The sequence below is a fragment of the Dendrobates tinctorius genome, unplaced genomic scaffold (assembly GCF_039654945.1).
Source record: "Dendrobates tinctorius isolate UK_male_01 unplaced genomic scaffold, ASM3965494v1 ptg000019l, whole genome shotgun sequence".
NCBI lineage: Eukaryota > Metazoa > Chordata > Amphibia > Anura > Dendrobatidae > Dendrobates > Dendrobates tinctorius.
In genome coordinates, this window is record NW_027361687.1 from 32,299,366 (window position 1) to 32,360,313 (window position 60,948).

General features: G+C 44.0%; 1 protein-coding gene across 1 annotated transcript; it reads left to right on the forward strand.

The window, feature by feature from the left end:
* Positions 1-39,499: 39,499 nt before the first annotated feature.
* On the forward strand, positions 39,500-59,009 carry AQP10 (aquaporin 10). Its single transcript, XM_073566840.1, has 6 exons — positions 39,500-39,646; positions 45,429-45,555; positions 54,806-54,943; positions 57,261-57,379; positions 57,934-58,151; positions 58,238-59,009. Exons 1-6 carry the CDS (start codon positions 39,536-39,538, stop codon positions 58,446-58,448), a joined length of 924 nt encoding a protein of 307 aa, XP_073422941.1. The 5' UTR covers positions 39,500-39,535; the 3' UTR covers positions 58,449-59,009.
* Positions 59,010-60,948: the final 1,939 nt, after the last annotated feature.

The window sequence follows — 60,948 nt, forward strand, 5'->3', positions numbered from 1 at the left end:
TGGATTCTGGTCGTTGTCCAGCTGCACTAGAGCCGCGATCATTTGAGCTCTGTTTTTGTTCGTGGCGTCAAGGCCTTGGTACGTGCATAACGCAGCAAGAACTTCCTTTGTCTGCCGGGTGTACCAAGGTTCTCCTTTTGCCGCCATGGTTGCCAAATAAAAGATAGAAAAAGAAAAACGAAGAAACGGGAGGGGGATACTTGCAAGTACACACTAATGTCTCAGGACTAGTAACCACTGAGTCTGTTCTCCAAAACCTATGATGCAGGATTCCCGCAGGAACCGTGCAGGTCTTAGTGAGAGGAATGATTGCTCAAACCAAATCACTAATGCTCTAGGATTATCCCACCGCTCTGCCACCAATATGTGACGAACAGCCCACCGCCGTTCGTCCACTTACGGGCGACACTAACGGGAGTCCCGCTGCCACCAAAACGCGACGGACAGCGGACCCTGTGTCACCACTATGTCACAGTCCCACCACTGACACGGGTGTATCAGCGGACGGAGGGGCGTGACACAATGCCGGCACACGGCTATCACAGGCGCAGTGGGGCTTATCTTAGTTATCCCAACACTGGCACCATGTGACCAAAAATATCCAGCAAGCTAATCTCGCTCTACAATTTGCCGCAGGGGGAGTTTAATTTGGATGCCCCACCACTGCTATCAATCTTCCAAGTACTGCGGGGATTTATGTATATCCCACTTTCTCAGTTCCACTTTGGAACTCGCAGCTCTCCGGCGCCCCCCTTACCCTCAGGTCAGTCAGGGAACTGCACCTAGGATAATTAGTCGCCGGACGGGCTGCCTGTTGTGAACCGGCAATTAGGCTTCTGCAGTAAGGGAATTATCAATGCTGTGGCTGAAGCCCCTTACTCAGCAATATAAGACCCTTCTAGACTGCCAGCAAGCCGTAATAGCCGTACATAACGCGCTGCCACCAGTCACGGTTACTTAATTCACAGTGTTAAATTAAGAGGGTCCGTGGCAAACCCTTTGAATTAGTAGCGATTATCTATCAAAGGCGTATAGTTCGAGTCTTAGAGCATGGAGACAGATCTAAATAATTATTTCATTTATTTCCCGAAAGAGGACAGTGATTACAGATAAAAGTTGCTATAAAATTGAGACATAAAATATGTACAGTACAGGTATAAAATAAAAGTGGAGAAAACAAAGAGATTACACTCACAGTTCCATATTGTTCCTTAGGCAGACCATGCGGCTAAGGTGGGTGGAGGCGGAGCTGCACTTCTCCGCTCATCTGGATCTTTCTAGCACGACGACTTGAGCTGTTCTGAGCTGGTTTGCCCAGGAAATGCCTTATAGACTTTCCTATGTGACATCACAGAGAGGTGCATTCTGGGTTGATCCCACCTCTCTTATCCAAGTTATGTTTTGGCTACAAAACTTAGATTAGCTATAACTTTATGGGAGAAGCTGGTATGGACTCATCAGTGGTATCATGTTTCCCAGCGTAATGAGCCCATCAAGAAAACATCAAACATCTATGCGATATGACCGTCCATTTGGGCACAAATCATATCTCAGGTTCTGGACATCCGAGAGTTTTGCAACAGGCACCACAGCGAAGCTGGGTCTGCTCGGATCGCAGAAATATGATTTTTATATTTCTGCTGGGTATGGTTTTCGCGGGACAATCCCTTATTGTTTTATTCAAACTCCTGGTTTCAAACAAAGAGTTTAGTTCCCGCACTTTTTTTTCTCTTTCAGCTGAGAGAAGCCAAATGGAGTGAGGAAGATGGTCTAGCTAATTAACATTCCTGCTCTTCCAGAGGAAGTGGCAGGGTTGATAAAACCTGGGGGGAAGGAATTCCTACTACTGAGAGTTTACAATGTCCTAGGATGGAGGATTTGTTAGCACATTGCAACAGAAAACATATCTTGTAGACATGGTACATCACAAGGAGAAGTGGTACTTTGCAGTGTATATATACAGAATTATACAGATAATGAGAATTACACCCAGTATACAGGACAGGAGAAGTGGTACAGTGCAGTCTATATATACAGGAGAAGTGGTACTGTGCCGTGTATATATACAGGAGAAGTGGTACTGTGCAGTGTATATACAGAATAATACAGATACTGAGAATTACACCCAGTACACAAGACAGGAGAAGTGGTACTGTGCAGTGTATATATACAGAATAATACAGATACTGAGAATTACACCCAGTATACAGGACAGGAGAAGTGGTACTGTGCAGTGTATATATACAGAATAATACAGATACTGAGAATTACACCCAGGACAATTACAGGACAGGAGAAGTGGTACTGTGCAGTGTATGTACAGAATAATACAGAAACTGAGAATTACACCCAGTATACAGGACAGGAGAATTGGCACTGTGCAGTGTATATATACAGAATAATATAGATACTGAGAATTACACGCAGTATACAGGACAGGAGAAGTGGTACTGTGCAGTGTATATACAGAATAATACAGATACTGAGAATTACACCCAGTACACAAGACAGGAGAAGTGGTACTGTGCAGTGTATATATACAGAATAATATAGACACTGAGAATAACACCCAGTATACAGGGCAGGAGAAGTGGTACTATGCAATGTATATATACAGAATAATACAGATACTGAGAATTATACCCAGTATACAGGACAGGAGAAGTGGTACTGTGCAGTATATATATACATATACACACAGGAGAAGTGGTACTGTGCAATGTATATATACAGGAGAAGTGGTACTGTGCAGTGTATTTATACAGAATAATACAGATACTGATAATTACACCCAGTATACAGGACAGGAGAAGTGGTACTGTGCAGAGTATATATAAAGAATAATACAGATACTGAGAATTACACGCAGTATACAGGACAGGAGAAGTGGTACTGTGCAGTGTATATATACAGAATAATACAGATACTGATAATTACACCCAGTATACAGGACAGGAGAAGTGGTACTGTGCAGTATATATACAGAATAATACAGATGCTGAGAAATATACCCAGTATACAGGACAGGAGAAGTGGTACTGTGCAGTGTATATATACAGAATAATACAAATACTGAGAATTACATCCAGTATACAGGACAGGAGAAGTGGTACTGTGCAGTGTATATATACAGAATAATACAGATACTGAGAATTACACCCTGTATACAGGACAGGAGAAGTGGTACTGTGCAGTGTATATATACAGAATAATACAGATACTGAGAAATACACGCAGTATACAGGACAGGAGAAGTGGTACTGTGCAGTGTATATACAGAATAATACAGGTACTGAGAATTACACCCAGTATACAGGACAGGAGAAGTGGTACTGTGCAGTGTATATACAGAATAATACAGATACTGAGAGTTACACCCAGTGTACAGGACAGGAGACGTGGTACTGTGCAGTGTATATATACAGGAGAAGTGGTATTGTGCAGTGTATATATACAGGATAAGTGGTACTGTGCAGTGTATATATACAGAATAATACAGATACAGAGAATTACACCCAGTATACAGGGCAGGAGAAGTGATACTGTGCAGTGTATATATACAGGAGAAGTGGTACTGTGCAGTGTATATATACAGGATAAGTGGTACTGTGCAGTGTATATATACATAATAATACAGATACTGAGAATTACACCCAGTATACAGGGCAGGAGAAGTGGTACTGTGCAGTGTGTGTATATATATATATATATATATATATATATATACAGAATACTACAGATACTGTGAATTACACCCAGTATACAGGACAGGAGAAGTGGTACTGTGCAGTGTATATATACAGAATAATACAGACACTGAGAATTACACCCTGAGAATTACACCCAGTATACAGGACAGGAGAAGTGGTACTGTGCAGTGTATATATACAGAATAATACAGATACTGAGAATTACACCCAGTATACAGGACAGGAGAAGTGGTACTGTGCAGTGTATATATACAGAATAATACAGATACTGAGAATTACACCCAGTATACAGGACAGGAGAAGTGGTACTGTGCAGTGTATATATACAGAATAATACAGATACTGAGAATTATACCCAGTATACAGGACAGGAGAAGTGGCACTGTGCAGTGTATATATACAGAATAATATAGATACTGAGAATTACACCCAGTATACAGGACAGGAGCAGTGGTACTGTGCAGTGTATATACAGAATAATACAGATACTGAGAATTACACCCAGTACACAAGACAGGAGAAGTGGTACTGTGCAGTGTATATATACAGAATAATATAAACACTGAGAATAACACCCAGTATACAGGACAGGAGAAGTGGTACTATGCAATGTATATATACAGAATAATACAGATACTGAGAATTACACCCAGTATACAGGACAGGAGAAGTGGTACTGTGCAGTATATATACAGAATGATACAGATGCTGAGAATTATACACAGTTTACAGGACAGGAGAAGTGGTACTGTGCAGTGTATATATACAGAATAATACAAATACTGAGAATTACATTGAGTACACAGGACAGGAGAAGTGGTACTGTGAAGTGTATATATACAGAATAATACAAATACTGAGAATTATATCCAGTATACAGGACAGGAGAAGTGGTACTGTGCAGTGTATATATACAGAATAATACAGATACTGAGAATTACACCCAGTATACAGGACAGGGGAAGTGGTACTGTGCAGTGTATATACAGAATAATACACATACTGAGAATTAGACCCAGTATACAGGACAGGAGACGTGGTACTGTGCAGTGTATATATAAAGGAGAAGTGGTACTGTGCCGTGTATATATACAGGATAAGTGGTACTGTGCAGTGTATATATACAGGAGAAGTGGTACTGTGCAATATACAGAATGATACAGCTGCTTAGAATTATACCCAGTATACAGGACAAGAGAAGTAGTACTGTGCAGTGTATATACAGAATAATACAGATACTGAGAATTACACCCAGTATACAGGACAGGAGAAGTGGTACTGTGCAGTATATATACAGAATAATACAGATGCTGAGAATTATACCCAGTATACAGGACAGGAGAAGTGGTACTGTGCAGTGTATATATAAAGAATAATACAGATACTGAGAATTACACCCAGTATACAGGACAGGAGAAGTGGTACTGTGCAGTATATATACAGAATAATGCAGATGCTGAGAATTATACCCAGTATACAGGACAGGAGAAGTGGTACTGTGCAGTGTATATACAGAATAATACAGATACTGAGAATTACACCCAGTATACAGGACAGGAGAAGTGGCACTGTGCAGTGTATATATTCAGAATAATATAGATACTGAGAATTACACGCAGTATACAGGACAGGAGAAGTGGTACTGTGCAGTGTATATACAGAATAATACAGATACTGAGAATTACACCCAGTACACAAGATAGGAGAAGTGGTACTGTGCAGTGTATATATACAGAATAATATAGACACTGAGAATAACACCCAGTATACAGGGCAGGAGAAGTGGTACTATGCAATGTATATATACAGAATAATACAGATACTGAGAATTACACCCAGTATACAGGACAGGAGAAGTGGTACTGTGCAGTGTATATATAAAGAATAATACAGATACTGAGAATTACACCCAGTATACAGGACAGGAGAAGTGGTACTGTGCAGTGTATATATACAGAATAATACAGGTACTGAGAATTACACCCAGTATACAGGACAGGAGAAGTGGTACTGTGCAGTATATATACAGAATAATGCAGATGCTGAGAATTATACCCAGTATACAGGACAGGAGAAGTGGTACTGTGCAGTGTATATACAGAATAATACAGATACTGAGAATTACACCCAGTATACAGGACAGGAGAAGTGGTACTGTGCAGTGTATATATAAAGAATAATACAGATACTGAAAATTACACCCAGTATACAGGACAGGAGAAGTGGTACTGTGCAGTGTATATATACAGAATAATACAGGTACTGAGAATTACACCCAGTATACAGGACAGGAGAAGTGGTACTGTGCAGTATATATACAGAATAATGCAGCTGCTGAGAATTATACCCAGTATACAGGACAGGAGAAGTGGTACTGTGCAGTGTATATACAGAATAATACAGATACTGAGAATTACACCCAGTATACAGGACAGGAGAAGTGGTACTGTGCAGTGTATGTACAGAATAATACAGATACTGAGAATTACACCCAGTATACAGGACAGGAGAAGTGGCACTGTGCAGTGTATATATACAGAATAATATAGATACTGAGAATTACACGCAGTATACAGGACAGGAGAAGTGGTACTGTGCAGTGTATATACAGAATAATACAGATACTGAGAATTACACCCAGTACACACGACAGGAGAAGTGGTACTGTGCAGTTTATATATACAGAATAATATAGACACTGAGAATAACACCCAGTATACAGGGCAGGAGAAGTGGTACTATGCAATGTATATATACAGAATAATACAGATACTGAGAATTACACCCAGTATACAGGATAGTGAGAAGTGGTACTGTGCAGTGTATATATATACAGAAGTGGTACTGTGCAGTGTATATATACAGAATACTACAGATACTGAGAATTACACCCAATATACAGGACAGGAGAAGTGGTACTGTGCAGAGTATATCTAAAGAATAATACAGATACTGAGAATTACACCCAGTATACAGGTATACAGGACAGGAGAAGTGGTACTGTGCAGTGTGTATATATATATATATATATATATATATATATACACACACACATACAGAATACTACAGATACTGTGAATTACACCCAGTATACAGGACAGGAGAAGTGGTACTGTGCAGTGTATATATACAGAATAATACAGATACTGAGAATTACACCCAGTATACAGGACAGGAGAAGTGGTATTGTGAAATGTATATATACAGAATAATACAGATACTGATAATTACACCCAGGGTACAGGACATGAGAAGTGATACTGTGCAGTGTATATATACAGAATAATACATATACTGAGAATTACACCCAGTGTACACGACAGGAGAAGTGGTACTGTGCAGTGCATATATACAGAATAATACAGATACTGAGAATTACACCCAGTATACAGAAGAGGAGAAGTGGTACTGTGCAGTGCATATAGACAGAATAATACAGATACTGAGCATTACACCCAGTATACAGGACAGGAGAAGTGGTACTGTGCAGTATATATATACAGAATAATACAGATACTGAGAATTACACCCAGTATACGGGACAGGGGAAGTGGTACTGTGCAGTGTATATATACATAATAATACAGATACTGAGAAATACACGCAGTATACAGGACAGGAGAAGTGGTACTCTGCAGTGTATATACAGAATAATACAGGTACTGAGAATTACACCCAGTATACAGGCCAGAAGTGGTACTGTGCAGTGTATATACAGAATAATACAGATACTGAGAGTTACATCCAGTATATAGGACAGGAGAAGTGGTACTGTGCAGTGTATATATACAGAATAATACAGATACTGAGAATTACACCCAGTATACAGGACAGGAGAAGTGGTAATGTGCAGTGTATATATACAGAATAATACAAATACTGAGAATTACATCCAGTATACAGGACAGAAGAAGTGGTACTGTGCAGTGTATGTATACAGAATAATATAGATACTGAGAATTACACGCAGTATACAGGACAGGAGAAGTGGTACTGTGCAGTGTATGTACAGAATAATACAGATACTGAGAATTACACCCAGTATACAGGACAGGAGAAGTGGCACTGTGCAGTGTATATATTCAGAATAATATAGATACTGAGAATTACACGCAGTATACAGGACAGGAGAAGTGGTACTGTGCAGTGTATATACAGAATAATACAGATACTGAGAATTACACCCAGTACACAAGACAGGAGAAGTGGTACTGTGCAGTGTATATATACAGAATAATATAGACACTGAGAATAACACCCAGTATACAGGGCAGGAGAAGTGGTACTATGCAATGTATATATACAGAATAATACAGATACTGAGAATTACACCCAGTATACAGGACAGGAGAAGTGGTACTGTGCAGTGTATATATACAGAATAATACAGATACTGAGAATTACACCCAGTGTACAGGACAGGAGAAGTGGTACTGTGCAGTGTATATATAAAGAATAATACAGATACTGAGAATTACACCCAGTATACAGGACAGGAGAAGTGGTAATGTGCAGTGTATATATACAGAATAATACAGGTACTGAGAATTACACCCAGTATACAGGACAGGAGAAGTGGTACTGTGCAGTATATATACAGAATAATGCAGATGCTGAGAATTATACCCAGTATACAGGACAGGAGAAGTGGTACTGTGCAGTGTATATACAGAATAATACAGATACTGAGAATTACACCCAGTATACAGGACAGAAGAATTGGTACTGTGCAGTGTATATATACAGAATAATACAGATACTGAGAATTACACCCAGTATACAGGACAGGAGAAGTGGTAATGTGCAGTGTATATATACAGAATAATACAAATACTGAGAATTACATCCAGTATACAGGACATGAGAAGTGATACTGTGCAGTGTATATATACAGAATAATACATATACTGAGAATTACACCCAGTGTACACGACAGGAGAAGTGGTACTGTGCAGTGCATATATACAGAATAATACAGATACTGAGAATTACACCCAGTATACAGAAGAGGAGAAGTGGTACTGTGCAGTGCATATAGACAGAATAATACAGATACTGAGCATTACACCCAGTATACAGGACAGGAGAAGTGGTACTGTGCAGTATATATATACAGAATAATACAGATACTGAGAATTACACCCAGTATACGGGACAGGGGAAGTGGTACTGTGCAGTGTATATATACATAATAATACAGATACTGAGAAATACACGCAGTATACAGGACAGGAGAAGTGGTACTCTGCAGTGTATATACAGAATAATACAGGTACTGAGAATTACACCCAGTATACAGGCCAGAAGTGGTACTGTGCAGTGTATATACAGAATAATACAGATACTGAGAGTTACATCCAGTATATAGGACAGGAGAAGTGGTACTGTGCAGTGTATATATACAGAATAATACAGATACTGAGAATTACACCCAGTATACAGGACAGGAGAAGTGGTAATGTGCAGTGTATATATACAGAATAATACAAATACTGAGAATTACATCCAGTATACAGGACAGAAGAAGTGGTACTGTGCAGTGTATGTATACAGAATAATATAGATACTGAGAATTACACGCAGTATACAGGACAGGAGAAGTGGTACTGTGCAGTGTATGTACAGAATAATACAGATACTGAGAATTACACCCAGTATACAGGACAGGAGAAGTGGCACTGTGCAGTGTATATATTCAGAATAATATAGATACTGAGAATTACACGCAGTATACAGGACAGGAGAAGTGGTACTGTGCAGTGTATATACAGAATAATACAGATACTGAGAATTACACCCAGTACACAAGACAGGAGAAGTGGTACTGTGCAGTGTATATATACAGAATAATATAGACACTGAGAATAACACCCAGTATACAGGGCAGGAGAAGTGGTACTATGCAATGTATATATACAGAATAATACAGATACTGAGAATTACACCCAGTATACAGGACAGGAGAAGTGGTACTGTGCAGTGTATATATAAAGAATAATACAGATACTGAGAATTACACCCAGTATACAGGACAGGAGAAGTGGTAATGTGCAGTGTATATATACAGAATAATACAGGTACTGAGAATTACACCCAGTATACAGGACAGGAGAAGTGGTACTGTGCAGTATATATACAGAATAATGCAGATGCTGAGAATTATACCCAGTATACAGGACAGGAGAAGTGGTACTGTGCAGTGTATATACAGAATAATACAGATACTGAGAATTACACCCAGTATACAGGACAGGAGAAGTGGTACTGTGCAGTGTATATATAAAGAATAATACAGATACTGAAAATTACACCTAGTATACAGGACAGGAGAAGTGGTACTGTGCAGTGTATATATACAGAATAATACAGGTACTGAGAATTACACCCAGTATACAGGACAGGAGAAGTGGTACTGTGCAGTATATATACAGAATAATGCAGATGCTGAGAATTATACCCAGTATACAGGACAGGAGAAGTGGTACTGTGCAGTGTATATACAGAATAATACAGATACTGAGAATTACACCCAGTATACAAGACAGGAGAAGTGGTACTGTGCAGTGTATGTACAGAATAATACAGATACTGAGAATTACACCCAGTATACAGGACAGGAGAAGTGGCACTGTGCAGTGTATATATACAGAATAATATAGATACTGAGAATTACACGCAGTATACAGGACAGGAGAAGTGGTACTGTGCAGTGTATATACAGAATAATACAGATACTGAGAATTACACCCAGTACACACGACAGGAGAAGTGGTACTGTGCAGTGTATATATACAGAATAATATAGACACTGAAAATAACACCCAGTATACAGGGCAGGAGAAGTGGTACTATGCAATGTATATATACAGAATAATACAGATACTGAGAATTACACCCAGTATACAGGATAGTGAGAAGTGGTACTGTGCAGTGTATATATACAGGAGAAGTGGTACTGTGCAGTGTATATATACAGGAGAAGTGGTACTGTGCAGTGTATATAAACAGAATACTACAGATACTGAGAATTACACCCAGTATACAGGACAGGAGAAGTGGTACTGTGCAGAGTATATCTAAAGAATAATACAGATACTGAGAATTACACCCAGTATACAGGTATACAGGACAGGAGAAGTGGTACTGTGCAGTGTGTGTATATATATATATATATATATATATATACACATACAGAATACTACAGATACTGTGAATTACACCCAGTATACAGGACAGGAGAAGTGGTACTGTGCAGTGTATATATACAGAATAATACAGATACTGAGAATTACACCCAGTATACAGGACAGGAGAAGTGGTACTGTGAAATGTATATATACAGAATAATACAGATACTGAGAATTACACCCAGGGTACAGGACAGGAGAAGTGATACTGTGCAGTGTATATATACAGAATAATACATATACTGAGAATTACACCCAGTGTACACGACAGGAGAAGTGGTACTGTGCAGTGCATAAATACAGAATAATACAGATACTGAGAATTACACCCAGTATACAGGAGAGGAGAAGTGGTACTGTGCAGTGCATATAGACAGAATAATACAGATACTGAGCATTACACCCAGTATTCAGGACAGGAGAAGTGGTACTGTGCAGTATATATATACAGAATAATACAGATACTGAGAATTACACCCAGTATACGGGACAGGGGAAGTGGTACTGTGCAGTGTATATATACATAATAATACAGATACTGAGAAATACACGCAGTATACAGGACAGGAGAAGTGGTACTCTGCAGTGTATATACAGAATAATACAGGTACTGAGAATTACACCCAGTATACAGGCCAGAAGTGGTACTGTGCAGTGTATATACAGAATAATACAGATACTGAGAGTTACATCCAGTATATAGGACAGGAGAAGTGGTACTGTGCAGTGTATATATACAGAATAATACAGATACTGAGAATTACACCCAGTATACAGGACAGGAGAAGTGGTAATGTGCAGTGTATATATACAGAATAATACAAATACTGAGAATTACATCCAGTATACAGGACAGAAGAAGTGGTACTGTGCAGTGTATGTATACAGAATAATATAGATACTGAGAATTACACGCAGTATACCGGACAGGAGAAGTGGTACTGTGCAGTGTATATACAGAATAATACAGATACTGAGAATTACACCCAGTATACAGGACAGGAGAAGTGGTGCTGTGCAGAGTATATCTAAAGAATAATACAGATACTGTGAATTACACCCAGTATACAGGACAGGAGAAGTGGTACTGTGCAGTGTATATATGCAGAATAATACAGATACTGAGAATTACACCCAGTATACAGGACAGGAGAAGTGGTACTGTGCAGTGTATATATACATAATAATACAGATACTGAGAATTACACCCAGTATACAGGACAGGAGAAGTGGTACTGTGCAGTGTATATATAAAGAATAATACAGATACTGAGAATTATACCCAGTATACAGGACAGGAGAAGTGGTAATGTGCAGTGTATATATACAGAATAATACAGATACTGAGAATTACACCCAGTATACAGGACAGGAGAAGTGGTACTGTGCAGTATATATACAGAATAATGCATATGCTGAGAATTATACCCAGTATACAGGACAGGAGAAGTGGTACTTTGCAGTGTATATATACAGAATTATACAGATAATGAGAATTACACCCAGTATACAGGACAGGAGAAGTGGTACAGTGCAGTCTATATATACAGGAGAAGTGGTACTGTGCCGTGTATATATACAGGAGAAGTGGTACTGTGCAGTGTATATACAGAATAATACAGATACTGAGAATTACACCCAGTACACAAGACAGGAGAAGTGGTACTGTGCAGTGTATATATACAGAATAATACAGATACTGAGAATTACACCCAGTATACAGGACAGGAGAAGTGGTACTGTGCAGTGTATATATACAGAATAATACAGATACTGAGAATTACACCCAGGACAATTACAGGACAGGAGAAGTGGTACTGTGCAGTGTATGTACAGAATAATACAGAAACTGAGAATTACACCCAGTATACAGGACAGGAGAAGTGGCACTGTGCAGTGTATATATACAGAATAATATAGATACTGAGAATTACACGCAGTATACAGGACAGGAGAAGTGGTACTGTGCAGTGTATATACAGAATAATACAGATACTGAGAATTACACCCAGTACACAAGACAGGAGAAGTGGTACTGTGCAGTGTATATATACAGAATAATATAGACACTGAGAATAACACCCAGTATACAGGGCAGGAGAAGTGGTACTATGCAATGAATATATACAGAATAATACAGATACTGAGAATTACACCCAGTATACAGGACAGGAGAAGTGGTACTGTGCAGTATATATACAGAATAATGCATATGCTGAGAATTATACCCAGTATACAGGACAGGAGAAGTGGTACTTTGCAGTGTATATATACAGAATTATACAGATAATGAGAATTACACCCAGTATACAGGACAGGAGAAGTGGTACAGTGCAGTCTATATATACAGGAGAAGTGGTACTGTGCCGTGTATATATACAGGAGAAGTGGTACTGTGCAGTGTATATACAGAATAATACAGATACTGAGAATTACACCCAGTACACAAGACAGGAGAAGTGGTACTGTGCAGTGTATATATACAGAATAATACAGATACTGAGAATTACACCCAGTATACAGGACAGGAGAAGTGGTACTGTGCAGTGTATATATACATAATAATACAGATACTGAGAATTACACCCAGTATACAGGACAGGAGAAGTGGTACTGTGCAGTGTATATATAAAGAATAATACAGATACTGAGAATTACACCCAGTATACAGGACAGGAGAAGTGGTAATGTGCAGTGTATATATACAGAATAATACAGATACTGAGAATTACACCCAGTATACAGGACAGGAGAAGTGGTACTGTGCAGTATATATACAGAATAATGCATATGCTGAGAATTATACCCAGTATACAGGACAGGAGAAGTGGTACTTTGCAGTGTATATATACAGAATTATACAGATAATGAGAATTACACCCAGTATACAGGACAGGAGAAGTGGTACAGTGCAGTCTATATATACAGGAGAAGTGGTACTGTGCCGTGTATATATACAGGAGAAGTGGTACTGTGCAGTGTATATACAGAATAATACAGATACTGAGAATTACACCCAGTACACAAGACAGGAGAAGTGGTACTGTGCAGTGTATATATACAGAATAATACAGATACTGAGAATTACACCCAGTATACAGGACAGGAGAAGTGGTACTGTGCAGTGTATATATACAGAATAATACAGATACTGAGAATTACACCCAGGAAAATTACAGGACAGGAGAAGTGGTACTGTGCAGTGTATGTACAGAATAATACAGAAACTGAGAATTACACCCAGTATACAGGACAGGAGAAGTGGCACTGTGCAGTGTATATATACAGAATAATATAGATACTGAGAATTACACGCAGTATACAGGACAGGAGAAGTGGTACTGTGCAGTGTATATACAGAATAATACAGATACTGAGAATTACACCCAGTACACAAGACAGGAGAAGTGGTACTGTGCAGTGTATATATACAGAATAATATAGACACTGAGAATAACACCCAGTATACAGGGCAGGAGAAGTGGTACTATGCAATGAATATATACAGAATAATACAGATACTGAGAATTACACCCAGTATACAGGACAGGAGAAGTGGTACTGTGCAGTATATATACAGAATAATGCATATGCTGAGAATTATACCCAGTATACAGGACAGGAGAAGTGGTACTTGTGACGAACAGCCCACCGCCGTTCGTTCACTTACGGGCGACACTAACGGGAGTCCCGCTGCCACCAAAACGCGACGGACAGCGGACCCTGTGTCACCACTATGTCACAGTCCCACCACTGACACGGGTTTATCAGCGGACGGAGGGGCGTGACACAATGCCGGCACACGGCTATCACAGGCGCAGTGGGGCTTATCTTAGTTATCCCAACACTGGCACCATGTGACCAAAAATATCCAGCAAGCTAATCTCGCTCTACAATTTGCCGCAGGGGGAGTTTAATTTGGATGCCCCACCACTGCTATCAATCTTCCAAGTACTGCGGGGATTTATGTATATCCCACTTTCTCAGTTCCACTTTGGAACTCGCAGCTCTCCGGCGCCCCCCTTACCCTCAGGTCAGTCAGGGAACTGCACCTAGGATAATTAGTCGCCGGACGGGCTGCCTGTTGTGAACCGGCAATTAGGCTTCTGCAGTAAGGGAATTATCAATGCTGTGGCTGAAGCCCCTTACTCAGCAATATAAGACCCTTCTAGACTGCCAGCAAGCCGTAATAGCCGTACACAACGCGCTGCCACCAGTCACGGTTACTTAATTCACAGTGTTAAATTAAGAGGGTCCGTGGCAAACCCCTTGAATTAGTAGCGATTATCTATCAAAGGCGTATAGTTCGATTCTTAGAGCATGGAGACAGATCTAAATAATTTCATTTATTTTCCGAAAGAGGACAGTGATTACAGATAAAAGTTGCTATAAAATTGAGACATAAAATATGTACAGTACAGGTATAAAATAAAAGTGGAGAAAACAAAGAGATTACACTCACAGTTCCATATTGTTCCTTAGGCAGACCATGCGGCTAAGGTGGGTGGAGGCGGAGCTGCACTTCTCCGCTCATTGGGGTCCTTCTAGCACGACGACTTGAGCTGTTCTGAGCTGGTTTGCCCAGGAAATGCCTTATAGACTTTCCTATGTGACATCACAGAGAGGTGCATTCTGGGTTGATCCCACCTCTCTTATCCAAGTTATGTTTTGGCTACAAAACTTAGATTAGCTATAACTTTATGGGAGAAGCTGGTATGGACTCATCAGTGGTATCATGATTCCCAGCGTAATGAGCCCATCAAGAAAACATCAAACATCTATGCGATATGACCGTCCATTTGGGCGCAAATCCTATCTCATGTTCTGGACAGGGTAGAACTTCGAAACATACGCGGTCTCGAAGCTGGGACCGCTCAGGTTACAAAAATATGATTTTCATATCTCTAGGGTATTTGGTTCTTATGGTATAGTCTCTCATAGTTTTATTCGTTTCAAACAAAGAAGTTTTTCCCGCTCTGAAGAGGAGAGAAGGCAAATGGTGTGAGGAAGATGGTCTAGCTAATTAACATTCCTGCTCTTCCAGAGGAAGTGGCAGGGTTGATAAAACCTGGGGGGAAGGAATTCCTACTACTGAGAGTTTACAATGTCCTAGGATGGAGGATTTGTTAGCACATTGCAACAGAAAACATATCTTGCAGACATGGTACATCACACCTCCCCCCTTAAGAGGGCGCTAAGGAGGCATTACCTCTCGGTAATCGGCCATGCGCACCTCAGCGGGTTCGCCCCGGCGGGACAACCCATCGGCATTGCCTTTTTCACTGCCCTTCCTGTGTTTTACAGTAAAATCGTACTGTTGAAGGGCAAGGCTCCAGCGGAGCAATCTTCCATTGGTTCCCGACACGGTGTGCAACCAGCTCAGTGGGTTGTGGTCGGTTACCACCGTGAAGGCGCGCCCATACAGGTAGGGCTGCAAACGCTGCAGTGCCCACACCATGGCCAGACACTCCTTCTCGATGGTCGAGTATGCCACTTCCCTCGGCAAAAGTTTCCGGCTCAGGTACAACACGGGGTGCTCTTGGTCCCCCGAGTCGACCTGGCTAAGCACAGCACCGAGGCCAAACTCGCTGGCGTCGGTCTGTACCAGAAACGGGCGACTGCTGTCGACTGCTCTCAACACTGGAGAGTTGCACAGGGCTGCTTTCAAAGCTTGGAAAGCCGCCTCACAGTCATCTGTCCAGTTGACTGTTTGGGGTAGCCTCTGCTTGGTGAGGTCAGTCAAGGGTTTGGCAAGGGCGCTATAGTCCTGTACGAACCGCCTATAGTACCCTGCAGTGCCCAAGAAGGACTTCACCTGTTTCTTGGTCCTGGGGGTGGGCCAGGACACGATTGCGTCCACTTTTTCTGGCTCCGGACTCATGGAACCCCTGCCTACCCGGTGCCCCAGGTAGTGGACCTCGCGCATGCCTATCTGGCACTTCCCCGGCTTGATGGTCAGGCCTGCCTGGTGAAGACGCTTGAGCACCTCCTGGAGGTGCTGAAGGTGTTCCTCCCAGGTGGAACTGAAGACGGCAATATCGTCTAAGTACGCCACTGCGTACTCCTCCAGTCCCCGAAGCAGGTGGTTGACCATCCGCTGGAAAGTGGCAGGGGCATTCTTCATGCCGAAGGGCATGACCGTGGACTCGTACAGTCCAAAGGGGGTGATAAAGGCGGATTTCTCCTGCGCCTCAGGGCTCAGGGGAATCTGCCAGTATCCCCGACTCAAATCCATGATGGATATGTAGTTGGCGTTTGTCAACCGCTCGAGCAGATCCTCGATGCGCGGCATCGGGTGGGCATCAGAGGTTGTGATGGCGTTGAGCCCCCTGTAGTCCACGCAGAACCGGGTGGTTCGATCCTTTTTAGGCACGAGGACTACAGGTGAAGCCCACGCACCTTTTGACCGTCGAATCACTCCCAGCCTTAACATCTCATCGACCTCTCGGCGCATGACTTGTTGCACCGTTTCAGAGATCCGATAAGGTGTTCGCCGTAATGGGGCGTGATTCCCGGTGTCCACCTCATGAACCGCTAACTCCGTCCTCCCAGGACGGTTGGTGAACACGGGCCGGAAGAGTTCCAGGGTGGCCATCAACTGCAACCGCTGGGACACGGTGAGCGAACCACTTATCTCCATGTCCTCAATGGACCCATTGGCCTTGGCCTGGGCCAGCATGTCCAGGAGGGAATCTTCCTCCCCATCCTCTGGCAGATTGCAGACCGGTAGGATGCAAGCTTCACGTTCGTAGTGCGCCTTCAGCATGTTGACGTGAAAGGCCTTGCGCCTACCCCGAGCATGGTCAAGCGTGACCACGTAGGTGACCGGGTTGAGCTGTTGGTGGACGACGTACGGGCCTTCCCAGGCTGCCTGAAGCTTATCCGTTGGTACCGGGACCAACACCCACACCTTTTGACCCACCTGGTAGGTCCGCTCCCGGGCGTTCTGGTCGTACCAGCGCTTCTGGTCAGCCTGAGCCTGCGTCATGTTGTCATGCACCAACTGCGTCAAGGTCTGCATCTTGTCACGGAAGCGCATGACATAATCCACGATGGACACTTCTGTGGGGTTTGGCTCATCTTCCCAGGATTCTCTTATCAACCCAAGGGGTCCCCGGACTCGCCTGCCATACAGGAGCTCGAAGGGGGAGAACCCGGTCGAAGCCTGCGGAACTTCTCTGTAAGCGAACAGCAGGTGTGGGAGGTACCGCTCCCAGTCGCGCCCTTGGGTCTCAACCAGTATGCGGAGCATCTGTTTGAGGGTACCGTTGAAACGTTCACACAAACCGTTAGTCTGTGGGTGATACGGACTCGATACCAGCTGCGTCACCTGCATTTTCTCACAGAGAGCCTCCATTAGGCGAGACATGAATTGGGGCCCTTGATCAGTAAGCATCTCCCTGGGAAATCCTACTCTCGAAAAGATGGTCACCAGTGCGTCAGCCACCTTATCTGCCCTGGTTGAAGACAGAGCTACTGCCTCTGGGTACCGGGTAGTGTAGTCTACCACGGTGAGAATGTATCGCTTTCCGGAGCTGCTGGGGACGGACAGCGGTCCTACAATGTCCACCGCGATTCTCTGGAAAGGCTCCTCTATCACCGGCAAAGGAATAAGGGGAGCCTTAAGAGCAGGCCCCGCCTTACCCACTTTTTGACAGGTGGCACAGGAGCGGCAGTAGTGTGTTACATCTGTCCCCATCTTGGGCCAATAGAAGTGTTGAGACAGCCGTGCCTTTGTTTTGCTGATCCCCAAGTGTCCAGCGAGTGGAATCTCATGGGCAATCCGCAACAACTCAGTTCTGAACTGATAGGGGACGACCAGCTGTCTTTCCCTCAACCACTCCTTTTTAGGATCTCCGGGTACTGTCTCCCGGTACAACCTTCCTCGTTCCCAGAACACCCTCTCCTTATCAGACTTGGAGGTGGGCGTCTCGGCGAGACCTCTCAATTTCTCCAGGCTGGCATCTGAGTGCAGAGCAGCCTGGAACTCCATGCTGGAGGCTGCCAGAAGTGACGTCAGGGTCCCCTCTTTACTGGGACCCTCTGGAACCGGCTCTGGGTTCACCTCTGGTTCAGTCTCTCCTGTAGCAGCAGAGGGTCCAGAAGACAGTGCGTTACCTGCGATCTGGGCACTCTGACTGCGTGTGACAGCTGCTATGTATGCTGTCTCCCTGGGGATTTCTGCAGACCCACCAGCTGGTGCTGCCCTGGGCTCTACCTCCCCATCCACCCCCAACACTTCAGGAGCAGTGCTACTTATGGGCCAGTTACCTTCCTCGGTGGCACTGGTCAGCTGCATGGCATTACCTTCCTCATGGTCCCCATGCACCTCCCCATTTCCTTGAGCACCGTTGCTTACTCCTGCCAGGGGTTCCTCAGCCGTCTCACTCCGCAGAGTGACGGGGCTGAGCACTTCGGTACCTGTGGACACATCTACCGCTTCAAAGAAAGGGTTAACGGGTTCAGTCGGCACAGATACATCAACATCATCATCATCCTTCCTAGGAAAAGAATGGTTATCAGTTTGCTTTGGTACATTCACATCAGCATCAGCATCGTACCTGGGGAAAGAATGGTTGTTAGTTGCATCATTACTCATCAAGGCATTAGCAGGTAACACATTCAGTTTCCCGTCATCATCATCATCATCAGGGTTAACGTTACCCTTATTATCAGTTTGGGGAAGGGTGTCAGGGACATAGTATGCAACCATCCTCCCCAAGTCAGTCCCCAATAAAACATCAGTGGGCAAATTTTCAGACACTCCCACCTCCCTCAACCCGCTCCCGGCACCCCAGTCAAGAAAAACTCGTGCCACTGGCAAGGGACAACGGGTGCCTCCAATCCCGGTGACAGTCAGGGTTTTCCCCTCAACAAACTCTTCAGGGGCCGCCAGTCCAGGACGGATGAGGGTTCGTTCAGCCCCGGTGTCCTTGAGGCCTGTAGCAAGACGGGCCCCCACCTGAACAGGTTGAACGTTGTCGTCAGCCCTCCCAACCACACCTCCCACCAAAAGAACAGAGGCGTTGGGCCCGGGGGCCTTGGCTGGGGGGTTCTTCGGCCTATTCGGACAGGTGTAAAAGAAGTGACCAGGCCGCTGGCAGTGGTGACACAGGCGACTGTCAGTAGCCGGCCTGTTGTTGGCAACAGGGACAGGGCCTCCGGAGGGACGGCTAGCTGGGGCATTGGGGTTGGTTGCTGGCTTACCCCCTTTCCAGCTGGTGGCGACTGGCCTCCGCGTCTCGGGCTTCCGGTTGGCCTCGTGGTTGTCGGCGATCTGCGCCGCTTTGTCCGCGTTCGTTGGTTCGCGGTCCAGGATGAACTGTCGGACCTCAGCTGGGCAGAGATGCAGGAACTGGTCTTTGATCATCAGGTCCCGTAGCTGCTCAAAGGTTTCAACGGACAGTCCATGGATCCACTGGTCAAAGTGGGTCCTGAGTCCTTGCACCACATCACTGTAGCTATCGTGTGGGCCACGTTGGAGGTGTCGGAACTTCTTTCGGTATACCTCAGGTGTCAGCCGGTATTTGGCGATCAGCGCCTGCTTTATGGCGTCATAGTCATCATCGGCTTCTGGCGGAAGAGAAGCAAATGCCTCCAGGGCTTTGCCTTTTAGCCCTGGGGTCAAGTACCTTGCCCATTGGTCTCTAGGCAGCTGGTACTGTCTGCAGGCTTTCTCAAAGGCTCGTAGAAATGTGTCCAAGTCCCCGTCCTTTTCCATCACGGGAAAATGCTCTGGCCGGGGTTTAGGAGTCTGGACGCTGCTGGGCTCACGGCTTCAGGCTGTGAGGGCATTCCCACCCCGCTGGAGTACCTCCAGTTCATGGGCCCTCTGCGCCTGGCGCTCGGCTCTCTCAGCCTCAGCTTGGCGCTCAGCTCTCTCCGCCTGGCGCTCGGCTCGCTGCTCTGCTCTCTCTCGAGCTTGCTGGATCAGCCTCACCCGCCCATCACTGTCTTCGGCGGGGAGTTCGTCCAAGGCCATTTGCAGATAGGGGTCCACCCCGTTCTGGTTGAATGTGGGGCCAGCGCTCAGGAGTGGAGCCTCTGCTGCAGCCCCATTGCAACTTGGGCCAACTTCTGCGCTCGCTGGATTCTGGTCGTTGTCCAGCTGCACTAGAGCCGCGATCATTTGAGCTCTGTTTTTGTTCGTGGCGTCAAGGCCTTGGTACGTGCATAACGCAGCAAGAACTTCCTTTGTCTGCCGGGTGTACCAAGGTTCTCCTTTTGCCGCCATGGTTGCCAAATAAAAGATAGAAAAAGTAAAACGAAGAAACGGGAGGGGGATACTTGCAAGTACACACTAATGTCTCAGGACTAGTAACCACTGAGTCTGTTCTCCAAAACCTATGATGCAGGATTCCCGCAGGAACCGTGCAGGTTTTTAGTGAGAGGAATGATTGCTCAAACCAAATCACTAATGCTCTAGGATTATCCCACCGCGCTGCCACCAATATGTGACGAACAGCCCACCGCCGTTCGTCCACTTACGGGCGACACTAACGGGAGTCCCGCTGCCACCAAAACGCGACGGACAGCGGACCCTGTGTCACCACTATGTCACAGTCCCACCACTGACACGGGTGTGTCAGCGGACGGAGGGGCGTGACACAATGCTGGCACACGGCTATCACAGGCGCAGTGGGGCTTATCTTAGTTATCCCAACACTGGCACCATGTGACCAAAAATATCCAGCAAGCTAATCTCGCTCTACAATTTGCCGCAGGGGGAGTTTAATTTGGATGCCCCACCACTGCTATCAATCTTCCAAGTACTGCGGGGATTTACGTATATCCCGCTTTCTCAGTTCCACTTTGGAACTCGCAGCTCTCCGGCGCCCCCCTTACCCTCAGGTCAGTCAGGGAACTGCACCTAGGATAATTAGTCGCCGGACGGGCTGCCTGTTGTGAACCGGCAATTAGGCTTCTGCAGTAAGGGAATTATCAATGCTGTGGCTGAAGCCCCTTACTCAGCAATATAAGACCCTTCTAGACTGCCAGCAAGCCGTAATAGCCGTACACAACGCGCTGCCACCAGTCACGGTTACTTAATTCACAGTGTTAAATTAAGAGGGTCCGTGGCAAACCCCTTGAATTAGTAGCGATTATCTATCAAAGGCGTATAGTTCGATTCTTAGAGCATGGAGACAGATCTAAATAATTTCATTTATTTTCCGAAAGAGGACAGTGATTACAGATAAAAGTTGCTATAAAATTGAGACATAAAATATGTACAGTACAGGTATAAAATAAAAGTGGAGAAAACAAAGAGATTACACTCACAGTTCCATATTGTTCCTTAGGCAGACCATGCGGCTAAGGTGGGTGGAGGCAGAGCTGCACTTCTCCGCTCATTGGGGTCCTTCTAGCACGACGACTTGAGCTGTTCTGAGCTGGTTTGCCCAGGAAATGCCTTATAGACTTTCCTATGTGACATCACAGAGAGGTGCATTCTGGGTTGATCCCACCTCTCTTATCCAAGTTATGTTTTGGCTACAAAACTTAGATTAGCTATAACTTTATGGGAGAAGCTGGTATGGACTCATCAGTGGTATCATGATTCCCAGCGTAATGAGCCCATCAAGAAAACATCAAACATCTATGCGATATGACCGTCCATTTGGGCGCAAATCCTATCTCATGTTCTGGACAGGGTAGAACTTCGAAACATACGCGGTCTCGAAGCTGGGACCGCTCAGGTTACAAAAATATGATTTTCATATCTCTAGGGTATTTGGTTCTTATGGTATAGTCTCTCATAGTTTTATTCGTTTCAAACAAAGAAGTTTTTCCCGCTCTGAAGAGGAGAGAAGGCAAATGGTGTGAGGAAGATGGTCTAGCTAATTAACATTCCTGCTCTTCCAGAGGAAGTGGCAGGGTTGATAAAACCTGGGGGGAAGGAATTCCTACTACTGAGAGTTTACAATGTCCTAGGATGGAGGATTTGTTAGCACATTGCAACAGAAAACATATCTTGCAGACATGGTACATCACACCGACCACAACCCACTGAGCTGGTTGCACACCGTGTCGGGAACCAATGGAAGATTGCTCCGCTGGAGCCTTGCCCTTCAACAGTACGATTTTACTGTAAAACACAGGAAGGGCAGTGAAAACGGCAATGCCGATGGGTTGTCCCGCCGGGGCGAACCCGCTGAGGTGCGCATGGCCGATTACCGAGAGGTAATGCCTCCTTAGCGCCCTCTTAAGGGGGGAGGTGTGATGTACCATGTCTGCAAGATATGTTTTCTGTTGCAATGTGCTAACAAATCCTCCATCCTAGGACATTGTAAACTCTCAGTAGTAGGAATTCCTTCCCCCCAGGTTTTATCAACCCTGCCACTTCCTCTGGAAGAGCAGGAATGTTAATTAGCTAGACCATCTTCCCCACACCATTTGGCTTCTCTCAGCTGAAAGAGAAAAAGTGCGGGAACTAAACTTCTTTGTTTGAAACGAATAAAACTATGAGAGACTATACCATAAGAACCAAATACCCTAGAGATATGAAAATCATATTTTTGTAACCTGAGCGGTCCCAGCTTCGAGACCGCGTATGTTTGGAAGTTCTACCCTGTCCAGAACATGAGATAGGATTTGCGCCCAAATGGATGGTCATATCGCATAGATGTTTGATGTTTTCTTGATAGGCTCATTACGCTGGGAAACATGAAACCACTGATGAGTCCATACCAGCTTCTCCCATAAAGTTATAGCTAATCTAAGTTTTGTAGCCAAAACATAACTTGGATAAGAGAGGTGGGATCAACCCAGAATGCACCTCTCTGTGATGTCACATAGGAAAGTCTATAAGGCATTCCCTGGCAGAACCAGCTCAGAACAGCTCAAGTCGTCGTGCTAGAAAGATCCAGATGAGCGGAGAAGTGCAGCTCCGCCTCCACCCACCTTAGCCGCATGGTCTGCCTAAGGAACAATATGGAACTGTGAGTGTAATCTCTTTGTTTTCTCCACTTTTATTTTATACCTGTACTGTACATATTTTATGTCTCAATTTTATAGCAACTTTTATCTGTAATCACTGTCCTCTTTCGGAAAATAAATGAAATAATTATTTAGATCTGTCTCTATGCTCTAAGACTCGAACTATACGCCTTTGATAGATAATCGCTACTAATTCAAGGGGTTTGCCACGGACCCTCTTAATTTAACACTGTGAATTAAGTAACCGTGACTGGTGGCAGCGCGTTGTGTACGGCTATTACGGCTTGCTGGCAGTCTAGAAGGGTCTTATATTGCTGAGTAAGGGGCTTCAGCCACAGCATTGATAATTCCCTTACTGCAGAAGCCTAATTGCCGGTTCACAACAGGCAGCCCGTCCGGCGACTAATTATCCTAGGTGCAGTTCCCTGACTGACCTGAGGGTAAGGGGGGCGCCGGAGAGCTGCGAGTTCCAAAGTGGAACTGAGAAAGTGGGATATACATAAATCCCCGCAGTACTTGGAAGATTGATAGCAGTGGTGGGGCATCCAAATTAAACTCCCCCTGCGGCAAATTGTAGAGCGAGATTAGCTTGCTGGATATTTTTGGTCACATGGTGCCAGTGTTGGGATAACTAAGATAAGCCCCACTGCGCCTGTGATAGCCGTGTGCCGGCATTGTGTCACGCCCCTCCGTCCGCTGATACACCCGTGTCAGTGGTGGGACTGTGACATAGTGGTGACACAGGGTCCGCTGTCTGTCGCGTTTTGGTGGCAGCGGGACTCCCGTTAGTGTCGCCCGTAAGTGGACGAACGGCGGTGGGCTGTTCGTCACAATATATACAGAATAATACAGATACTGAGAATTACACCCAGTATACAGGACAGGAGAAGTGGTACTGTGCAGTGTATATATACAGAATAATACAGATACTGAGAATTACACCCAGTATACAGGACAGGAGAAGTGGTAGTGTGCAGTGTATATATACAGAATAATACAGATACTGAGCATTACACCCAGTATACAGGACAGGAGAAGTGGTACTGTGCAGTGTATATATACAGAATAATACAGATACTGAGATTTACACCCAGTATACAGGACAGGAGAAGTGGTACTGTGCAGTGTATATATACAGAATAATACAGGTACTGAGAATTACACCCAGTATACAGGACAGAAGTGGTATACAGGACAGAAGTGGTACTGTGCAGTGTATATACAGAATAATACAGATATTGAGAGTTACACCCAGTATACAGGACAGAAGAAGTGGTACTGTGCAGTGTATATATACAGAATAATACAGATACTGAGAATTACACCCAGTATACAGGACAGGAGAAGTGGTACTGTGCAAAGTATATATACAGAATAATACAGATATTGAGAATTACACCCAGTATTCAGGACAGGAGAAGTGGTACTGTGCAGTGTATATATACAGAATAATACAAATACTGAGAATTACATCCAGTATACAGGACAGGAGAAGTGGTACTGTGCAGTGTATATATACAGAATAATACAGATACTGAGAATTATACCGAGTATACAGGACAAGGGATGTGGTACTGTGCAGTGTATATATACAGAATAATACAGATACTGAGCATTACACCCAGTATACAGGACAGGAGAAGTGGTACTGTGCAGTGTATATGTACAGAATAATACAGATACTGAGAATTACACCCAGTATACAGGACAGGAGAAGTGGTACTGTGCAGTGTATATATACAGAATAATACAGATACTGAGAAATACACGCAGTATACAGGACAGGAGAAGTGGTACTGTGCAGTGTATATATAGAATAATACAGGTACTGAGAATTACACCCAGTATACAGGACAGGAGAAGTGGTACTGTGCAGTGTATATACAGAATAATACTGATACTGAGAGTTACACCCAGTATACAGGACAGGAGAAGTGGTACTGTGCAGTGTATATATACAGAATAATACAGATACTGAGAATTACACCCAGTATACAGGACAGTTGAAGTGGTACTGTGCAGTGTATATATATACAGAATAATACATATACTGAGAATTACACTCAGTATACAGGACAGGGGAAGTGGTACGGTGCAGTGTATATATACATAATAACACAGATAGTGAGAAATACACGCAGTATACAGGACAGGAGAAGTGGTACTGTGCAGTGTATATTCAGAATAATACAGGTACTGAGAATTACACCCAGTATACAGGACAGAAGTGGTATACAGGACAGAAGTGGTACTGTGCAGTGTATATACAGAATAATACAGATACTGAGAATTACACCCAGTATACAGGACAGGAGAAGTGGTACTGTGCAAAGTATATATACAGAATAATACAGATACTGAGAATTACACCCAGTATACAGAACAGGAGAAGTGGTACTGTGCAGTGTATATATACAGAATAATACAGATACTGAGAATAACACCCAGTATACAGGACAGGGGAAGTGGTTCTGTGCAGTGTATATACAGAATAATACACATACTGAGAATTACACCCAGTATACAGGACAGGGGAAGTGGTTCTGTGCAGTGTATATACAGAATAATACACATACTGAGAATTACACCCAGTATACAGGACAGGAGAAGTGGTACTGTGCAGTGTATATATACAGAATCATAGAGATAATGAGAATTACACCCAGTATTCAGGACAGGAGAAGTGGTACTGTGCAGTGTATATATACAGAATAATACAGATACTGAGAATTACACCCAGTATACAGGACAGCAGGACAGGAGAAGTGGTACTGTGCAGTGTATATACAGTCATATGTAAAAGTTTGGGCACCCCTATTAATGTTAACCTTTTTTCTTTATAACAATTTTGGTTTTTGCAACAGGTATTTCAGTTTCATATGTCTAATAACTGATGGACTCAGTTATATTTCTGGATTCAAATGAGGTTTTATGTACTAACAGAAAATGTGCAATCTGCATTTAAACAAAATTTGACCGGTGCAAAAGTATGGGCACCCTTATCATTTTCTTGATTTGAACACTCCTAACTACTTTTTACTGACTTCCTGAAGCACTAAATTGGTTTTGTAACCTCATTGAGCTTTGAACTTCATAGCCAGGTGTATCAAATCATGAGAAAAGGTATTTAAAGTGGCCACTTGCAAGTAGTTCTCCTATTTGATTCTCCTATGAAGAGTGGCATCATGTGCTCCTCAAAACAACTCTCAAATGATCTGAAAACAAAGATTATTCAACATAGCTTTTCAGGGGAAGGATACAAAAAGTTGTCTCAGAGATTTAACCAGTCAGTTTCCACTGTGAGGAACATAGTAAGGAAATGGAAGAACACAGGTACAGTTCTTGTTAAGCCCAGAAGTGGCAGGCCAAGAAAAATATCAGAAAGGCAGAGAAGAAGAATGGTGAGAACAGTCAAGGACAATCCACAGACCACCTCCAAAGACCTGCAGCATCATCTTGCTGCAGATGGTGTCACTGTGCATCAGTCAACAATACAGCGCATGCATAACGCCTTTTTGTATGACCAAACAACTCAATCTTTGTTTCATCAGTTCACAGGACCTTCTTCCAAAATGTAACTGGCTTGTCCAAATGTGCTTTTGCATACCTCAGGCGACTGTTTGTGGCGTGATTGCAGAAACGGCTTCTTTCGCATCACTCACCCATACAGCTTCTCCTTGTGCAAAGTGCGCTGTATTGTTGACCGATGCACAGTGACACCATCTGCAGCAAGATGATGCTGCAGGTCTTTGGAGGTGGTCTGTGGATTGTCCTTGACTGTTCTCACCATTCTTCTTCTCTGCCTTTCTGATATTTTTCTTGGCCTGCCACTTCTGGGCTTAACAAGAACTGTACCTGTGTTCTTCCATTTCCTTACTATGTTCCTCACAGTGGAAACTGACAGGTTAAATCTCTGAGACAACTTTTTGTATCCTTCCCCCTGAAAAGCTATGTTGAATAATCTTGGTTTTCAGATCATTTGAGAGTTGTTTTGAGGAGCCCATGATGCCACTCTTCATAGGAGAATCAAATAGGAGAACTACTTGCAAGTGGCCACCTTAAATACCTTTTCTCATGATTTGATACACCTGGCTATGAAGTTCAAAGCTCAATGAGGTTACAAAACCAATTTAGTGCTTCAGAAAGTCAGTAAAAAGTAGTTAGGAGTGTTCAAATCAAGAAAATGATAAGGGTGCCCATACTTTTGCACCGGTCAAATTTTGTTTAAATGCAGATTGCACATTTTCTGTTAGTACAATAAACCTCATTTGAATCCAGAAATATAACTGAGTCCATCAGTTATTAGATATATGAAACTGAAATACCTGTTGCAAAAACCAAAATTGTTATAAAGAAAAAAGGTTAACATTAATAGGGGTGCCCAAACTTTTACATATGACTGTATAGAGAATAATACAGATATTGAGAATTACATCCAGTATACAGGACAGGAGAAGTGGTACTGTGCAGTGTATATATACAGAATAATACAGATGCTGAGGATTACACTCAGTATACAGGACAGGGGAAGTGGTACTGTGCAGTGTATATATACAGAATAATACAGATACTGAGAATTACACCCAGTATACAGGACATGAGAAGTGGTACTGTGCAGTGTATATATACAGAATAATACAAATACTGAGAATTACATCCAGTATACAGGACAGGAGAAGTTGTACTGTGCAGTGTATATATACAGAATAATACAGATACTGAGAAATACACGCAGTACACAGGACAGGAGAAGTGGTACTGTGCAGTGTATATATACAGAATAATACAGATACTGATCATTACACCCAGTATACAGGACAGGAGAAGTGGTACTGTGCAGTGTATATGTACAGAATAATACAGATACTGAGAATTACACCCAGTATACAGGACAGGAGAAGTGGTACTGTGCAGTGTATATATACAGAATAATACAGATACTGAGCATTACACCCAGTATACAGGACAGGAGAAGTGGTACTGTGCAGTGCATATATACAGAATAATACAGATACTGAGAATTACACCCAGTATACAGAACAGGAGAAGTGGTACTGTGCAGTGTATATATACAGAATAATACAGATACTGAGAATTACACCCAGTATATAGGACAGGAGAAGTGGTACTGTGCAGTGTATATATACAGAATAATACAGATACTGAGAATTACGCCCAGTATACAGAACAGGAGAAGTGGTACTGTGCAGTGTATATATACAGAATAATACAGATACTGAGAATTAAACCCAGTATACAGGACAGGAGAAGTGGTACTGTGCAGTGTATATATAGAATAATACAGATACTGAGAATTACACCCAGTATACAGGACAGGAGAAGTGGTACTGTGCAGTGTATATATACAGAATAATACAGATACTGAGAAATACACACAGTATACAGGACCGGAGAAGTGGTACTGTGCAGTGTATATATAGAATAATACAGGTACTGAGAATTACACCCAGTATACAGGACAGCAGAAGTGGTACTGTGCAGTGTATATACAGAATAATACAGATACTGAGAGTTACACCCAGTATACAGGACAGGAGAAGTGGTACTGTGCAGTGTATATATACAGAATAATACAGATACTGAGAATTACACCCAGTATACAGGACAGGAGAAGTGGTACTGTGCAGTGTATATATACAGAATAATACAGATACTGAGCATTACACCCAGTATACAGGACAGGAGAAGTGGTACTGTGCAGTGTATATATACAGAATAATACAGATACTGAGAATTACACCCAGTATACAGGACAGGAGAAGTGGTACTGTGCAAAGTATATATACAGAATAATACAGATACTGAGAATTACACCCAGTATACAGAACAGGAGAAGTGGTACTGTGCAGTGTATATATACAGAATAATACAGATACTGAGAGTTACACCCAGTATACAGGACAGTAGAAGTGGTACTGTGCAGTGTATATATACAGAATAATACAGATACTGAGCATTACACCCAGTATACAGGACATGAGAAGTGGTACTGTGCAGTGTATGTATATAGAGTAATACAGATACTGAGAATTACACCCAGTATACAGGACAGGAGAAGTGGTACTGTGCAGTGTATATATACAGAATAATACAGATACTGAGAATTACACCCAGTGTACAGGACAGGAGATGTGGTACTGTGCAGTGTATATATATATATAGAATAATACAGATACTGAGAATTACACCCAGTATACAGGACAGGAGAAGTAGTACTGTGCAGTGTATATAGACAGAATTATACAGATACTGAGAATTACACCCAGTATACAGGACAGGTGAAGTGGTACTGTGCAGTGTATATATAGAATAATACAGATACTGAGAATTACACCCAGTATACAGGACATGAGAAGTGGTACTGTGCAGTGTATATATACAGAATAATACAAATACTGAGAATTACATCCAGTATACAGGACAGGGGAAGTGGTACTGTGCAGTGTATATATACAGAATAATACAGATACTGAGAATTACACCCAGTATACAGGACATGAGAAGTGGTACTGTGCAGTGTATATATACAGAATAATACAAATACTGAGAATTACATCCAGTATACAGGACAGGAGAAGTTGTACTGTGCAGTGTATATATACAGAATAATACAGATACTGAGAAATACACGCAGTACACAGGACAGGAGAAGTGGTACTGTGCAGTGTATATATACAGAATAATACAGATACTGATCATTACACCCAGTATACAGGACAGGAGAAGTGGTACTGTGCAGTGTATATGTACAGAATAATACAGATACTGAGAATTACACCCAGTATACAGGACAGGAGAAGTGGTACTGTGCAGTGTATATATACAGAATAATACAGATACTGAGCATTACACCCAGTATACAGGACAGGAGAAGTGGTACTGTGCAGTGCATATATACAGAATAATACAGATACTGAGAATTACACCCAGTATACAGAACAGGAGAAGTGGTACTGTGCAGTGTATATATACAGAATAATACAGATACTGAGAATTACACCCAGTATATAGGACAGGAGAAGTGGTACTGTGCAGTGTATATATACAGAATAATACAGATACTGAGAATTACACCCAGTATACAGAACAGGAGAAGTGGTACTGTGCAGTGTATATATACAGAATAATACAGATACTGAGAATTACACCCAGTATACAGGACAGGAGAAGTGGTACTGTGCAGTGTATATATAGAATAATACAGATACTGAGAATTACACCCAGTATACAGGACAGGAGAAGTGGTACTGTGCAGTGTATATATACAGAATAATACAGATACTGAGAAATACACACAGTATACAGGACCGGAGAAGTGGTACTGTGCAGTGTATATATAGAATAATACAGGTACTGAGAATTACACCCAGTATACAGGACAGCAGAAGTGGTACTGTGCAGTGTATATACAGAATAATACAGATACTGAGAGTTACACCCAGTATACAGGACAGGAGAAGTGGTACTGTGCAGTGTATATATACAGAATAATACAGATACTGAGAATTACACCCAGTATACAGGACAGGAGAAGTGGTACTGTGCAGTGTATATATACAGAATAATACAGATACTGAGCATTACACCCAGTATACAGGACAGGAGAAGTGGTACTGTGCAGTGTATATATACAGAATAATACAGATACTGAGAATTACACCCAGTATACAGGACAGGAGAAGTGGTACTGTGCAAAGTATATATACAGAATAATACAGATACTGAGAATTACACCCAGTATACAGAACAGGAGAAGTGGTACTGTGCAGTGTATATATACAGAATAATACAGATACTGAGAGTTACACCCAGTATACAGGACAGTAGAAGTGGTACTGTGCAGTGTATATATACAGAATAATACAGATACTGAGCATTACACCCAGTATACAGGACATGAGAAGTGGTACTGTGCAGTGTATGTATATAGAGTAATACAGATACTGAGAATTACACCCAGTATACAGGACAGGAGAAGTGGTACTGTGCAGTGTATATATACAGAATAATACAGATACTGAGAATTACACCCAGTGTACAGGACAGGAGATGTGGTACTGTGCAGTGTATATATATATATAGAATAATACAGATACTGAGAATTACACCCAGTATACAGGACAGGAGAAGTAGTACTGTGCAGTGTATATAGACAGAATTATACAGATACTGAGAATTACACCCAGTATACAGGACAGGTGAAGTGGTACTGTGCAGTGTATATATAGAATAATACAGATACTGAGAATTACACCCAGTATACAGGACATGAGAAGTGGTACTGTGCAGTGTATATATACAGAATAATACAAATACTGAGAATTACATCCAGTATACAGGACAGGAGAAGTTGTACTGTGCAGTGTATATATACAGAATAATACAGATACTGAGAAATACACGCAGTACACAGGACAGGAGAAGTGGTACTGTGCAGTGTATATATACAGAATAATACAGATACTGATCATTACACCCAGTATACAGGACAGGGGAAGTGGTACTGTGCAGTGTATATATACAGAATAATACAAATACTGAGAATTACATCCAGTATACAGGACAGGAGAAGTTGTACTGTGCAGTGTATATATACAGAATAATACAGATACTGAGAAATACACGCAGTACACAGGACAGGAGAAGTGGTACTGTGCAGTGTATATATACAGAATAATACAGATACTGATCATTACACCCAGTATACAGGACAGGAGAAGTGGTACTGTGCATTGTATATGTACAGAATAATACAGATACTGAGAATTACACCCAGTATACAGGACAGGAGAAGTGGTACTGTGCAGTGTATATATACAGAATAATACAGATACTGAGCATTACACCCAGTATACAGGACAGGAGAAGTGGTACTGTGCAGTGCATATATACAGAATAATACAGATACTGAGAATTACACCCAGTATACAGAACAGGAGAAGTGGTACTGTGCAGTGTATATATACAGAATAATACAGATACTGAGAATTACACCCAGTATGTAGGACAGGAGAAGTGGTACTGTGCAGTGTATATATACAGAATAATACAGATACTGAAAATTACACCCAGTATACAGAACAGGAGAAGTGGTACTGTGCAGTGTATATATACAGAATAATACAGATACTGAGAATTACACCCAGTATACAGGACAGGAGAAGTGGTACTGTGCAGTGTATATATAGAATAATACAGATACTGAGAATTACACCCAGTATACAGGACAGGAGAAGTGGTACTGTGCAGTGTATATATACAGAATAATACAGATACTGAGAAATACACACAGTATACAGGACCGGAGAAGTGGTACTGTGCAGTGTATATATAGAATAATACAGGTACTGAGAATTACACCCAGTATACAGGACAGCAGAAGTGGTACTGTGCAGTGTATATACAGAATAATACAGATACTGAGAGTTACACCCAGTATACAGGACAGGAGAAGTGGTACTGTGCAGTGTATATATACAGAATAATACAGATACTGAGAATTACACCCAGTATACAGGACAGGAGAAGTGGTACTGTGCAGTGTATATATACAGAATAATACAGATACTGAGCATTACACCCAGTATACAGGACAGGAGAAGTGGTACTGTGCAGTGTATATATACAGAATAATACAGATACTGAGAATTACACCCAGTATACAGGACAGGAGAAGTGGTACTGTGCAAAGTATATATACAGAATAATACAGATACTGAGAATTACACCCAGTATACAGAACAGGAGAAGTGGTACTGTGCAGTGTATATATACAGAATAATACAGATACTGAGAGTTACACCCAGTATACAGGACAGTAGAAGTGGTACTGTGCAGTGTATATATACAGAATAATACAAATACTGAGAATTATATCCAGTATACAGGACAGGAGAAGTTGTACTGTGCAGTGTATATATACAGAATAATACAAATACTGAGAATTACATCCAGTATACAGGACAGGAGAAGTGGTACTGTGCAGTGTATATATACAGAATAATACAGATACTGAGCATTACACCCAGTATACAGGACAGGAGAAGTGGTACTGTGCAGTGCATATATACAGAATAATACAGATACTGAGAATTACACCCAGTATACAGAACAGGAGAAGTGGTACTGTGCAGTGTATATATACAGAATAATACAGATACTGAGAATTACACCCAGTATATAGGACAGGAGAAGTGGTACTGTGCAGTGTATATATACAGAATAATACAGATACTGAGAATTACACCCAGTATACAGAACAGGAGAAGTGGTACTGTGCAGTGTATATATACAGAATAATACAGATACTGAGAATTACACCCAGTATACAGGACAGGAGAAGTGGTACTGTGCAGTGTATATATAGAATAATACAGATACTGAGAATTACACCCAGTATACAGGACAGGAGAAGTGGTACTGTGCAGTGTATATATACAGAATAATACAGATACTGAGAAATACACACAGTATACAGGACCGGAGAAGTGGTACTGTGCAGTGTATATATAGAATAATACAGGTACTGAGAATTACACCCAGTATACAGGACAGCAGAAGTGGTACTGTGCAGTGTATATACAGAATAATACAGATACTGAGAGTTACACCCAGTATACAGGACAGGAGAAGTGGTACTGTGCAGTGTATATATACAGAATAATACAGATACTGAGAATTACACCCAGTATACAGGACAGGAGAAGTGGTACTGTGCAGTGTATATATACAGAATAATACAGATACTGAGCATTACACCCAGTATACAGGACAGGAGAAGTGGTACTGTGCAGTGTATATATACAGAATAATACAGATACTGAGAATTACACCCAGTATACAGGACAGGAGAAGTGGTACTGTGCAAAGTATATATACAGAATAATACAGATACTGAGAATTACACCCAGTATACAGAACAGGAGAAGTGGTACTGTGCAGTGTATATATACAGAATAATACAGATACTGAGAGTTACACCCAGTATACAGGACAGTAGAAGTGGTACTGTGCAGTGTATATATACAGAATAATACAAATACTGAGAATTACATCCAGTATACAGGACAGGAGAAGTTGTACTGTGCAGTGTATATATACAGAATAATACAGATACTGAGAAATACACGCAGTACACAGGACATGAGAAGTGGTACTGTGCAGTGTATATATACAGAATAATACAGATACTGATCATTACACCCAGTATACAGGACAGGGGAAGTGGTACTGTGCAGTGTATATATACAGAATAATACAAATACTGAGAATTACATCCAGTATACAGGACAGGAGAAGTTGTACTGTGCAGTGTATATATACAGAATAATACAGATACTGAGAAATACACGCAGTACACAGGACATGAGAAGTGGTACTGTGCAGTGTATATATACAGAATAATACAGATACTGAGAATTACACCCAGTATACAGGACAGGAGAAGTGGTACTGTGCAGTGTATATATAGAATAATACAGATACTGAGAATTACACCCAGTATACAGGACAGGAGAAGTGGTACTGTGCAGTGTATATATACAGAATAATACAGATACTGAGAAATACACACAGTATACAGGACCGGAGAAGTGGTACTGTGCAGTGTATATATAGAATAATACAGGTACTGAGAATTACACCCAGTATACAGGACAGCAGAAGTGGTACTGTGCAGTGTATATACAGAATAATACAGATACTGAGAGTTACACCCAGTATACAGGACAGGAGAAGTGGTACTGTGCAGTGTATATATACAGAATAATACAGATACTGAGAATTACACCCAGTATACAGGACAGGAGAAGTGGTACTGTGCAGTGTATATATACAGAATAATACAGATACTGAGCATTACACCCAGTATACAGGACAGGAGAAGTGGTACTGTGCAGTGTATATATACAGAATAATACAGATACTGAGAATTACACCCAGTATACAGGACAGGAGAAGTGGTACTGTGCAAAGTATATATACAGAATAATACAGATACTGATAATTACACCCAGTATACAGAACAGGAGAAGTGGTACTGTGCAGTGTATATATACAGAATAATACAGATACTGAGAGTTACACCCAGTATACAGGACAGTAGAAGTGGTACTGTGCAGTGTATATATACAGAATAATACAGATACTGAGCATTACACCCAGTATACAGGACATGAGAAGTGGTACTGTGCAGTGTATGTATATAGAGTAATACAGATACTGAGAATTACACCCAGTATACAGGACAGGAGAAGTGGTACTGTGCAGTGTATATATACAGAATAATACAGATACTGAGAATTACACCCAGTGTACAGGACAGGAGATGTGGTACTGTGCAGTGTATATATATATATATAGAATAATACAGATACTGAGAATTACACCCAGTATACAGGACAGGAGAAGTGGTACTGTGCAGTGTATATAGACAGAATTATACAGATACTGAGAATTACACCCAGTATACAGGACAGGTGAAGTGGTACTGTGCAGTGTATATATACAGAATAATACAGAGACTGAGAATTACTCCCAGTATACAGGACAGGAGAAGTGGTACTGTGCAGTGTATATATACAGAATAATACAGATACTGATAATTACACCCAGTATACAGGACAGGAGAAGTGGTACTGTGCAGTGTATATATACAGAATAATACAGATACTGAGAATTACACCCAGTATACAGGACAGGAGAAGTGGTACTGTGCAGTGTATATATACAGAATAATGCCGATACTGAGAATTACACTCAGTATACAGGACAGGAGAAGTGGTACTGTGCAGTGTATATATACAGAATAATACAGATACTGAGAATTATACCCAGTGTACAGGACAGGAGAAGTGGTACTGTGCAGTGTATATATACAGAATAATACAGATGCTGAGAATTACACCCAGTATACAGGACAGGAGAAGTGGTACTGTGCAGTGTATATATACAGAATAATACAGATACTGAGAATTATACCCAGTATACAGGACAGGAGAAGTGGTACTGTGCAGTGTATATATACAGAATAATGCCGATACTGAGAATTACACTCAGTATACAGGACAGGAGAAGTGGTACTGTGCAGTGGATATATACAGAATAATACAGATACTGAGAATTATACCCAGTGTACAGGACAGGAGAAGTGGTACTGTGCAGTGTATATATACAGAATAATACAGATACTGAGAATTACACCCAGTATACAGGACAGGAGAAGTGGTACTGTGCAGTGTATATATACAGAATGCAGATACTGAGAATTACACCCAGTATACAGGACAGGAGAAGTGGTACTGTGCAGTGTATATATGCAGAATAATACAGATACTGAGAATTACACCCAGTATACAGGACAGGAGAAGTGGTACTGTGCAGTGTATATATACAGAATGCAGATACTGAGAATTACACTCAGTATACAGGACAGGAGAAGTGGTACTGTGCAGTGTATATATACAGAATAATACAGATACTGAGAATTACACCCAGTATACAGGACTGGAGAAGTGGTACTGTGCAGTGTACAGCAGATGAAAATATAACCCAGTGCTTCAGATTGTGCCCAGAAGTTGGGGTGTTTGGGGTGAATGATTGATTTAGGTGGGTGACAAGGTGCAGGCGGATATGAAAATTAACCAGGTCAGGAAAGGACAGCGGAGAAGGTGAGGGTGGTGCAGATATGCTTTGAAGAGTGATGGGTGACAATGCTGAGGTTTGTAGTTCTCTTATCAGTCTGCTGAGGCTAATGATTTGGATATTTTCTGTTGTTTTGCCCATATCAGTTTTCGGTAAGTTCATTAGATGCTGGAGGTCGTTATTAATTATGGGGAGGGAGATAATCTCCATAGATCAGAGTGGCACCGCTGATTGCTGCTTATCTCTGCCGAATATTCCATTGATTTGCCTTTTGATCAGCCGCATATTATGAGCTCAAACCTGGAACTACATAAATTATACAGGGACTTCATAGACAGACGCAGCGCGGGCTCTTAATTCATTATCGATTATTCTATATGAGAACTGGAAACAATATCCCTTTTGTCTATTGCGCCAATATGATTGGATCCGACAATCCGAGTCAATTATTACTTTTTCTGAAATAATTTCTGAATCTTCTCCGGTCACTTACTATTATTGGGTAACTGCGTGTCCCATTAATCCACAATCAAGGGCGTAATAAATGGTATATAACTAATTACCTACAAACAAAATATTTAAATATTTATTGATTTTAGCAAAATTTAAGATCACTAAAAAGATTTAAAAATTGATAAACCTTAAGAAAAAAAGTGAAAAACAATATGAAAAGCTAAAGCAATATATAAAATGTAAGTTACAAATTTACATAAATAAAAACTAATCTACAAGTTATTTGTAACTAATTTTGAACATTTTTTGCTTTAAATTTTAGATATCAAACTGAAAATATCAAGATATTAGTCGAAATTTTAGCCTGTAACTTCACTATTGGGCCTTGGAGGAAGAAGCAGTTGTCCTTTCTAACCGCTTAGAAGCTGCGGCCACTACTGTCTGGTGTCTAAAGCCTCCGTTACACATAACGATGTACCAGCGATCCCACCAGCGATCCGACATGATGGGATCGCTGGGACATAGACAGCCCCTCCAGCGATCAGGACCAGCGACACTGGATGCTGGTTTCTAATGTAAACATCGGGTATCCAGGAACCGCGGCTCCTGGATACACAATGTTTACATTAGAAACCAACGTTCAGCGTTGCTGATCACTGGTCTCTCGCTGCCACACGCAGCAATGCGCGCTGGCAAGTGGGAGACCAGTGATTGAAAAAAGGCCCTGGCCGATGCTGCACGATCAGTGATAACCGGCAGGGGGGCCGGTCGCTGATCCCCGTCACACACAGCGATCTCCCTGGTGAGATCGCTGATGTGTCACAAAATCGCTGTGTGTGACGGGGCTTTTAGGGGTTATCGAACCTTGGGGGAAGAAGCAGTTCTCCTAACCGCTTAGATGCTGCAACCACTACTGACTATGATGTCTAAATGTACTGTCACACTTAGCGATGTACCAGCGATCCCGACCAGCGATATGACGCGGTCAGGATCGCTGGTACATCGCTAAGTGGTCGCTAGTGAGCTGCCACACAGGCAGATCTCACCAGCGACATCGCAGGGGACGGGGGTCGTTACCTGTCAGACGCGGCGATCCTGACGTCCTCCCGCCCGCGTCCACACGTCGCTCGTTGTCACAGCAGGAAGCCCAGAAGGAAGATGACGACGAGAAACGGTCCAGGACATTCTCGCGCGATCATCGACAGACAGCGGGGGAGCGGTCGGAGGTAAGTATCACACATAGCGATATCGCTACTGCGTCACAAAATCGGTGACGCTTTAGCGATATCGCTAGAGATCTCGCTTAGTGTGACGGGCCCTTAAGGGGTTAATCTCCAGTGATCAGTGTTCTCTCTGATCCCTCAGTTTCAGCATGAGATCAGCCAAGTTAACCTGCGCTCTTGATGTTGTTTTCTTCAGATTTATGGAGTTTATTATAGATTCTCAGGGAGGGACTCATGATGGGAAGCTGGGGAGCAGATAATGGCGCGACTTGCTGTTGGGTGACCTTCTTATCTCTCTCTGTGATAGGAACCTTTATAAGGAGATGTTCCCCCTCCTGCCCTTTTCTCTTCTCATCTATTCCGCATGAACATGACGTCCGGGTATTTTTGGGAATTGGCGCAGAAATATCTGAGATTGAGGAACATCATTCTCCGGGAATGTCTGGCCGAATTTCTGGGGGTCTTTGTGTTACTTGTAAGTCTCAGAAATGGCAAAATGGAGCAGAGCTGTGTGTTTACTCAGTACCTGAATAGCAGGTATATGGTATGAGATGGCAGTGCATAGCAGAGCTGGGTGTGCGATCAGTGCACAGATAGTAAGTGTATAGGATAAGATGTCAGTGTATAGCAGAGCTGTGTGTGCAGTCAGTGGTTTGTAAATGTATAGGATGGATGGCTGTATGTATGCAGTCATTACACGAATGGTAGATATATATTACAGGATGGCTGAGTATAGCAGAGCTGTGTGTGCGGTCAGAGCTTTGATAGTAAATGTATAGGACGGATGGCTGTATGTATGCAGTCATTACACGAATGGTAGATATATATTACAGGATGGCTGTGTATAGCAGAGCTGTGTGTGCAGTCAGTGGTTTGTAAATGTATAGGATGGATGGCTGTATGTATGCAGTCATTACACGAATGGTAGATATATATTACAGGATGGCTGTGTATAGCAGAGCTGTGTGTGCGGTCAGAGCTTTGATAGTAAATGTATAGGACGGATGGCTGTATGTATGCAGTCAGTACACGAATGGTAGATATATATTACAGGATGGCTGTGTATAGCAGAGCTGTGTGTGCGGTCAGAGCTTTGATAGTAAATGTATAGGATGGATGGCTGTATGTATGCAGTCATTACACGAATGGTAGATATATATTACAGGATGGCTGTGTATAGCAGAGCTGTGTGTGCAGTCAGTGGTTTGTAAATGTATAGGATGGATGGCTGTATGTATGCAGTCATTACACGAATGGTAGATATATATTACAGGATGGCTGAGTATAGCAGAGCTGTGTGTGCGGTCAGAGCTTTGATAGTAAATGTATAGGACGGATGGCTGTATGTATGCAGTCATTACACGAATGGTAGATATATATTACAGGATGGCTGTGTATAGCAGAGCTGTGTGTGCGGTCAGAGCTTTGATAGTAAATGTATAGGACGGATGGCTGTATGTATGCAGTCATTACACGAATGGTAGATATATATTACAGGATGGCTGTGTATAGCAGAGCTGTGTGTGCAGTCAGTGGTTTGTAAATGTATAGGATGGATGGCTGTATGTATGCAGTCATTACACGAATGGTAGATATATATTACAGGATGGCTGTGTATAGCAGAGCTGTGTGTGCAGTCAGTGGTTTGTAAATGTATAGGACGGATGGCTGTATGTATGCAGTCATTACACGAATGGTAGATATATATTACAGGATGGCTGTGTATAGCAGAGCTGTGTGTGCGGTCAGAGCTTTGATAGTAAATGTATAGGACGGATGGCTGTATGTATGCAGTCAGTACACGAATGGTAGATATATATTACAGGATGGCTGTGTATAGCAGAGCTGTGTGTGCGGTCAGAGCTTTGATAGTAAATGTATAGGACGGATGGCTGTATGTATGCAGTCAGTACACGAATGGTAGATATATATTACAGGATGGCTGTGTATAGCAGAGCTGTGTGTGCAGTCAGTGGTTTGTAAATGTATAGGATGGATGGCTGTATGTATGCAGTCATTACACGAATGGTAGATATATATTACAGGATGGCTGTGTATAGCAGAGCTGTGTGTGCAGTCAGTGGTTTGTAAATGTATAGGATGGATGGCTGTATGTATGCAGTCATTACACGAATGGTAGATATATATTACAGGATGGCTGTGTATAGCAGAGCTGTGTGTGCAGTCAGTGGTTTGTAAATGTATAGGATGGATGGCTGTATGTATGCAGTCATTACACGAATGGTAGATATATATTACAGGATGGCTGTGTATAGCAGAGCTGTGTGTGCGGTCAGAGCTTTGATAGTAAATGTATAGGACGGATGGCTGTATGTATGCAGTCAGTACACGAATGGTAGATATATATTACAGGATGGCTGTGTATAGCAGAGCTGTGTGTGCAGTCAGTGGTTTGTAAATGTATAGGATGGATGGCTGTATGTATGCAGTCATTACACGAATGGTAGATATATATTACAGGATGGCTGTGTATAGCAGAGCTGTGTGTGCAGTCAGTGGTTTGTAAATGTATAGGATGGATGGCTGTATGTATGCAGTCATTACACGAATGGTAGATATATATTACAGGATGGCTGTGTATAGCAGAGCTGTGTGTGCAGTCAGTGGTTTGTAAATGTATAGGATGGATGGCTGTATGTATGCAGTCATTACACGAATGGTAGATATATATTACAGGATGGCTGTGTATAGCAGAGCTGTGTGTGCGGTCAGAGCTTTGATAGTAAATGTATAGGACGGATGGCTGTATGTATGCAGTCAGTACACGAATGGTAGATATATATTACAGGATGGCTGTGTATAGCAGAGCTGTGTGTGCAGTCAGTGGTTTGTAAATGTATAGGATGGATGGCTGTATGTATGCAGTCATTACACGAATGGTAGATATATATTACAGGATGGCTGTGTATAGCAGAGCTGTGTGTGCAGTCAGTGGTTTGTAAATGTATAAGATGGATGGCTGTATGTATGCAGTCATTACACGAATGGTAGATATATATTACAGGATGGCTGTGTATAGCAGAGCTGTGTGTGCAGTCAGTGGTTTGTAAATGTATAGGATGGATGGCTGTATGTATGCAGTCATTACACGAATGGTAGATATATATTACAGGATGGCTGTGTATAGCAGAGCTGTGTGTGCGGTCAGAGCTTTGATAGTAAATGTATAGGACGGATGGCTGTATGTATGCAGTCAGTACACGAATGGTAGATATATATTACAGGATGGCTGTGTATAGCAGAGCTGTGTGTGCAGTCAGTGGTTTGTAAATGTATAGGATGGATGGCTGTATGTATGCAGTCATTACACGAATGGTAGATATATATTACAGGATGGCTGTGTATAGCAGAGCTGTGTGTGCGGTCAGAGCTTTGATAGTAAATGTATAGGATGGATGGCTGTATGTATGCAGTCAGTACACGAATGGTAGATATATATTACAGGATGGCTGTGTATAGCAGAGCTGTGTGTGCAGTCAGTGGTTTGTAAATGTATAGGATGGATGGCTGTATGTATGCAGTCATTACACGAATGGTAGATATATATTACAGGATGGCTGTGTATAGCAGAGCTGTGTGTGCAGTCAGTGGTTTGTAAATGTATAGGACGGATGGCTGTATGTATGCAGTCATTACACGAATGGTAGATATATATTACAGGATGGCTGTGTATAGCAGAGCTGTGTGTGCGGTCAGAGCTTTGATAGTAAATGTATAGGACGGATGGCTGTATGTATGCAGTCAGTACACGAATGGTAGATATATATTACAGGATGGCTGTGTATAGCAGAGCTGTGTGTGCTGTCAGTGCTTTGATAGTAAATGTATAGGACGGATGGCTGTATGTATGCAGTCAGTACACGAATGGTAGATATATATTACAGGATGGCTGTGTATAGCAGAGCTGTGTGTGCGGTCAGAGCTTTGATAGTAAATGTATAGGACGGATGGCTGTATGTATGCAGTCATTACACGAATGGTAGATATATATTACAGGATGGCTGTGTATAGCAGAGCTGTGTGTGCGGTCAGAGCTTTGATAGTAAATGTATAGGATGGATGGCTGTATGTATGCAGTCAGTACACGAATGGTAGATATATATTACAGGATGGCTGTGTATAGCAGAGCTGTGTGTGCTGTCAGTGCTTTGATAGTAAATGTATAGGACGGATGGCTGTATGTATGCAGTCAGTACACGAATGGTAGATATATATTACAGGATGTCAGTGTATAGCAGAGCTGTGTGTGCGGTCAGTGCTTTGATCGAAAATGTATAGGACGGAAGGCAGCATTGTGTGCAGAAAGTACATGAATGCTAGATATATATTATAGGATGGCTGTGTATAGCAGAGCTGTGGGTGCAGTCAGTGCTTTGATCGAAAATGTATAGGACAGATCGCAGTGTGTGCAGTCAGTATACGAATGGTAGATATGTATATTACAGGATGGCTGTGTATAGCAGAGATGAGTATGTATGGGAACCATGCAGGAAAAATAGAGACAGTACACAGGGGAGATGTGCTTTAAGTACATGAGTAGCAGAGAGATACAGGACCAGCATGGAGCTCAATAATAACTGTTATAAATCACTCTGTGGATGAATGATTATTGTAATCAGTCTGCTCTTATCAGTTTATGGCTACTGAGATATCTCACACAGAATTCAGTCCTAGTCCAGCACACATGAACTCTGCATAGTGGATAGTCCTATATGATGAATTACACAATTTCAGGCTCATACGTCTGGTATAACTGTTTTAACATATATAATTATCTACTTTTCCCAGGCAGTCCAATGGCGAAATCTACTTTTTCCTGGTGGTCAAGTGGAATAATCCCCTTCCTTTTCTCTGTTTGTTCAATTATGTATTTTCCATAAATTCCCCTGCTGGTCCAGTGATGTTTTTTTCTGGTGGTCCAATGGAGAAATTTACCTGTTTTCCCTGGTGGTCCAGTGGCGCACAATCCTAATTTTTTTCTTGATGGTCTAGTGCTCAAATTTCTCTATTTTTCACTGATAGTTCACTGATGTAACCTTCCTCTGATTTTCCCAGTTGTAGAACTTTCTTGAGTTCCCTTGAGGGTTCACTGCTGTAATCTTTCTGATTTTCTTTTTTTTTTCAATGAAGTGATCTCTCTGGTGGTCTAGTGTTTCTGCCTTGTCTCCCTAGTGATCCAATGATGCAGGATCTGCACCCCAATTGCAGAGACATATAACGGTCTTGTATTTTAGCACAGTAACCATGTATAAATTAAGGTACGCTTCAGATGTATTCTCTGGGGATTTAGCTGTAAAAAATCCCTAGTGGTCCAGTGGTTCTGTCTCATTTGCCTAGTGAGCTAATCATCCTTTGTTCTTCTTTGGTGTCCTAGTGGAGCTTTTTCCAGTCTTTGGGGATTTAGTAAAATAGCATACTCCTCTAGTGATTCATTTGGGCACTGCACTCTATCAACCTTGGTTATCCTCAGTGATTAAGTGGTTTTTATTCTGTCCTGGTGGTCTAGTGGTCAGTGATCTGTTTCTGGTGGTCCAATGTCTCTGATGGTCCAGTGGTCAAACCTTTGTCCCAGCTAGTTCAGTGGTTTGTGTCCTGTCTGCATTTGTCATTTTCCTGTCCCCAATAGTTGAGTGGTCTGTGTCCTGTCCTGGTGGTCCAGAGGTCTGAGTCTTGTCCCTAATGATCTACTAGTTTTGTGCATCAATGCCCCAGGAGCAGAGCTCCATCCCCTTTTTGACAGGTAGGGCAGGATCAGTTGAATGAGGAGACTGACACTGGTCGATGGTGGCCATTGTCTCCGTACATGAGGCTGTATTTTTCTGGAATATTATAATGTTATTACACTTCTTGTGCTGCAAGTTCTCCTATGCTCTGTTTTGATTACAGAAACCCTCCTGCCCACATGTTCTGTTTTTGGGGTCCCAACATTTAACTTTCAGATCCTGTTTTTTTCAGTGCTTGTGCAAGTTTCGATTCCTAAAAAAGTCCTTAGTGAGCGATCCCTGGAGAGATTGCCCAACGTCATGACCGCAAACCCTACAGAGACCAAGGGGAGAGTCTTAAAGCAACACACCATCAGAAATGGGATCTAACGCCTCCAAAACAAAGAGAATAACAACACCCCAACATATTTATAGAGCATTTATACAGTATGGGGAGCACCAGTGTCCACCACAGTCATCATGTCCATCTTCTGCTCTCCTCCATGACAGTGTCCTTCATGTTCTGTCTCCTAGTTCATCACCACCGCAGCAGTGGCCCAAGGTGTTACCAGCTCTGAGACCAAAGGCAACTTCTTCTGCATGTACCTGGCTGGCGCCATCGCTGTGGTCATCGCCATATACGTGTCCGGTGGAGTGTCAGGTGGGTTCAGGGTCGGACTGGGGTGTCTGGGGCCCACCAGGGGAATGGACTCTAAGGGCCCACCCTACAGTTATCTGTCAGTCGTTTATCCTGATTATAGTGGAGCATCGGCTGTAAAACACAGGCGGCTCCTGCACATCTACTGTGCGCCCCCATAACTGGGATGTATAATTACGGTAGTTTACATTAATGGGGTTCTTTGGTTAAAACAAGTTATCACCGATCCATGGGCTCCACAGGATAGGTGATCGCTTAGGTCCGAACATTAGAAACTGCACCGATCGGAAGAATGAGGAAGTTTTATCGTTGATAGGACACTTATCCCCATTTTAAAATGCAGCGGCAGGTGGGATATCTGACCGCAGCTCCATTCACCCTCTTTGAGGCTTCCATAAAAAAACAAGTGCAGCCACTTTTGGAATGAATGGATCAGTGGTTGGAGTTGTACATGCCACTCCAGTCTAATGGGGATAAATGCTCCACATTCTGCCGATTGGGTCCCAGCAGTCAGACCCCACCAATCTATACGCTATCACTTATCCTGTGGAGATGTGATTACTTTTTTCCACAGGAGATCCCCTGTAACTGCATCTCTGCCGCTGTGTTCCAAGTATCAAATTGGGTCGCCCCCGTCCCAGGGCTGTGGGGTACTCGGTACCGGGCCGGTGTCCGGGGGATGTGTCACGGCAGCATGGACCCGGTCCGTGGCCCCGGGCGCCCAAATCAATGGTGGTTTGTAATATAGTTTATGTGATAGTTCGTGATGCCACCTGTGGTGTTTGGCAAGCAAGGTGTTAAGCCAACGCTGCGTGCAGATCCTCTGGGGCTGATGGTGTGTTGCAGCATAGATGGTGTAGCTCCCCACAGGTGAAGCTGTATCCCCAGGGCAGTGTAGATGTGGGGACACTTTGATGGTGTAGTGTCCGGCGCAAGGGATGTGAGGAATGTTGGTACCCAGATGTAGCGGTGCTGGCGGTGTTGGCGCACAATTGAATGGAAGACACCAGGGCTTGTAGTTCCAAAGCTTTACTCACAGTTCGTGGTACACACTGGTGCCTGCCTCTGTGCCGTGTCCTCCGGGCAGAGACTTAATCAACCTCCCGGGCAAGCCAGGCTTCTCTTCTCCAACACTCCGCCAACATGTACCTTCCCTGAACGACTCCTCTATTGCGCCTTTTAGTGTGAAGAACTCCAGTACCGTGGTACTCTGAAGTTCCTCCTGTCAGATGTTCCTAACAACTCTACTTGTATGGCAGACAGCTGTAGCCTTTCTCCAGAGTCCTGGCTCTCTATTCAGTTGCTGTTGTGCCCAAAGTCTTAGATGGGAGTAGTGCATTTACAGCCAACTACTCCACCGGTGTCTGCTGCAGAACCATAAGTGTCCATACAACCTCGGGGACCGGGCCCCGGCCTTGCGCTGAGAACCTATAGGCAGGGTTCCTCTTCCAACCCACAACTCCTCTCTGTTCTCCTACTCCTTCGTTGCGCGCTGTTTCTTCTCTCTCTTATAGAAGATTAGGTTGCAGTTCTACGTCTTTCTCCTTCTGTTCCTTTCCCGTGCCAGCTGGCTCAGGTCACTGATGCAGCTGCAGCACTCCTTCCTCCATCCCTTCTTCCAGGGATCCCCACTCCTCCCGAGTTGCCTCCTCTCAGACTGACTTCCAGACTGAACTGCCCTCCAATTCTAAACTTTCCAAACCCTTTATATGAATCTCAACTCCACCCACCTCCCAGCACATCTCGTGTTACGAAGCAAGGACCCTCGAAAGGTGCTCTGCTACTCTCTAAGCATGGAGCCGCAATGTGGTCAGTGCTGAACTATCCTGTGTGTGGGGTGCAGGTGTTGGAGTGTGGAAAGGAGTTCCCAACTTAACTAGTTGGTGGGGCACTACACCTTAGGAGAAGGAGCAGTACCTCTGTGGCGACTGAGCCTCAGGGGCGCCACATAATTTCTAATGGAAATAAGAATCTTGACCTTATTAATATCAGAGAGAACAAATGACTGCAGTACACAACACAATCCACTATACCGAGACCAATATTACCACATACAGGGGAGAAATTCCACCACAACATGACCAGACCACATAGTGACTAAATAATACCACATGCAAGGAGAAATACTGCCACACCATAATTAGACTACATATTCCACCTCATAGGGAATGATTTATACCACATACTAGGGACAAATACCACCACACCGTGACCAGACCACAAATTAACACCACACAGTGATTGAATACTACAATACAATTCATGATCACATGAATACAAACCACAATACTAACAACACTGTCATTACCACCAGTGCCATTATACACAGAAGCTCTGCATATAGTGTATAGATCAGAGGTCCCCAACCTTTCTGACCTTGAGAGCAACATTCAGCTCTGAGAGAGGGTCACGAGCCGCATTCAGCTCTGAGAGAGGGTCGCGAGCCACATTCAGCTCTGAGAGAGGGTCGCAAGCCACATTCAGCTCCCGCCCCCTCACAATAGTGGAAACCAAAGCCCCCATTACAGGCATAATGGTAACCAAACATTTTCCACAAAAATCACCCCAAAGCAGCATATCAAGATCCAGGGGTTCCCACAATACCCCCATTCAGTTCTCTCTCATCAAACACTCCCAACACACTGTCACATCAAGCTTCAATCACCTTCTTCCGACAGGTGGTATCATCTTGTCTCCAGCGTACCATACTTAAATTATCTCAAAACCCATAAGATCAGTATATGTGCATCCAGATCTGCTCTTCTGTGCAGGGCTGCTCACAAAATTCACCATTTTCAGATGTACTCTTCATACCTGTTTGCTAGATCTGGAGCTAATGCGCCAAGTGGGCAGAAAGCCGCGAGCCACAATTCAAGAGTCCGTGAGCCACATGTGGCTCCCGAGCTACAGGTTGGGGACCCCTGATATAGATAATACAGTGATCACCAGTGACATTATACACAGGAGCTCTGTATATAATGTATAGTGTACAAGTAATGCAGTGATCACCACTGACAATATACACAGAAGCTCTGTATATAGTGTACAGGTAATACAGTGAGCACAAGTGACATTATACATGGGAGCTCTTTATACAGTGTATAGTGTACAGGTAATGCAGGGCTCACCAGTGACATTATACACAGTAGCTCTGTATATAATGTACAGGTAATATAGTGATCATCGGTGATATTACACACAGGAGCTCTGTATATAGTGTCATTGTTCAGGTAATACAGTGATCGCCAATGACATTATACACAGAAGCTCTGTATAATGTAACTGTACAGGTAATACAGCGATCAACAGTGAGAATATAGACAGGAGCTCTATATATAGAGTCAGTGTACAGGTAATACAGTAATCACCAATGACATTATACACAGGAACTCTGTATATAGTGTAAGTGTACAGGTAATACATGGATCACCAATGACATTGTACACAGGAGCTCTGTATATAGTGTATAGTGTGCGTTTACATGTAATACACTGAACTCACCAGTGACGTCTGTAGTTGAAGTCCTTTGTTTTTGCTTTTCTTCATCCAGCACAGACCATCACTTCTTGCAGCCAGGGCTCGTCTCTGCAAAATATAACACACAGTCATCAATAGCTGATCGCTTCCAGAACACTTTCCTCACTTTTTTCTCCGACTTCAACACTATGTCAGATGAAAAGAAATTATGTTCCCCACTTGTTACCATAAACTAATACAGCATGTTCCTCATTCTGCCCCTCAAAAAGTAATTAAGTCCTTCTTTATTAAATAATCTCGCCTAGCACCCTTTATTTTATAATATGCACCATCCTGGTCCCCCATGTCCCTTGCCTAGCCTGGCCCCAATATCTGTAGCCTGAGCCCCAGATATCCATCCTGCCCCCCAGCTATCCATACAGGCCCCATATATGTCCATTGTCCTCCTCCCCCATATATCCATCCCTTGTGCTGCTCCCCCTATATATCAGTTGGGTCGCCCTCCCAGGGCTGTGGGGTACTCGGTACCGGGCCGGTGTCAGCGGGATGTGTCAATAGAAGGATATGTTAATGGGGAATAGTTCGTGACGCCACCTGTGGTGTTCGGCAAGGGAGGTGTTAAGCCGATGCTGCAAACAGATCCTCCGGGACAGATGGTGTGGTGCAGCAATGATGGTATAGCCCTCCACAGGCAGGGCTGTTGTCCCTGGGCAGTGTAGATGTGGGGACACTTAGGCGGTGTGGTGTCCGGCGCAGGGGATGTAGCAGTGTCAGGCAGACGGACGCAGGAAGGAATGGAGGACACCAGGGCATGTAGTTCCAAAGCTTTACTCACAGTCAGTAGTGCCCGCTTCTGTGCCGTGTCCTCCGGGTCAGGGACCCAGTCAACCTCAGGCAAGATGGAAAGCTCCCCTCTACACTCTGCCAACTTATGTGCCTTTCCTGAACGTCTCCTCTATAACGCCTTTAAGTGTGAAGATCTCCAGTACCGTGGTACGCTGGAGTTCCTCCTGACAGATGTTCCCAAGAACTCTACTTGTATGGCAGACAGCTGTAGCCTGCTTCGGGGACTCCCTTCTCCTGAGTCCCGGCTCTCTATCCAATTGCTGTTGTGCCTTAAGTCTTAGATGGGAGTAGTGCATTTACAGGCAACTACTCCACCGGTGTCTGCTGCAGAACCATAAGTGTCCATACAACCTCGGGGACCGGGCCCCGGCCTTGCGCTGAGAACCTATAGGCAGGGTTCCTCTTCTAAGCCACGTCCTCTCTGTTCTCTCTACTCCTTCGTTCCGTACTTGTCTTTCTTTCTTATGGAAGCTTAGGCTACTTTCACACTAGCGTCGTGTGACGTACGTCGCAATGCGCCGTTTTGGAGAAAAAACGCATCCTGCAAAGTTGCCCGCAGGATGCGTTTTTCTCCATAGACTTGCATTAGCGACGCATTGCGACGTATGGCCACACGTCGCATCCATTGTGCGCGGATGCATAGTGTTTTGGCGGTCGCGACGCACAAAAAAAGTTACATGTAACGCTTTTTTGAGCGTCGTGTCAGCCATTTTCGACCGCGCATCATGCGTGGCCAAAACTCCGCCCCCTCCTCCCTGGACATTACAATGGGGCAGCGGATGAGTTGAAAAACTGCATCCGCTGCCCCCGTTGTGCAAATCTTTCACAACGTGCGTCGGTACGTCAGCCCGACGCATTGCGACGGGCCCGTACCGACGCAAGTGTGAAAGTAGCCTTAGGTTTCAGTTCTACGTCTTTCTCCTTCTTTTCCTTTCCTGTGCCAGCTGGCTCAGATCACTGAGGCAGCTGCAGCACTCCTTCGTCCATCCCTTCTTTCAGGGATCCTCACTCCTGTCTGAGTGACTTCCTACCCGACTGACCTTCTGTCAGACTGAACTTGTCATCCTACACTTTCCCACTCTTTTATGTATCTTAACTCCACCCACCTCCCAGCACATCCAGTGTTCCAAGCAGGGAACCACCAAAGGTGCTCTGCTACCCTCTGAGCAAGGAGCCGCAATGTGGTTGTGCAGAACTACCCTGTTGTGTGGGGTGCGTGTGTTGGAGTGTGGAAAGGAGTTCCCACATTACCCGGATGGTGGGGTACCACACCTTTAAAGAGAGAGGAAGGTGCAGTACCTCTGTGGCGACTGAGCCTCAGGGGCGCCACATACCCCCCATTAAACACAGCACGTCCGCGGGCTGCAAGATAAACAAAGTTGACAGTACAGGAACATTCAAAATTTTGCAATGCTGAATAAACATTTCTTATACTAAACATCCCAATATGAGAGGCACTCATTCTTGAATGTTGCAAACAGTTATCAATTAACTACCTACAATTCTAAGTCAAAAAGTGCAATATATATATGCATCCTGGCTCTACCATATATATGCATCCTGGCTCCCCCATGCATCCATCTTGGCCCCCATATATACATCCTGGCCCCTTGTGCTGCTCCCCCCCATATATCCATTCTGGTCCCTTGTGCTGCTCCCCTCCATATATACATCCTGGTCCCTTGTGCTGCCACCCTCCCATATATATCCATCTTGGTCCCTTGTGCTGCCACCCCCATTTATCCATCTTGGCCTTTTGTGCTGCTCCACCCCATATATCCATCCTGGTGCCATGTGCTGCTCCCCCATAAATCCTCCATATATATGTGTGGTGCCCCTGAGGGTCCAGTCGCCACAGAGGTACTGCACCTCACCCAGAAGTGTGGTACCCCACGACCAGGTAGGGTGGGTGCACCCGACTAGACTCTAACACCCACACCCCACAAACACCAGTAGTGTAGCAGAGCACCCTTTATCGCTCCCTGCTTGGAACACGAAGAGTGCTGGGAGGTGGGCGGAGCATAGTTTTGGAGGGAGAATCTTAGGCTGAAGTAGAGAGAGTCCCCTCAGAGGGAGGGAAGGAGAAGGACGTGTGTGGAGCAGCTCCTGCCTTGAGCTGCCAGACGTTTGGACAAACAGCAGATTCTTCACAGGGAAGATAATTCTTCCAGGGACACAGAAAGCTATCCCGCGGGTCCCGTTCCACGCTGACGGCCATCAGGGGGAGGAAGGAACCGGTCTGGTCGCAAAGGGAACGGCCCCTAGCCTAGATTGCATTCTTCAGGGTGCCACTAGCAAGCCGACAGCGTTGGTTACTTTATGGACCATCGCCCCTTCCACAGTTAGTCCGACTGGAAAGGCAGCTACATAGAGTCACGGAAACGGTGGGGCATTGTCTGAACAGGATTCGCAGCTGCTGGCCCGGAACGCTAATTGTGAAGCACTGGAGTGGAAGAAGGAGTTTAAGCAGCGTATAGTCTGGAAACGGCCAGGGAAGGAACACAGTAACTGGGAGAGCTGGAAAGGTGCACTTCATCTTATCTGGAAGTTGGCTCTACCCCTCACCTGGAGGACACAGCAACGAAGCGGGCCTCTGTGCATGCCAGAACTGTGAGTAAAGCCTTTGGAACTACATGCCCTTGTGTCCTCCACTTTCTTCCTGCGCCTCTCACCCTGCTCTGCTACATCCCCCACTCCACACCATCTCACCATCTACTAGCTCATCACCACTGCCCTGGGACTACAGCCCTACCTGTGGAGGGCTTCAACAACTCAGCTGCGCCCTAACACCTGTCCCAGAGAAGCGACACTGCAGCGCTGGTCAATCTGACCAGAAATCACAGGTGGCGTCACAAATCACTTCATAAACTCTATCCCCATTCAAATCAACCCCTTTTACATGACCGCCTGAGGCCACGGAGCGGGTCACAGCCACTGTGACATTCCCCATTAAAATCAACGGGCTCGGCGCCGAGTACTCCACGGCCTCTGGGGCGCGTCATATGCATCATGGCTCCACCATACATCCATCTTGGCCCCCATATATACATCCTGGCCCCTTGTGCTGCTCCCCTCCATATATCCATCCTGATCGCTTGTGCTGCCACCCTCCCATATATATCCATCTTGGCCCCTTGTGCTGCCACCCCCATATATCCATCCTGGCAACCCTGCTGTCTGGCTAAGTGGTTCCGGATAAGGAGCAGGGAAGGTAACCCCCTTTGGACTCTTCCTTCTCTTCACTCCCTTACACTTCTCCCCTCCATATATCCATTCTGATCCCTTGTGCTACCACCCCCCATATATCCATCCTGGTGCCATGTGCTACTCCCCCCCATAAATCCCTCATATATATATATATGCATCCTGGCTCTACCATATATATGCATCCTGGCTCCCCCATACATCCATCTTGGCCCCCATATATACTGTACATCCTGGTCCCTTGTCCTGCCCCCCATATGAATTCACCCTGGCACCTTGTCCTGCTTCCCCCTGTGTCTCCTGCCTGGCCCCCCCCCCATGTGTCTCCAGCCTGGACCCCCATGTGTCTCCAGCCTGGTTTCCCCCATGTGTCTCCAGCCTGGTCCCCCATGTGTCTCCAGCCTGATCCCCCCATATGTCTCCAGCCTGGTCCCCCCCTATGTCTCCAGCCTGGTCCCTCCCATGTCTCCAGCCTGGTCCCTCCCCATGTGTCTCCAGCCTCCCCCCATGTGTCTCCAGCCTCGTCCTCCCATGTGTCTTCAGCCTCGTCCCATGTGTCTTCAGCCTGGTCCCCCATGTGTCTTCAGCCTGGTCCCCCATGTGTCTCCAGCCTCTTCCCCCCATGTGTCTCCAGCCTCATCCAACCATGTGTCTCCAGCCTCATCCAACCATGTGTCTTCAGCCTCAACCAACCATGTGTCTTCAGCCTCGTCCCCCCATATGTCTCCAGCCTCGTCCCCCCATGTGTCTTCAGCCTCGTCCCCCCATGTGTCTTCAGCCTCGTCCCCCCATGTGTCTTCAGCCTCGTCCCCCCATGTGTCTTCAGCCTGGTCCCCCATGTGTCTCCAGCCTCGTCCCCCCCATGTGTCTCCAGCCTCATCCCCTCATACGTCTTCAGTCTCGTCCCCCCATGTGCCTCCAGCCTCGTCCCCCCATGTGTCTCCAGCCTCGTCCCCCCATGTGTCTCCAGCCTTGTCCCCCCATGTGTCTCCAGCCTCATTCCACCATGTGTCTTCAGCCTCGTTCCACCATGTGTCTTCAGCCTCGTCCCCCCAAGTGTCTTCAGCCTCGTCCCCCAAGTGTCTTCAGCCTCGTCCCCCAAGTGTCTCCAGCCTCGTCCCCCCATGTGTCTCCAGCCTCGTCCCCCCATGTGTCTCCAGCCTCGTCCCCCCATGTGTCTCCAGCCTCGTCCCCCCCATGTGTCTCCAGCCTCGTCCCCCCCATGTGTCTCCAGCCTCATCACACCATGTGTCTTCAGCATCGTCCCCCCACGTCTCCAGCCTCGTCCCCCCATGTGTCTTCAGTTTCAACCTCCCATGTGTCTCCAGCCTGGACACGAAAAAAAAAAAATCCTCTTACCTTCCTGCGCTCCCAGTGCTGGGCGGCGTCCTCCTCCTCTCTGCAGGTCCGTCACTTACGTCATACGCCGGGAGCACACTTGCCAGAATACATCGGGACGTGCGACGCGGCGGTTCAAGTAATGAATGCTGCATGCGCGCGCTCCTGCACATACACGGCCTGCACTTTTAAAGGGCCCGCGCCCCTTAAAACCTCAGACTTTTTTTTTGTTTCTTCTTGTCCTCCTCCTTCCCATAGCCAAGGGCCTACTGGGGTGAATCCCCGGTACCCCGCCAGGCCAGACCGACACTGGGTGGGTATCCCTACAGTACGTCTGCGGTTGGGTCATCACCTGACCATTCATGGCGGCATTATTTTTATATTGCAGGTGGGCACCTGAACCCAGCGTACTCACTCAGCTTGTGTGTGCTCGGCCGGTTCCCTTGGTGGAAATTGCCCCTGTATTTTGTAATTCAGTTACTGGGGTCATTTACAGGGGCGGCGGCGACCTTTGCTCTATATTATGGTAAGAAGCATTTCTCTAATCTTCTTTAGTGTTAGTTTTGCAATTTTTCATACATCTATTTATAGGGGGCAGTATTATAGTAGTTATATTCTTGTATATAGAGGGCAATATTATAGTAGTTATATTCTTGTACATAGGGGCAGTATTATAGTAGTTATATTCTTGTATATAGAGGGCAATATTATAGTAGTTATATTCTTGTACATAGGGGACAGTATTATAGTAGTTATATTCTTGTACTTAGGAGCAGTATTATAGTAGTTATATTCTTGTACTTAGGGGGCAGTATTATAGTAGTTATATACTTGTACATAGGGGACAGTATTATAGTAGTTATATTCTTGTACTTAGGAGCAGTATTATAGTAGTTATATTCTTGTACTTAGGAGCAGTATTATAGTAGTTATATTCTTGTACATAGGAAGCAGTATTATAGTAGTTATATTCTTGTATATAGAGGGCAATATTATAGTAGTTATATTCTTGTACATAGGGGACAGTATTATAGTAGTTATATTCTTGTACTTAGGAGCAGTATTATAGTAGTTATATTCTTGTACTTAGGGGGCAGTATTATAGTAGTTATATTCTTGTACATAGGGGGCAGTATTATAGTAGTTATAGTCTTGTACATAGGGGACAGTATTATAGTAGTTATATTCTTGTACTTAGGAGCAGTATTATAGTAGTTATATTCTTGTACTTAGGGGGCAGTATTATAGTAGTTATATTCTTGTACATAGGGGCAGTATTATAGTAGTTATATTCTTGTACTTAGGAGGCAGTATTATAGTAACTATATTCTTGTACATAGGGGGCAGTATTATAGTAGTTATATTCTTGTACATAGGGGGCAGTATTATAGTAGTTATATTCTTGTACTTAGGGGCAGTATTATAGTAGTTATATTCTTGTACATAGGGGGCAGTATTATAGTATATTCTTGAACATAGGGGCAGTATTATAGTAGTTATATTCTTGTACATAGGGGGCAGTATTATAGTAGCTATATTCTTGTATATAGGGGGCAGTATTATAGTAGTTATATTCTTGCACTTAGGGGGCAGTATTATAGTAGTTATATTCTTGTACATAGGGGCAGTATTATAGTAGTTATATTCTTGCACTTAGGGGGCAGTATTATAGTAGTTATATTCTTGTATATAGGGGCAGTATTATAGTAGTTATATTCTTGTACTTAGGGGACAGTATTATAGTAGTTATATTCTTGTACATAGGTGCAGTATTTTAGTAGTTATATTCTTGTACATAGGGGGCAGTATTATAGTAGTTATATTCTTGAACATAGGAGCAGTATTATAGTAGTCATATTTTTGTACATAGGATCAGGATTATAGTAGTTATTCTTGTACATAGGGGGCAGTATTATAGTAATTATATTCTTGTATATGGGGCAATATTACAGTAGTTATAATCTTGTATATAGGAACAAGTATACTGAATACTGGGGCGGTAGAGTTTCTTTCACAATTATTATATAAGACCTCTCCCCCAACTTGTTTTGCACTTGATGATTGTATTTTTGTACAATAAGAATATAAAGATTTTACTTAAAAACAGGAAGTGGTTTCAATCTTTAGTAGAATATGAGAATTTCTTTCCATTCTTTGGAATACTTCATCTGTAGATTTCTGACTTTTTGTCACCGGAGGAGACCTGATTTAAGGCCCGTTACACATAACGATGTCCCAGCGATCCCACCAATGATCCGACATAATGGGATCGCTGGGACATCGTTAGGCTGATCGCTGGTGAGCTGCACAAAACAGCCCCAGCGATCAGGACCAGCGACTCTGGACGCTGGTTTCTAATGTAAACATCGGGTATCCAGGAGCCGCGCGACTCCTGGATACCCGCTATTTACCTTGGAAACCGGCGTACACGCAGGTTTCCAAGGTAAACATTGGGTATCTAAGAGCCGCGCGACTCCTGGATACCCGATGTTTACATTAGAAACCAGCGTCCAGCGTCGCTGATCGCTGGTCTCTCGCTGCCACACACAGTGATGCGTGCTGGCAAGCGGGAGACCAGCGATCGGAAAACGGCCCAGGCCGATCGAGAACGATCAGCGATACCCGGCAGGGGGGCCGGTTACTGATCCCCGTCACACACAGCGATCTCGCTGGTGAGATCGCTGTGGCATCACAAAATCAGCGATCTCGCTAGCGAGATCGCTGTGTGTGACGGGGACTTAAGACTTCTAAGACAGGTCACCTGTTAGTTCTGTGTAATGGCTTCCCCAGGATTGTTGGCTTGGTGATAGCCATGACTTGTAAACTTTTAATTTCTTACATAGATGCCATCCAGCATTACACTGATGGTAATCTGACCGTGTACGGACCTCGAGAGACGGCCTCCATATTTTCCACATACCCAGCCCCATACCTGAGTATTAGGAATGGCTTTCTGGATCAGGTATCATTCAGCTGGAGAATTTGTGTGTTGACTTCTGCCCCGAGTGATGAGAAAAAAATGTGTTTGCTAAGCCCCCCCCCACATCAAAGTCGGGATAACCCCATAAATTATGACTTCTCACCCAGGGAATAAATCACATCAAAGAGGGGAGTACAAGGATTAAGCCTATCCCAAACCAGCTCCATAAGACTCTTCGGCCATTCCCTATTCTTCGTCCCATGAGATTGACCCTTTGAGAAAATACTACTCATTAGTCCCTGGTGTTGGCCCATTACGATGCCCATGGATTCCTCAGGGCTTTTAGGGCAGGGTGGATTCCTCCTTAAAGGATTTTAGGGGAGTACTGGAAATTCGAGGTGGAGATTTGCTCAACTGCTCAGCCCATTGCTTCCTCTCTGTAGGTTCTGGTCACCAACTGTGATGCCATTAGGTCCCTGACACCTAGGACTTTTCCACCATTCATAGATCCATTGATCACAAATGTTATACTCGTGATATACTTTTTTTGTACTCTGTCATCTGCTGAGATGTGACTTCCATCTTCTTCCTCATAGGTGATGGGGACAGCCATGTTAATGATCGGGATCCTGGCTGTCTGTGACCTTAAAAACAAACCTGTCCCTAAAGGTCTGGAGCCAATTGTCATTGGCATGTTAGTGTTCTCCATTGGTTTGTCAATGGGAGCCAACTGTGGATACCCCATTAACCCAAGCCGTGACCTGGGGCCACGGATCTTCACATTTGTGGCTGGATGGGGAACGGATGTGTTCAGGTGCGTCTGAGAGTATCGGGCTGTAATATTGGGGAAACTTGAGGTTGAGAATTTAATGATTGTGCCCTTATTGCTTTTTCATGCAGAGCTGGTAACAACTGGTGGTGGGTCCCCGTGGTGGCGCCATGTGTTGGGGCAGTTCTTGGCTCTTTTATCTACCTGCTATTAGTGGAAATCCATCATCCTGTGGAAGAGACAAAACATGAAGATGTTGTAAAGGACGTCCCAACGGAGAAATGGAGAGAAATTCCAATTTTCACAATCAATATGGATAATTCTCTATCACACCGGTTGTAAATCCTGGGCTGTAAAAGAGTTCATTGTAAATTCTCTGGTGGCTTGGGGTAGTTGAAGATTGGTAAAATATTCCTTGGTGGTCTAGGGTAGTGAAAAGTTGCATTGTATATCCCGCGGTGATGTAGGCTCATGAGTGCAAAGTTTAGGTTTCTCTTGAGAGTCCATTGTATGAACGACCCTTAGGAGATAAGGAGCTTGTGCAATTACCCAGTCTGTGACCCCTACAGCTAACTGCGCACTGAGACAACTTACTGTAGGACTTGAGAGAAAAGGAGTCAGTGCCGAAGATTTGCTGGAAGAAGGGCCTGGAGGGTCCAACTACACCGAGGTTGTTGTCTGTTACCATGGAAACACATACATATTTACAGGAACTACAGTCATAAAATGGGAATTTTTCTCTAAGACTCTGCTGACTTTTAGGGGCGATGTGCACATGTGGCAAAGACATGAACACCCTAGAAGGGGAGGGAAGGTTCGCTATGCGCCCCGAAGGAGAAGCTGTCCTCCATTACTACACTCCTGACGCTCACTTTACTTTGTCATTAAAAATTCTTCATCTCATGTGGAAGCATCGGCTTATTCTTATCACCCGTTCACCCCAAAGGTGACTTTTCCAGCCCCCCCATATCCTGGAGGGCTGGGATAGAGCACTAGGGCCTTATATTGATGGGATATTACAAGCACCCATGTATCGTCACATTGTTACTAGCTCCCGCGTGTCGCTGCGGCCATTTGGGTTGTTCGATGGCATGATAGCAGTGGATATTATTAGCCCAAAGGAAGTAGAGGTAGTCCAGCTTCAGAATCATGGTAATGGAATTTTAATTTAGTTGTCATGATATTTTAACTGCTCTAATGTCTGTGTACTCCTTCACACTGAAAATAAAGCATTTACCGTGATCGTGAAGCTGGACTCCCTCTACTTCCTTTGGACTGCTACGTCAAGGCAAAGATGCTGTCAGTGGCTCCAAATCACAAAGAATCTTGCATGTGGGTGAGCTGGACTTTTCCTTTTGCTTAGGTTATTATTAGCCCCCAAGTGTCGCTGAACTCAGGCAGGCTGTTTTGTGGCCTGATATCGGTGGGTTATTGCTAACCCCTGTGTGTCGTTGCGGCCAGGTGGGCTGTTCAGTGGCCTGATAGCGTTGGGTTATTACTAGCCCCTGTGTGTTGCTGCGTTCAGGCAGGTTGTTCGGTGGCCTAATAGCGGTGGGTTATTACTAGCCCCTGTGTGTTGCTGCGTTCAGGCAGGCTGTTCGGTGGCCAGATAGCGGTGGGTTATTACTAGCCCCCGTATGTTGCTGAGTTCAGGCAGGCTGTTCGGTGGCCTGATAGCGGTGGGTTATTACTAGCCTCTGTGTGTTGCTGCGTTCAGGCAGGTTGTTCGGTGGCCTAATAGCGGTGGGTTATTACTAGCCCCTGTGTGTTGCTGCGTTCAGGCAGGCTGTTCGGTGGCCAGATAGCGGTGGGTTATTACTAGCCCCCGTATGTTGCTGAGTTCAGGCAGGCTGTTCGGTGGCCTGATAGCGGTGGGTTATTACTAGCCTCTGTGTGTTGCTGCGTTCAGGCAGGTTGTTCGGTGGCCTAATAGCGGTGGGTTATTACTAGCCCCTGTGTGTTGCTGCGTTCAGGCAGGCTGTTCGGTGGCCAGATAGCGGTGGGTTATTACTAGCCCCCGTATGTTGCTGAGTTCAGGCAGGCTGTTCGGTGGCCTGATAGCGGTGGGTTATTACTAGCCCCTGTGTGTTGCTGTGTTCAGGCAGGTTGTTCGGTGGCCTAATAGCGGTGGGTTATTACTAGCCCCCGTATGTTGCTGAGTTCAGGCAGGCTGTTTGGTGACCTGATAGAGGTGGGTTATTACTAGCCCTCGTATGTTGCTGCGTTCAGGCAGGCTGTTTGGTGACCAGATAGCGGTGGGTTATTACTAGCCCTCGTATGTTGCTGCGTTCAGGCAGGCTGTTTGGTGACCAGATAGCGGTGGGTTATTACTAGCCCCCGTATGTTGCTGCGTTCAGGCAGGCTGTTTGGTGACCTGATAGCGGTGGGTTATTACTAGCCCCCGTATGTTGCTGCGTTCAGGCAGGCTGTTTGGTGACCTGATAGCGGTGGGTTATTACTAGCCCTCGTATATTGCTGGGTTCAGGCAGGCTGTTTGGTGACCAGATAGCGGTGGGTTATTACTAGCCCTCGTATGTTGCTGCGTTCAGGCAGGCTGTTTGGTGACCAGATAGCGGTGGGTTATTACTAGCCCCCGTATGTTGCTGCGTTCAGGCAGGCTGTTTGGTGACCTAATAGCGGTGGGTTATTACTAGCCCTCGTATATTGCTGGGTTCAGGCAGGCTGTTTGGTGACCAGATAGCGGTGGGTTATTACTAGCCCCCGTATGTTGCTGCGTTCAGGCAGGCTGTTTGGTGACCTGATAGCGGTGGGTTATTACTAGCCCCCGTATGTTGCTGCGTTCAGGCAGGCTGTTTGGTGACCAGATAGCGGTGGGTTATTA

Bases quoted from the DNA above. Each gene is read 5' to 3' on its own strand.
- AQP10 (XM_073566840.1), top strand. From the start codon at position 39,536: ATGAACATGACGTCCGGGTATTTTTGGGAATTGGCGCAGAAATATCTG. The intron at 39,647-45,428 runs GTAAGTCTCAGA...TCTGTCTCCTAG, and splicing joins TGGGGGTCTTTGTGTTACTT to TTCATCACCACCGCAGCAGT. The intron at 54,944-57,260 runs GTAAGAAGCATT...TTTCTTACATAG, and splicing joins GACCTTTGCTCTATATTATG to ATGCCATCCAGCATTACACT.